This window comes from Ornithorhynchus anatinus, chromosome 4 (assembly GCF_004115215.2).
Source record: "Ornithorhynchus anatinus isolate Pmale09 chromosome 4, mOrnAna1.pri.v4, whole genome shotgun sequence".
Taxonomy (NCBI): Eukaryota; Metazoa; Chordata; class Mammalia; order Monotremata; family Ornithorhynchidae; genus Ornithorhynchus; species Ornithorhynchus anatinus.
In genome coordinates, this window is record NC_041731.1 from 98,162,851 (window position 1) to 98,234,939 (window position 72,089).

The 72,089-nt window shown below is 43.5% G+C and overlaps 1 protein-coding gene across 4 annotated transcripts; it reads right to left on the reverse strand.

The window, feature by feature from the left end:
- Positions 1-26,979: 26,979 nt before the first annotated feature.
- On the reverse strand, positions 26,980-51,911 carry ZNF326 (zinc finger protein 326). Of its 4 annotated transcripts, none has more exons than XM_029062429.1 (11): positions 51,771-51,911; positions 43,978-44,013; positions 43,761-43,872; positions 41,051-41,456; positions 38,495-38,690; positions 35,811-35,922; positions 32,532-32,679; positions 32,185-32,284; positions 31,301-31,431; positions 28,439-28,534; positions 26,980-27,703 (listed from the first exon to the last, which is right to left on the reverse strand). In XM_029062429.1, exons 1-11 carry the CDS (start codon positions 51,784-51,786, stop codon positions 27,485-27,487), a joined length of 1,572 nt encoding a protein of 523 aa, XP_028918262.1. In that variant the 5' UTR covers positions 51,787-51,911; the 3' UTR covers positions 26,980-27,484. The 4 variants fall into 4 exon arrangements, with proteins under 4 accessions (XP_028918262.1, XP_028918263.1, XP_039767809.1 ...); XM_029062430.2 differs by having other exon boundaries at positions 41,051-41,192; positions 51,771-51,908; XM_039911875.1 differs by lacking the exon at positions 41,051-41,456 and having other exon boundaries at positions 51,771-51,903.
- Between the last annotated feature and the right edge of the window lie 20,178 nt (positions 51,912-72,089).

Genomic DNA, 72,089 nt, shown 5'->3' on the forward strand with positions numbered 1-72,089 from the left:
TTTCTTCAACTCCCTTCTGCATCGCCTTGACTTGCTCTCTTGATTCATCCCCCTTCTTAGCCCCTCAGCACTTAACGTACGTATTTGTAATTCTTCTATTCATTTATATTAATGTCTGTCTCCCCCTCTAGACTGTAAGCTCACTTTGGGCAGGAAATGTGTCTGTTTATTGTTATGCCATACTCTCCCAGTGGTTAGTACAGTGCTTTGCACATGGTAAGTGTTCAATAAAAATGACTGAATGGATGAATGACTGACCCTTGACCCTGGCCTCCTGTGCTCCAAACCCATTGCATTCCCCTCCCAAGACCCTGTCCACAAATTGGCTGTTTCTAAAGGCAAAGCTCGGAGGCATGAGCAAGGCAGAGGGAGGTGGGTGTTTATAATAAAAATTGGGAACGCAAATTCTGGACAGGGTGCAGACGGGCTAGAAGAAGCAGTATGGCTTAGTGGAAAGAGCATGAATCTGAGACGGTGAGCAGGGAATATGTCTGTTTATTATTGTATTGTACTCTCTCAAGGGCTTAGTATGGGGCTGTGCACTCAGTAAGTGCTTAATACAATTGACTGACAGAGTCAAAAGATCTGGGTTCTAATCCAGGCTCTGTCACTTGCCTGTTGTGTAGATTTGGGCAAGTCATTTGACCTTGGTACAGCATGAAAGTCCAACTATTTGGCTGAAACTATGTATTCCCTTACAAACACCCACACTGAGATTATTCCCCTGTACCACAAGAACCAATAACCACGGTCTGGCTTGTTTACTTCCCTGGCCCAGATAGCCCAGCAATGTGTTTAAAAATCCACAAACCTCCATGAGAAGCAGCCTGGTGTAATGGATAGAGCCCAGGCCTGAAAATCAGAAGGTCATGGGTTCTAATCCCAGCTTCGCCACGTCTGCTGTATGACCCTGGGCAAGTCACATAGCTTCTCTGTGCTTCAGTTCCTTCATTTGTAAAATGGGAATTGAGACTGTGAGCCCCTCGCGGGACAGGGACTGTATCCAACCCGATTTGCTCGTATCCACCCCAGCGCTTAGTACAGTGCCTGGTACATAGTAAGTGCTTAACAAATACCATAATAATAACAGGCGCAGTACTTTTATGCCATTAAAACACAGGAGTTCCAAATTGTCTTAGTTGATTCCTGATTCCAATTGACAAAATTTAGAGTTTCACATATTTCTTTCACTCATCCTGAGCACACTTGTTAGTGCAGATTAGAACTTGTTAAAGATTAATTCTTAAAGCATCCTCAAGCTTTCTTTTCCAACAAAGGAAACATCAATTATAGGCTCACACATAAACTTTGCCCCTTTCTTGAATACTCACTGCCCTTTATAAATCTTAGATTTCTTCCCCTTGAGTGTTTGTTCAAAGGAGAGATTTTTTTGCCTCCAGGGGTTGTTAAACTGATTGCAATACCACGTATTTAGAGCAGTTCAGTGGGAATTAAGCTGGTTCAATGCTGTCAGACCTAGAATATAGCTGTCAAATAGCATTACAAGTAAAACACCCTTGATAAGAAATAATGACCAAATGTCAATCTGTTTTTCACTAGCAGTGTTGCAGGCTTAGCCTGCCATGAAAAACACAATATTGTGCGAATCAGCAGAGCCGTGCATTGATGATGTCACCATTCACTTCTACTAGCATTTCTGGATTAATTGGGTCTTTGTCATCTCAAAGAATAAAAATGGGGTCGAGCGCAAGAGGGACAAATGTGGTCAAACTGCACAGGTTTGCTCTTCTTCAAACAAAATTTTTTTTAACAGTCAACTACAATGACCACTAGCGTGGCCTAGTGGAAAGAGAATGGACCTCCGAGTCAGAGGGCTAAGATTCTAATTCCCGATCTGCCAGTTGCCTGCTGTGTGACCTTGGGTAAGTCACTTAACTTCTCTGTGCCTCTGTTTCCTCTCCTGTAAAATTAGGATTCGGTACCTCTATTTTGACCGTGAGCCCTATGTTGGATAGGAACTGTCTCTGACCTGATTAACTTTTATCCACCCCAGCCTTTAGAACTGCATTTGGCAGATAGTAAGTGCCTAACAAATAATAATAACAATAACAAATAATTTTATGTTATGTCATCACAGTCAAAGTAAAATTTAATGCAACAGTTCTAGACGTAGCTCATATTTCCTATGCCTTTTTTAGAGAAGCAGTGTGGCCTAGTGGACAGAACTTGGGTCTGGGAGTCAGAAGGACCTGGGTTCTAATGCTGGCTCCTCCACTTGTCTGTTATGTGACCTCAGGCAAGTCACTTGACTTCTCTGTACCTCAGTTACCTCCTCTGTAAAATGGAGATTACGACTGTGAGCCCCATGTGGAACAAGGACTGTGTCCAGACTGATTTGCTTATATAATGTTGGTATTTGTTAAGCGCTTACTATGTGCCGAGCACTGTTCTAAGCGCTGGGGTAGACACAGGGGAATCAGGTTGTCCCACGTGGGGCTCACAGTCTTAATCCCCATTTTACAGATGAGGGAACTGAGGCACCGAGAAGTTAAGTGACTTGCCCAAAGTCACACAGCTGACAAGTGGCCGATCTGGGATTCGAACCCATGACCTCTGACTCCAAAGCCCGTGCTCTTTCCACTGAGCCATGCTGCTTCTCTACCACCTCAGCGCTTAGAACAGAGTTTGACACATAATAAGCACTTAATAAATACCATTATTGTGATTATTATTATTATTTAAAATGTAATGAATCAGGTAGAGGAAGGACCATACTGCACCCAACAAATTGCCACAGTCTGAGCCTCCCCAGTGTGTGGAAGGGAAATGACTGTGACTACCAGCCCAAATCATTCTCCCCACTCTGGTCCTCTCCTGGGCTCGTTACCAAAGGTGGCCTAGTGGAAAGAGCGCACATGAGATTGAGGGTCAGGGGACCTGAGTTCTAATCCCAGCTTTTGCCACTTGCCTCAGACGTGACCTTTGGCATGTAGTAATAGTAAGCATAATAAATACCATAACTAACAAAGTGAAATTTCAAAAAAAATAAAATGTTCCTACATGACTTAATTTCTTGGAAAACTTGGGAAGGAAATTCCAACTGATACACAACATCCTGAAAGGTTATCTCTGTATTCTCCTAGGCCATCCTAATAAATTTCATTACATTTTCTAAAGGATGAACAGCAAGAAGTCCCCATAAATGGTGGCTTCGCACAAGAATTTCCATCAAGCATTATTTGTCCTAATCAATTCATTCAATAGTATTTATTGAGCACTTATTATGTGCAGAGCACTGTACTAAGCACTTGAATGTACAAATCGGCATCAGATAGAGACAGTCCCTGCCCTATGACGGGCTTACAGTCTAACTGGGGGAGACAGACAGACAAGAACAATAGCAATAAATATTAATAATGATAAATAATAAATAATAGCAATCAATCCATCAGTGGTATTTATTGCACACTGGGAGAGTACATGAGAGTTGGTAGACATGATCCCTCCCCTCAAGGAGTTTGCAATCTAGAGGAGGATCTTACAATTTAGCCTAAAAATTAAAACCGAAGAGCTAGCTTAGATTTGCCAACTTGACTTTTTAGTCAACTCTCAATTATCCATGACACAGGAGAAAGAATATCATTTGTAGGAATAGAATTCTCAACTAGTCCAGAAACCTGTAGTAGCATGGCTTTGTTTGTTTGCTTTTTCAGAGTTATTTATTAAACACTACCTATGACCCATAGATACTAAGTGGTGAAGAAGCTATTAACCTAATGGGATTCTAATCCCAGCTCCGCCACCTGTTTGCTGTGTGACCTTGGGCAAGGCACTTACCTTCTCTGTGCCTCAGTTACTTCATCTGTAAAATGGGGATTAAGACTGGGAGCCCCACATGGGACAACCTGATTACCGTATACCCAGCACTTAAAACAGTGTTTAGCACATAATAAACACTTTACAAATACCATAATTATTATCATACCAGATAATAAGGTTGGACACAGTCCCTGTCCCACATGGTCCTAGTCCCCATTTTCCAGATGAGGTAACTGAGGCCCAGAGAAGAGAAGTGACTTGCCTGAGGTCACAGAGCAGACAAGTAGCAGATCCAGGATTAGAACCCAGGTCCTTCTGACTCCCAGTTCTGCGGTCTGTCCATTAGACCATGCTGCTTCATTCTTTTTCCCTGTTCCAGCACCAACTCTGGTGGATGTCACCAAACAACGGCAGATAAAAGAAGGGCAAAAAGAACAAAGGTTCTGGATGATCCACCAATTGGATAATCATCCCTGAACAATCAAGAGCTGTCTAAACTGTATTTCGGTAACAGTGTTTTGACAGTCAGATCATTACTATCATAAAAAAGCAGTAGAGATGGGATTGAGACAGAAGTTTGACAGATTCGCAGCACCGAATTGTAACCGCTTCCCCATATAGGGGCTGGAGAGCAGAAAGCATGAATCCCAATTGTTCTCCTCTACTCCCTCTCCATTCATTCATTCAATAGTATTTATTAATAATGGTTGGTATTTGTTAAGTGCTTACTATGAGCCAAGCACTGTTCTAAGCGCTGGGTAGATACAGGGTAATCAGGTCGTCCCACGTGAGGCTCACAGTCTTAATCCCCATTTTACAGATGAGGTAACTGAGGCATAGAGAAGTTAAGTGACTTGCCCAAGGTCACACAGCTGACAAATGGTGGAGCCGTATTTATTGAGTGCTTATTGTGGCATTAAGTGTTTGGGAGAGTGCAGTACAATAATAAACAGGCACATTCCCAGCCCAAAGTGAGCTTACAGTCTAAATGGGAGACAGACATTAATATAAGTAAATAAATTACAAATACATACATAATGCTATGGGTTATTAAAGGAGAGAAGTGAAGTGAGGTAGGAAGGGGCAAGGGTGATGAACTGATTTAAACTCAATGGAGGATGAGTACATAAGTGCTTGGCGATACAGACTCAAGTGATAGGAGATGTAGAAGGGAAGGAATTAGGGTGGGAAAGAGCCAAACACCTATTTCCCAACTTGCAAACAAAACCCACCTCATTGCTGACCTCCCTGCCTCCTGTCTCTCCCCATTCCAGCCAATTTTTCATTTGGCTTCCCAGATCATTTTTTGGAAAAACCTTACAGTCCGTATCTCCCCACTCCTTAAAAACCTCCAAAGGTTGCTCATCCACCTCCACGTCAAACAGAAACTCCTCACTGCCGGTTTTAAGGTCCTCGATCAGCTGTCTCCCGCCTACCTACCTCTCTGATTTCCTACTATACAACACAACCTGCCCTCTCTGCTCCTCTAATGCTACCTACTCTCTGTATCTCAATCTCTTCGATCCGTACCCCTTGGCTACGTCCTCCTTCGAGTCCAAAACTCCCTCCCCCTTTACTATTAAGTCCATCTCCCGCTCAAGACTGTGAGCTCTTCTGTGGGCAGGAAACATGTCTACCAACTCTGCCGTATGGTTCTCTCCCAAGAATTCAGGGCAGGCTCTGCATGCTGTATGAGGTCAATAAAAAGTAGAAAAAAAGAACAAAAATACCTGATGGTCCACCACTCTCCTGACCTTCAAAACTCTCCTAAAATCACATCACCTCCAAGAGCCCTATCCTGTCTAAACCTTCACTTCCTCTATTCCCCCAGCCTTCTGCATCAACTAGGCTGTGTGACTCTTACGCACTTTGATACTCACTTTGATAGCACTTTATGTAAATATCTTTACACTCTACTATTTCCCCTATAATAATAATGATGGCATTTGTTAAGGGCTTGCTATGTACCAAGCACTGCTCTAAATGCTGAGGTAGATACAAGGTATTCAGATTGTCCAACGTGGGGCTCACATTCTTAATCCCCATTTTACAGATGAGATAGTTAAGGCACAGAAAAACTTGTCCAAGGTCACACAGCAGATAAGTGGCAGAACTGGAATTAGAATCCAGGCTTTTCTGACCCCCAGCCTGTGCTCTAAAGACAGGGCAGGGACAGCAGGAGGGCTTGAAGGCAGAGTGGCAGCAGTTTACACTTGCAATAGCTCCTAGTAACTCGGCACTTGTGCATAACCCACTGATTCTACTGCCTGTGTCCATCTCTGCCGGCTTTCCCATTGGATTATAAAATCCCTACTGGCAAGAGTCGATTCTTGTCCTGTTATACTTGACAAGCGCTTAGTACGGTGCCTTGCACTCAACAAGCCCTCAATAAATACCCTCCTACCTCACCTCACTATTCTCCTATAACAACCCAGCCCACACATTTCACTCCTCCGGTTCTAACCACCTCAGTGTACCACATCTCATCTATCTTGCCGCATACCTCCCGCCCACATAATAATAATAATAATGTTGGTATTTGTTAAGCGCTTACTATGTGCAGAGCACTGTTCTAAGCGCTGGGGTAGATACAGGGGAATCAGGTTGTCCCACATGAGGCTCACAGTCTTAATCCCCATTTTACAGATGTGTCAGAGTCACACAGCTGACAAGTGGCAGAGCCGGGATTCAAACCCATGACCTCTGAACATCCTGCCTCTGGCTTGGTATGCCTTCCCTCCTCATACCCTACAGACAATTACTCTTTCCTCTTCAAAGATTTATTGAAGGCACATCTCCTCCAAGAGGCCTTCCCAGATTAAGCTTTTCTTTCCAGTGGAAAGAGCCCGGGTTTGGGAGTCAGAGTTCATGGGTTCTAATCCCAGCTCCACCACTTATCAGCTGTGTGACTTTGGACAAGTCATTTAACTCCTCTGTGCCTCAGTTAACTCATCTGTAAAATAGGGATTAAGACTGTGGGACAACCTGATTACCTTGTATCTACCCTAGCACTTAGAACAGTGCTTGGCACATAGTAAATGCTTAACAAATACCCTCATTATTATTATTATTATTATTTCCTCTTCTCCCACTCCCTTCTGCATCAACCTGACTTGTTCCCTTCATTCATCCCTTGTATCTATCCCAGTGCTTAGAACAGTGCTTAACACATAGTAAGTGCTGCGTAGCTCAGTGGAAAGAGCCCGGGCTTGGGAGTCAGAGGTCATAGGTTCGAATCCCGGCTCTGCCACTTGGCAGCTGTGTGACTGTGGGCAAGTCACTTCACTTCTCTGTGCCTCAGTTCCCTCATCTGTAAAATGGGGATTAAGACTGTGAGCCTCACGTGGGACAATTTGATGACCCTGTATCTACCCCAGCGCTTAGAACAGTGCTCTCCACATAGTAAGCACTTAACAAATACCAACATTGTTATTATTATTATTATTAACAAATACCATAATAATTATTGTTATTATTATCCCCCTCCCTGCCCCATAGCACTTACGTACATAGCTGTAATTTATTTATTTATATTAATGTCTGTCTCCCCTTCTAGACTGAAAGGTCATTGGGGGCAAGGAATGTGTCCATTTATTGTTCTATTGTACTCTCCCACTTAGCACAGTGCTTTGCACACTGTAATGGCTCAATAAATACAAATGATTAACTGACTGACCATGACTAGTAGGAGTAGTAATGAATAATGAGTAGTAAGCAGCGTGGTTCAGTGGAAAGAGCCCGGACTTGGGAGTCAGAAGTCATGGGTTCTAATCCCAGTTCCGCTGCTTGTCAGCTCCGTGACCTTGGGCAAGTCACCTAACTTCTTTGTGCCTCAGTTACCTCATCTGTAAAATGGGGTTGAAGACCGTGAGCCGTACGTGGGACGACCTGATGATCTTGTATCTACCCCAGTGCTTAGAACAGTGCTTGGCACATAGTAAGTGCTTAACAAATACCAACATTATTATTATTAGTAAAAAGCAGCATGGCCTAGTGGGAAGAGCCCAGACCTGTGAGTCCGAGGACATGGATCCCAAACCCACCTCCCCTGGGAGAAGTCACTTAACTTTTCTGTGCTTCAGTTTCCTCATCTATGAAGGAAATGAGAATTAAATCCTTCTCCCTCCTGTGTAGACTGTGAGTCCCACACAGGATAGGGACTGCATCCAAACTGGTAACCCCAGTGCTTTGAACAGTGCTTGATGCATCATAAGCGCTTAGCAAATACCATTAGTAGTAGTAGAAGAGCCTTCTGAATGAAAAAAAAAACAACCAAGTGCTTGGAAAATACAATAGAAGCCAAAAACAAACTCCCAGCCACAAGGAGTTGACATTCTCACAATCTACTGAGCTCCTACCAGAGGCTGAGTCAGTCACAGATGTAATGAGCAATTCTGAGAGCGACAGCAGGAAAGGATCACTGTCCGGCCAGGATGGGTTTGGACTCAAGTGGAAGCCCCTGCACCTCCCTCAATACCCTTCATGGCCGCAATAATAATGTTGGTATTTGTTAAGCGCTTACTATGTGCAGAGCACTGTTCTAAGCGCTGGGGTAGACACAGGGGAATCAGGTTGTCCCACGTGGGGCTCACAGTCTTGATCCCCATTTTACAGATGAGGGAACTGAGGCACAGAGAAGTTAAGTGACTTGCCCACAGTCACACAGCTGACAAGTGGCAGAGCTGGGAATCCAACTCATGAGCCCTGACTCCAAAGCCCGTGCTCTTTCCACTGAGCCACGCTGCTTCCCGCAATCTGTCCCGTGATCCAGCTTAACCAGTTCCTTAGGTATCTCGAGGTTAGCACTCCTACCAAAGGTCTCCACGGCGTAGCAAAGGGGGGCACCAGCAGAATTGAACTTCCTGGGCTTAAGAAATGGATTCAGTTCCTGCTTAGACTGTAAGCCCCGATTCGACTGTAAACCCATCAATGGGCAGGGATTGTCTCTGTTGCCGAATTGTACATTCCAAGTGCTCAGTACTGTGCTCTGCACATAGTAAGCGCTCAATAAATACTATTGAATGAATCAAAGTTCCTCTAAAGCAGCTACAGAAAGTTGTCCTGCTCTCCCCTTTATTTCAAGGGGAGACTAGGATAACATGACTATAACCTAACTATGGAGTGTTATCTTCTCCCAGGAATATACACAGCTTGAATCTCACAGAGTTGATCGGTAAAAACAGAGAGGGAGAGAGAAAGAGAATGAGAGAGAAAGTGTGTGTGTGTGTGTGTGTGTGTGTGTGTGTGTGTGTGTGTGTGTGTGTGTGAGCGTGTACAGATGCATCTAGGCATGCCATTTCTCTCTTAACTTCTAAGGCCAAGGCCTGGAATGGACATTGTAAGCTAGACTGTAAGCTTGTCGTGGGCAGGGAATGTGTCTGTTTTATTGTTATATTGTACTCTCCCAAGCACTTAGTACAGTGCTCTGCACACAGTAAGTACCACTGACTGACTGATGGACATTGAAAAATCAACGAGGCCATTCCCCCCGACTCCAAGCACAACCACACCTAGAAACACCAGTCTATAAGCTTGTTGTAGACGGGGAACATGTCGACCAATCCCGTTACATTGTTCTCTCGCAAGCAGTTAGCACAGTGCTCTGCACACCGTAAGCACTCGATAAATACCACTGGTTGATAAAGGTTTCTACCACAGGTCATGGGTTCGAACCCCGGCTCGGCCGCTTGTCAGCTGTGTGAATTTGGGCAAGTCACTTAACTTCTCGGTGCCTCAGTTACCCCATCTGTCAAATGGGGATTAACTGTGAGCCCCTCGTGGGACAACCTGATTCCCCTGTGTCTACCCCAGCGCTTAGAACAGTGCTCGGCACATAGTAAGCGCTTAACAAATACCAACATTTATTTATTTATTCATTTTTAAACCTCGAGGGAGGGAGATCTGTAGCTTATAACCAATTCAAACCATGACAGTTGGAGTTTGCTCCACACTGACCAAAAAAAAAAAAAAAAGATCAATTTTTGACAAGAGCTGCTATTTTTTATTCCTATTTGAACAAAAGTTAGTCACTTGAAGAACCAGATATGTTTTCCTTAAGAAAAAGAAATCATTCTTCTCTGGTGAAAGTTTTCCTTTGTAAAGCATGGCTTTGCTGCCCTCTACCTATCAATGAGAAGGCTGCTTGGCCTCAGGATTGGCCCAACTAATTGAGATTGAAGCTTGTTCTGATCATCGTTCATCCAGTTGTCTTTATTAAGTGCTTATTGTGGGTAAGGCACTGTATTAAGCGCTTGGGAGAGTACGATATAACAACAGATACATTCCTGCCCACCAGTAGCTCACGGAAAAGGGTCGAGTTCACAGTCTAGAGACAAGCTCACATCGGCAGTTCCAGATAATAATAATAATAATGTTGGTATTTGTTAAGCGCTTCCTATGTGCCGAGCACTGTTCTAAGCGCAGGGGTAGACAGAGGGGAATCGGGTTGTCCCACGTGGGGCTCACAGTCTTAATCCCCATTTTACAGTTGAGGGAACTGAGGCACAGAGAAGTGAAGTGACTTGCTGGCTATCTTGAAGGCATTCACCCAATATTAGTTCCATTTTCCAATCTTCATTTTTCATTATCTGGACTTTAGTGTGTCTCATTGGGGGTAACTAACTGCTTGGATCCCTGAAGTTGGAATCACTGAAGGTATGCTGTACTCCAAAAAAACAACGTGAGGGGAGACTGTCAGACTTAAGCTTAATATGAGCAGGGAACGTATCTGCTAATTCTGCGTATTGTACTCTCTTAAGTGCTTAATACAGTGCTGTGCACATAATAAGCGCTCAATAAATACCACTGATTGATAGTTTCCTCATGTGGTGGCCCCAAAACACCCTGACAGTCATTCATATTTATTGAGCGCTTACTGTGCAAGAGTTCAGGAGAGTATGACACAACAATTTAACATACATATTCACTGCCCACAGTGAGCTTACAGTCTAGAGAGGAAGACAGATGTTAATATAAATATATAAGGTAGCCTAACTTGTAGAGTCAGAGCCCTAGTAAACACATTAAACAATCAGTGCTATTTATTGAGCCCTTATTGTGTGCAGATCACTGTACTCAGCACTTGGAGGAATATAATAATAATAATAATGATAATGTTGGTATTTGTTAAGCACTTACTATGTGCAGAGCACTGTTCTAAGTGCTGGGGGAGATACAGGGTCATCAGGTTGTCCCACGTGAGCCTCACAGTCTTAATCCTCATTTTCCAGATGAGGGAACTGAGGCACAGAGAAGTTAAGTGACTTGCCCACAGTCACACAACTGCCAAGTGGCAGAGCTGGGATTCGAACCCATGACCTCTGACTCCCAAGCCCAGGCTCTTTCCACTGAGCCCCACTGCTTCCTTATCATTAGTGTTAGTAGATTATCATTTGTGTTAGTAGATTACAATACCTACTAAAATGTGCACTGACCCTTTTCCTCAGACAAGGTCTCATCCTATAATAATAACCTTCCGTCAACATCAGAATCCTAAACTATCAGAGGCATCTACACAAGGAAATTTCCATCTTAACCAATCAGAACAGAGTTTTCCTAGGAACCAGTGGTTCAGTCTCTTTGAAATGAAATTTAGAAGAGAAATTTGGATTCTGAGGTCCAAAAAGGGGTTTGATTCTGCTTTAGATGGGAGGATATCTTGTAAGGTAGGTATGTGCGTAGATGGGGTAAAGCTGGAAAGTACAGTTCGGTAACAAATAGAGACAATCCCTACCCAACAGGCTCACAATCTAGAACTGGGAAGACAGACCACAAAACAAAACAAAGCAAGTGGACAGGCATCAATAGCATGGACAGGCACCAATAGTGTTTATTGATATAGGATTTAGTAATAGATTGCTTCTTCACCAGAAAGAAGGAAAAAATGTATATTTTCTTCTCACCTGGGTTTGACTGAGTACAAATTTAAAGTGCAAATCTTCATGAATACTTAAAAGATGAGATCAAATACGAAAATGGACCCTGCTCCATCCTAATTCCCCTTGATCTCTCAGCAGCTTTTGACACTGCGGACTCTCTACCCCAACTCTACAAACTCAACATGGCCAAAACTGAAGTCCTCTTTCCACCCAAACCCTCCCCTCCCCACAACTTTCTCTTCACTGTTGCCCCTGTACCATATTCCCTGTCCCACAAGTCTACAATGTTGGCATTATCCTGGACTCATCTGTCCCTCCCTCAACCCTCACATTTAGTCTGTCGCCAAATCCTATCAGTCCTTCCCTCACTACATCTCTGGAATCTGCCCCTTGCTCTCCTTCCAACCTACCACACTGGTCCCAGTCCTTGTCATATCTCATCTCGATTTCTTCATCAGCCTCCTCCGGTGATCTCCATGCCTCCAGCCTCTCTTTTCGCCAGTGCATTTTTCACTCCATTGCCCAAATCATTTTTCCAGAAAAAAAATGTTCTATGCACATCCCCTCACATCTCATAAAGCTCCAATGGTTGCCCATCTATCTCCGCACCTAAGAGAATCTCCTAACCATAGGCTTTAAGAAACGCAAACAGCTCTCTCCCTCCTACCTAACTTCGCTCCTCTCCTACTACAACTCAGTCCACATACCTCATTCCTTTAACACCAAATTATTTATTGTACCTGGTTCTCGTCTCTCTCGCTAATCCCTTGATCACCCCCTCCTTCTTGCCTGAAATTCTCTCTCTCTTCATAACAAACCACCACTATCTCTATTTTTAAAGCCTTACTAAAATCATATCTCCTCCTGAGAGCCTTCCCTGACTAACCTGTCATCTCCCCATCCTATTTTCTTTCCCTCCTGGGTCATCTGCACAATTTAGTCCATTCCCCCTAAGCACTTAGGTACCCACCATACACCACAGAGCATTTTTTGTACATTGCTATATAGGTGATTGCTTTCCCTTCCTATAATTTGTAAGCTCTTTGAGGGCAGGGATGATGTCTATTGTACTCTCCCAGATGCTTAGCATATTGCTCTGGACTCAGTAAATGCTCGATAAATATCTTTGTTTGGGTGAAAAAAATAGAATCTGTACCTCTGGTAGCAAGAACCAATCAAAATAAGCAGTCGGGCCAATGAAGGATGCGATCTCCCAGGAAAAAAAAAAAATTGCATCATCAAATTGTCAGTTAGCATTCTGTGTGATTTATGGCAAAGATACTGCTTGAAATTCCCCCTTTTATTGAATTGAAGAAGAAGACACAAAGGTTAGGGCTGTGTTTGGGTTTTTTTTCCCTCTAAGTACGTGGGTTTTGCTTCAGGACGAGATAGGCTCTGAGTTGGTGGAGCTAACTGGGATTTTATTTAGCAATCCCATGATCTTTAATATCTGAATAAAACACCATGATTACTTGCCAGTTAATCTTTGGATAGGCCAGATGAAAGTTTCTGACCCCAAGATTGAAGGACCAAACTAAGTGACTTGTAAGGATCCAAGTAGCCAAGTATTAGAAACAAGCAAATCTACATCTGTTAAATGCTCAATATATACACAACAAGTGTTCAGTGAATATCATTAATTGATTGATCTCAGACTTCCCAGCTTAGGTTGTAAACATGCTAGCCTGATTCCTCTCGTCAGTGTAAAGGACAGAGACACAGAGCACCTGTTAAAAAGTCATTAAACACATGATTAAATGCAGGGACTAGACTGTGTATTCTGACCCCAACATCCTCCCTCAGCCACCATTTTTTTACATACTTGTTAAACACTTACTATGTGTGAAGCACTGTACTAAGTGTTGGGGCAGATACAAGATAACCCAGGTGGATACAGTCCCTGTCCCACATGGGGCTCACAGCCTAAGTAGGCAGGAGTATGATTTAATTCTCACAGATGAGGTATAACTGAAGCACAGAGAAATGAAGCGACTTGCCCAAGGTCACACAGCAGTCAAGTGGCAGAGCTGGGATTAGAATCCAAGTATTTGGACTCCTAGGCATGAGCTCTTTCCCCCAGGCCATGTTGCTTCTCAGTTAGGTTAACAATATCAGATCTTGAAGCCTCTTAATAAGCCAGTCCCTGGTCTTAAAAATGGAAGATCTGGGCCCACTTCAAGCCTTGAGCATCACATCTTAAAGACAATTGGGTTACCTCCGAGCAATCTAGATGATAGCAAGATATCCCTGTTTCCTCCGGGAAATGAAAATGGGGCAATGTACACAAAAGATCTATCAGAGATCTGACAGTTAGGTAAGTGCCCAGAAAAAAATGTCTTCTCTCTCTTTTTTTCCAGAATCTTGCTAGTTTTTATGCCTACCCAGAGACCTTAAAGAATGTCCTATGATGAGCTAGAGCTCAGAGAGATAAAATTTTGAAATTTGAAGCCCAACTCTCCCAGCAGGTTAGAGTTCTTATCAAACCTAGGAATCAATTTTCCCACCCCCTGGGGAGATACTTCAATGCACTGCTGCTCAGGAGTGTCTGTCTGCCACCTGCTAACTGCCTGGGAGCCGTGATTAGGCTCGTGGGAACTTCCAACTGCCTCCCCTTGATCCATGGGGTGATTTTAGGGGGCCCCCAAATCACCCCTAGGTTGGGCTAAGTATTGCTCCAATCCATGGGCACATTAGGGTTTGGTCCACCCTTTTTTATTCTTTTTCAATGGTATTTGTTAAATGCTTACTATGTGCCAGGCACTCTACTAAGCGCTGGGGTAGATACAAACTAATCAGGTTAGACACAGTACCTGTCCCACATGGGGCTCACCATCTCAATCTCCATTTCACCCATAAGGGAACTGAAGCACAGAGAAGTCACTTGCCCCAGGTCACACAGCAGACAAGTGGCAGAGCCGGAATTAGAACCCAGGTCCTTCTGACTCCCAGGTCCGTATTCTATCCACTAGGCCACGCTGCTTCTTGTGCTGGTCTGAAGAGGGACCACGCTTGTGGGAAGGGACCCTAGAACCTACTTCAGGGTGCTCCCTGAGATCCAGACCTAAGCAGGGTCCCTCCAGTACAGAGCCACCCTCCCTCCTTCCAGAGTACGGAGCCACCCCAAACCCCATTTCAGCTGCAAAATGGGGATTCAATACCTGCTCTCCCTCCTACTTACACTCTGAGCCTCGTATGGGACCATCTCCATATTAAAATCGCCTCATTGTGGGCAGGGAACGTGTCTACCAACTCTGTTATACTGTACTCTCTCCCAAGAGCTTAGGACCCAGTGCACCGCACAGAGGAGGTGCCCAATAAATACCACTGATTGATTGATTGCTGGCTTTAAGCAATTTCACTGTTACTGTAGTCTCGACACTTGGTCATAAATAGTTTTGATGTACGTCTTCTCTCCTCTCAGAAAAGTAACCCATGTCCATAGGGACCTGGAGGAGAACTCAAAGACCCTGAAGCCTTGAGACGTTATGAGGGGAAAAGCTTCCTGCCCTCAGTTGAGAAATGCTTCCACAAAATATTGTTTGATATTGGTGCTTTACATTCGTGCCTGGAGGAATGTACTTTTCATCTTATATTCAAATTTTAGGGACGGGCCAGCCGTTTTTTTTCCCTTCCTCAATAGTGCTGGTAGCAACAATAATAGCATTTACTAAAGCACTCACTGGATGCAATGCTCTGTAATAATAATGATGATGATGGTATTTGTTAAGCACTTACTATATACCAAACACTGTTCTAATCGCTGGGGTAGATACATGGTAATCAGGTTGTCCCAAGTGGGGCTCACAGTCGCAATCCCCATTTCACAGATGAGGTAACTGAGGGCCCGGAGAGGTTAAGTGACTGGCCCAAAGTCACACAGCTGACAAGTGGCAGAGCGGAATTAGAACCCAAGACCTCTGACTCCCAAGCCCGGGCTCCTTCCACCGAACCACACTGCTTCTCTGTACTAAACCCTTAGAAAAAGCAAGTGACATACCCCTGCTCACAAGCTTTTCTCGATTAATTCCCCAGCACCCTAAGCCATATAAACTCAATAGCCAATTCCAGCATTTATCAATCAATTGTATTTATTGAGTCCTCACTGTGTGGAGAGCACTGTACTGAGTACTTGGGAGAGTAGAGTATAACAGAGTTGGTAGACATGTTCTCTGGCCACAGTGAGGGAAGCAGCATGGCAGAGAAGCAGCGTGGCTCAGTGGAAAGAGCACGGGCTTGGGAGTCAGAGGTCATGGGTTCGAATCCAGACTCTGCCACTTGTCAGCTGTGTGACTGTGGGCAAGTCACTTCACTTCTCTGTGCCTCAGTTACCTCATCTGTAAAATGGGGATTAAGACTGTGAGCCTCATGCATCTACCCCAGCGCTTAGAACAGTGCTCTGCCCATAGTAAGCGCTTAACAAATACCAACATTATTATTATTATTATTAAAGTACATGCCTGGGAGCCAGAAGATCTGGGTTCTAGTGCTGCCTCCTCCATGTGTCAGCTATATGACCTTGGACAAGTCACTTAACTTCTCTGTGCCTCCATTTCAACTGCAAAATGGGGATTCGATACCTTCTTCCCCTCCTACTTACACTCTGAGCCTCATGTGGGACAGGGATTGTATCTGGGATAATTAACTTGTATCTACTCTAGCGCTTAGAGCAGTGCTTGACATATAGTTAGCACTTAACAAATAGCATTAAAAAAAGAAAAGAAAACAAACACAGTCTAGAGGGATGAACTTACTGATATCATTCCTCAGTTCTCATACATGTGTTCAATTATTTATTTTGACCATTTCAGTTATGAATCTTTTTATCTTTTCTGTGAGCTCACTGTGGGCAGGAATGTGTCTGTTTGTTGTTGTATTGTACCCTCCCAAGTGCTTAGTACAGTGCTTTGCACTCAGTAAGCGCCTCAATAAATACGATTAAATAAATGAATTTTAGAGTGCAAGCTCCTTGTGGGCTGGGAACAGGTCCCATCTTTGTTCTGTACTTCCCAAGTTTCTAATATTGGGAAGGTCATGGGTTCTAATCCCAGCTCCACCACTTGTCTGCTGAGTGGCCTCGGGCAAGTCATTTCGCTTCTCTGGGCCCCAGTTACCCCATCTGTAAAATGGGGATTAAGACTGTGAGCCTCAAAGAGAGACAGGGACTCTGTCCAACCCGACTTGCTTGTATCCACCGCAGGGCTTAGTGCAATGCTTGGAACACAGTAAGTGCTTAACAAATACCACAATTATTATTATTATTACTACTACAAGGAGCTTAAACCCTAAGGGGTGAAAAGACATAAAAGTATTTACAAGTTGAGTAAATAATAGAAATTGTTGAACGTACAATTGAAAAGTGCATCTACATAAGCGCTGAGGATGAGTATAAATAGGTACACAAGGGTTAGAGTTGGATGTTGGGTTTCTGTGACTTGAGATGCTGGGAATTCATCAGAGAAGGCAAGGTGGAGGAAGTGGGCTTTGAAATAGGGAGGGCTGTGACCGGTCTCGTTTGGAGGGGAAGACCTTGGCAGGGTGGGAGGGTGTGACTTTGGGCAAGTCACTTAACTTCTCGGGGCCTCAGTTACCTCATCTGTAAAATGGGGATGAAGACTGTGAGCCCCACGTGGGACAACCTGATTCCCCCTGTGTCTACCCCAGCGCTTAGAACAGTGCTCGGCACATAGTAAGCACTTAACAAATACCAACATTATTATTATTATTAAGACAGGGGTTTCAAAACTGGCAGCCATATGTCCGAAGGCAGCCCTTGACGGTGGTAGGCGCTGCCCAGGTTGTCGTCTATTACAGTCCTCCTCCTCGCTCTCCTTAGACCTCTGATTAAACGCTGCAGGACTACTTTCTGCAGAGACTGTCAAATTAGGGCAATTTTGAGGAAACCTAACTCAATTCCTGCACTGAAGGATTCAGTCACTCAGACCAGTTCAGGAACCTCCCAAAACACTTTTCACAACATTCCTGGAAAGGAGCCAGAGCAAATGAAAGGGGAAGGTTTGGGGGTGAGGAATAAAAATTCAAGGCTTTCCACACATTCTCAAAGAGTGTAATAGTCAAACTGTGGTTATAATGTGTGAATTAAAACTATTTCTCTGAGCAAACGATCAGCCCGGGTGACCATTTGCTCTGTTGATTGAATTAGTGCTATGAAAGTTAAATTCACGATCGAACATATTTTTGAATCTAACTCTGGTGGAAGGCTCATTTACCTAACGACAGGAGATTTACAATCTGGGATAGTTCTCCTAACTTTGCAATAATCTTCTTTATAAAACAGTGTGGCCTGGGAGTCAGGAGACTTGGGTTCTAATCCCGACTCTGACTCTAGCATGCTGCGAGACCTTGGACAAGTCACTGAGCTTTCTCTCAGTTTCCTCGTCTGCACTATGGGGATTAAATACCTGTCCGCTCTCCCCGTTAGACTGGGCATATAGTCTTGGTACAAGTGCTTGGCACGTAGTAAGCACTTAACAAACACCCTTAAAAATACCAACATTATTATTATTACCATTTTTGTCACTACACTGAATTCTGGAATGCATTCTTTGATTTAGTGCAGTGTACATCACCTCTACCAGAAAAAAAGTTTCCTAAGCTCTTCACAGTGGAAACTAATGTTTACCTTCCTCTTAAATTTAGGACATGTTGTATTTTTTCCTGAATAGAAGGAGACAGCAAGGTACATGGATTCTCCTTCTAAGTTCTACATGTGATTTTTGCTCTTCATCCTTCCCTTTGTAGAAAGAGCACACACTGGAGGCTACGAATATAAGTTATCTTTAACATAAGAGACTGAAAAACAGGGCAAAAATGTCTGTTTGAATTTCCTTTTGTTTGTTCTTTTGAGTCTGCATTATATTGTGCCTGAGTGAACAAAATGAGAAAACGCAGAACTAATCAAAAAAATATGTAGCAAAGAAATGACATCGGTTCTTAAACAAGCCTAAGGAAGTAATGTCAACACCTCACTGCTACATAAAGAGTAGAGGCTAGGGTTTTTATTAAATTATACTGAATTACTCAATTATGAGAATTCTTTGTTGCCTGTCAGCAACAGAATACAAGACTGGAGGAATCGTTATTGCGACCAGGAGTTGACATTTTTCTTGTTGTAATGTTGTGTTTTTTTCCACTTAAAAACAAGACATTTAGCTCAGAATGGAGAATTGTTTGGAAAAATAACCTTTAAAATTATAAATCAATCTCACGTAGACGCCAGGAAATTATTTCAAGCATTTGAACATTGGCTCATGGAGTTAAACCAAGAGGCATGCTCGGAATGAGAACGTTCACTGAGGCTGTGAGGAAGGGGGTCAGGAGAGTCTTTCTATTCCTTGGTCTCTCAGGCAGGCAGAGTGACATGAACTAGTTGGCCTCTCCTCAGCAGAGTTTCTCATCCATTAAAATGGCGTCAAATTATTCATCATTCTCACCTCTCTAGTCAGTTCTCTATCAGCAGTGCAAAATAAGAAAATTCTAGTGAGAAGGGGGTTTTTTGGCTACATCTCTGGATGATCTCCTCAATTTTCCCTTTGCCTTTTGTTGTGGGAATCATCCTTCTAAGTATTACACTGATTACAATCAGTACTTTCTTCCTAGAGCTGGTAAAACGCAAATATGTATTACACAGGCAAATTGCTGATATCTCATCTTCAGTATTTTACAACGCTAAGCAACTTTATAAGACAGGCAAGAGGAGGAAACAGTTCTTCCAAAAGGAACAATCACCAAAATACTGAGGTTTATCTAAAATACAGCCCAAAAGTCAACTTCAATGAAGTTTTCTAATAAAAGGATGGGATTATGAACAAAGGATTACCTTTCTCAGTTATATTTTTCTTAATTCAATCTCCTATGCCTACCTTTAAAAAGTTGGAATGGAGCCCCATGATTAAACGAAAACACTGAACTTAGAAGTTTCAAACGAGTTCCCACTTAACATCAGGGTTTGATGAACTCTGTGACATTATTGCCTGCACCGTCCGTGCTGTCTGGCCTTTTTGGCTCAAGTTAGAGAGACACACGCTGAGCCTTCCTTCTGCAGTTGGACATGTCCATTCCCTCCTGGAAGTTTGTAACCTCTACATCAAACGGCAGAACAGCGAAAGAAAGGGTTTCCGGCAGAATACAAATAGGAAAGCATTACGTGACTACCTCATGAGGACGCCAACTTCTGCAGGCTTCATCACTTCACCTGACGTAGGGCCTCGGGATTGGCCCATGTGCTTACCCTCAGGGGCTGTCTGGAATTGTAGATCTGGGACCTCATTGTCAGACCCCAGCTGCTGCACAAAGCCACTAGAAGAAAGGAGATTTACGAGTATTTCGGCTGTACTGAAACAGAGATACAGAAGCTGTCCAACTGGGAGTACAGTGACTCTAAATCTGTAGGCATTATGCAAAAAGAAAATGCAGCGTTTGGTGTCAGGAGACCCCTTCGGGAGCAATAGGACATCTTTGTCAATTCTCCAAAGAATAAATTTAACAGTTATTAAAGAACAACACCCTGTTATTGCAGTCACTGAACTCCACGTCGCAAGAAGAGATGCGAGGGATTTTCGCGAAGACATCTGTCATTTAGCAGTGACGGTGACCTCAGCACCGACAAGCAATTCAAATCCCAAATGAGGGAAGTGATTTAACCCTTGGGCGCGGGACAAATTGGAAACTCTGACGTTCATACTGTAGAATTTGCTACTCCTTATCGTTCAAGGAAATCTTTGGGGCTCAGCGGCAGAGTCGCAGGGAATACTTGTGACTAGTCAATCTGCAGGTGACATAACTCCTGCCCTATCTATTAAATGGACAAAGTAGGCTTCAAAATAATAATAAGGTAAAATGCCTCAGTCTGTTAACGAAACTAGGCCCCGGCCCCCGCAGTGGTAGCCTTGCTGTTAAAGGGGAGACCTACCAGTCTGCCTAGATAGCCCTGTTAAAGCTCTTTAAGCACATTAACATTTGAAGCTAATGCAAGATTACTAGGCATCAATATCCCCATTCATTCATTCATTCAATAGTATTTATTGAGCGCTTACTATGTGCAGAGCACTGTACTAAGCCCTTGGATTGTACAAATCGGTAACAGATAGAGACAGTCCCTGCCCTTTGATGGGCCTACAGTCTAATCGGGGGAGATGGACAGACAAGAACAATGGCAATAAACAGAATCAAGGGGAAGAACATCTCATCAAAACGAGAGCAAATAAATAGAATCAAGGTGATGTACATCTCATTAACAAAATTAATAGGGTGATGAAGATATATACAGTTGAGCAGACGAGTACAGTGCTGAGGGGATGGGAAGGGAGAGGGCGAGGAGCAGAGGGAAAGGGGGGGAAAAGAGGGTTTAGCTGTGGAGAGGTGAAGGGAGGGGTAGAGGGAGCAGAGGGAAAAGGGGAGCTCAGTCTGAGAAGGCCTCTCAGAGGAGGTGAGCTTTAAGTAGGGTTTTGAAGAGGGGAAGGGAATGAGTTTGGCGGAGGTGAGGAAGGAGGGCGTTCCAGGACCGCGGGAGGACGTGGGCCAGGGGTCGATGGTGGGATGGGTGCTAACGGGGGACGGTGAGGAGGTGGGCGGCAGAGGAGCGGAGCGTGCGGGGTGGCCAGTGGAAAGAGAGAAGGGAGGAGAGGTAGGAGGGAGCAAGGTGATGGACAGCCTTGAAACCTAGACTTCCCCACGTCCTTGACTGTAAATCCCTCTAAACAGTAAGCTCGTTAAGGGCAGGGAACACGTCAGCTGATTCTCTTGTACCGTACTCTCCCGAGTGCTTAGTACGAAGCTCTGCACATAGATGCTCAATAAATATCAGTGGTTGGCAAGAGAAGCCCTTCTCCAGTCCTTTCCCACCATCTTTACAGCAGTAGTAACAGCCACATTTATTGAATATCCACTTCTACCCCCCCCAGACTGCAAGCTCCTTGTGGGCTTTTTGTCTTTTTATGGAATTTGTTGCACTTACTATGTACCAGGCAGTGGGGTAGATAATAATAATAATAATGATGGTGGTATTTGTTAAACGCTTACTATGTGCCAAGCACTGTTCTAAGCGCTGGAAGGATACAAGCTGATCAGGATCTCACGTGGGGCTCACTGTTTTAATCCCCATTTTAATAATAGTAATAATAATGTTCGTATTTGTTAAGCACTTACTATGTGCAGAGCACTGGTCTAAGCGCTGGGGTAGATACAGAGTAATCAGGTTGTCCCACGTGAGGCTCACAGTTAATCCCCATTTTACAGATGAGGTGACTGAGGCACAGAGAAATGAAGTGACTTGCTCACAGTCACAAAACTGACAAGTGGCAGAGCCGGGATTTGAACCTATGACCTCTGACTCCCACTGAGCCACGCTGCTTCTGCTTCTTTTACAGATGAGGTAACTGAGGCACAGAGAAGTTAAGTGACTTGCCCGAAGTCACACAGCTGGCAAGCGGCAGAACTGGAATTAGAACCCATGACCTCTGACTCCCAAGCCCGGGCTCTTTCCACTGAGCCACGCTGCTTCTCTATAAGCTAATCAGGTTGGACCCAGTCCCCGTCCCACAGAGGGCTCACAGTCTTAATCCCCATTACACAGATGAGCTAACTGAGGCCCAGTGAAGTAATAATAATAATAATGTTGGTATTTGTTAAGCGCTTACCACATGCAGAGCACTGTTCTAAGCGTTGGGGTAGACACAGGGGAATCAGGTTGTCCCATGTGAGGCTCACAGTCTTCATCCCCGTTTTACAGATGAGGTAACTGAGGCACAGAGAAGTTAAGTGACTTGCCCACAGTCACCCAGCTGACAAGTGGCAAAGCTGGGATTCGAACCCATGAGCTCTGACTCCCAAGCCCGGGTTTTTTCCACTGAGCCACGCCGCTTCTCCAACTGCTTAGGGTACCCGTGCATCCGTTCTGGCTTTGGTGTTCACTATGGGGACCGTGGCTGTTGCTAACCTTTCACCAAGATCTGGGTGCGAGTCTCTACCAAAGGGTCCCAGGTGGTGAAGTACAGCTAGTACCTGATTTTTAATGCAAGATTAATCACAGTGGGGACAGTGCTAAATGAGGCAGGCAGGCATTACCTCACCCTCCTTTGAGACATGAATCCCGCAATCTTCCTTCCATCCCTCAGAGGTGGTTGGTGCTTCGAAAGGTGAATGTCTCACCACCTCCCTCAACTTTCTGATGAACTCCAGACCACTTTTCAGTCTGCTCTGCCCGTCTCACCAAGGAGTTCCTTTTCTAATGATAATCATCACAGTACTCGTTAATACTTTACTGCATCCTTACCCTCTCCGGAGAAGCAGCGTGGCTCGGGGGCAAGAGCCCGGGTTTAGGAATCAGAGGTCATGGGTTCTAATCCCGGTTCCGCCACCTGTCGGCTGTGGGACTTTGGGAAAGTCACTTCACTCCTCGGTGCCTCCGTTACCTCATCTGTAAAATGGGGATTAAGACGGTGAGCCTCACGTGGGACAACCTCATTACCCTATATCTACCCCGGTGCTTAGAACGGTGCTCGGCACATAGTAAGCGCTTAAATACCAACAGTATTATTAAGCACCTACTACGTGTTAAGCACTAAGTGCTGGGGTAGATACAAGTTAATCCAGTTGGTCAGAGTTCATGTCCCACATGGGGCCCACATTCTTAATTCCTAATTTTACAGATAACTGAGGGCTAGAGAAGTGCAGAAGTGCAGGGACTTGCCTAAGGTCACAAAGCAGACAAGTGGAGGAGCTGGGATTAGAACTCGGGTCCTTCTGACTCCCAGGCCCGTGCTCTAGCTGGCAGGCCACACTGCTTCTCCTGCCTCAGACTTGGCCCACTTGTGAGAAATTGGGAGATGGCAGGGCACTTGGTTGAATGATCCTGTACCTTTACCCTCCATGGGCTTTGGCAGAGTGGTGGGTGTTATCCTAGTCTTTAACCTTTCAACCAACCAACTACGTTCACTCTGTCTGAATCCAATATGCCACCACGTTGTGATACGTGGCTCAGTGGGAAGAACCCGGGCTTGGGAGTTCATGGGCTTGAATCCTGACTCTGCCACCTGTCAGCTGTGTGACTGTGGGCAAGTCACTTCACTTCTCTGGGCCTCAGTTCCCTCACCTGTAAAATGGGAATTAACTGTGAGCCTCACGTGGGACAACCTGATTCCCCTGTATCTACCCCAGCCCTTAGAACAGTGCTCTGCACATAGTAAGCACTTAACAGATACCAACATTATTATAGGGTTACCAGGAGTGTTTTTGGCCTTGATCCCTGTCCCCGAGTTTTAACGCTGGGTTGGGAGGGGGCACCCACAATCGTTGCACTTTTTTAGAGAAATTATCCAGCTTGCCTAGTGGAGGCCAAAATAAATCAGACCAAAGAGAAAGGATACAAGGGGATCCTTAAATATTACTCTCATCTCCTTGTCCAATGACCATGCTTCCCTCGTCCCACCTAGGAGATGTAAAAAAGAGACATATGGCATCCAGCGTGGCTCAGTGGAAAGAGCCCGGGCTTGGGAGTCAGAGGTCGTGGGTTTGAATCCCAGCTCTGCCACTTGGCAGCTGTGTGACTGTGGGCAAGTCACTTCACTTCTCTGTGCCTCAGTTACCTCATCTGTAAAATGGGGATGAAGACTGTGAGCCTCAGGTGGGACAACCTGACCATCCTGTATCTACCCCAGCGGTTAGAGCAGTGCTCTGGACATAGTAAGTGCTTAACAAATACCAACACTATTATCTCCAAGATTTTAAATCCACCTGGAGGAACTCTCTCTGAGGGATCAGCTCAAGTCTTTTAACAAGCAAGCCTCCCACAGGGAGGGCAAAGGTGGCGAGGGGAATTCATATGATCGCCATGAACACCTCCTCTAGCCTTAATGCTGAGTGAAGGGTTCCGGTGTCCAGTAAACAACAAAGACAGGGAGGGCTAACAATATCACCAGTGAGAGTACCGGGGGAAGAGGGTAGTCGTTCATTCAAAGGCATTAATTGAGCACTGGGTGCAGAGCCCTGTCCAAAGCACTTGGGAAGTACAATATAACAATAAAGAGACACGTCCCCTGCCCACAATGAGCCTGCAGTAACTTTCAATGTACTAAGCACCTGGCAGAGTACAATATGGCAATAAACAGACTCCTCCTTCCCTGCCCATAATGAGCCTGCAGTAACTCCCTTAGGTCTCTGCAGAAAGGTAACAACCCTGTCCGCCTCTACCTGTGGCAACTGGGAAAAGAGGAAATCAGACAACAGGCCACTTAGAGGGTTCTTTTGAGGCTGAAAAGTGACAGTCCCTGTGGCATGGAGAAAAGGGGAGTGACCTCAAATTTCTTACCTGAGGGACTTGAAGAAAGTTCTTGCCTGTCAGGAGCACTGCCCAAGGATTCCCAGCCACCAATCAGGGCCAGGATGGGAGGGGCTGGTGTAGAATGACGGTCTCCTTTCCGGGAGTGACCATGATAACCATGGATCTCTTACCTGAATATTCATTCGATCGCATTTATTGAGCACTTACTGTGTGCAGAGCCCTGTACTAAGCCCTCGGAATGTACAATTCGGCAACAGAGACAATCCCTGCCCGACGACGGTCTCAGAGTCTAAACATATAATGATGATAGCATTTGTTAAGCGCTTACTAGGTGCCAAGCACTGTTCTAAGCACTGGGGTACATACAGGGTAATCAGGTTGTCCCATGTCGGGCTCTCAGTCTTAATCCCCATTTTACGGATGAGGGAACTGAGGCAAAGAGAAGTGACTTGCCCAAGGCCACACAGCAGAGAAGTGGCAGAGCCGGGATCAGGACCCACGTCCTCTGACTCCCAAGCCAGGGCTCTTTCCCCTAAGCCATGCTGCTTCTTACCAGCCAAAAGGCCACGGTCTGGACAAGTCCTGATACTTTTCTGATGAAAACTAGAATGGAGCTGGCTAGGCATAGGGATAGAATCTCAAGAGAGGGATACCTCCTGGATTTCACACCAGTCTGCTTCTTGGCACTAGCCACCCCCACGGTTAGACGCATCACCCCAAGACCAGTCCGTACGTGGGACCTTGACAGATCTTCCTTTAGAAAAGGGAGAATCCACAGCTTCACCCTGCCCCCAGTGCCAGGCATCTAATATTTGTAAAGAAATGCAGTTCAGGATTTCTTATGCTGAACCTTATCACTTCAGTAACTGTTGGAGTAGAGAAGCAGTGTGGCTCAGTGGAAAGAGCACGGGCTTTGGAGTCTGAGGTCATGGGTTCGAATCCCGGCTCCACCACTTGTCAGCTGTGTGACTGTGGGCAAGTCACTTCTCTGTGCCTCAGTTACCTCATCTGTAAAATGGGGATTAAGACTGTGAGCCCCACGTGGGACAACCTGATTCCCTTGTGTCTACCCCAGCGCTTAGAACAGTGCTCTGCACGTAGTAAGCGCTTAACAAATACCAACATTATTATTATGAGCACTTTAAGAAAAAGTATTTTGTGAATGCACCTCCACATTGGAATGGCAGTGTCGTCTGTCTCCTCGAAAGAGTGACACATATGCATATATATAAAATGCCTACACTTGTGAATTTTCACATAACCTTTGCAAAGTAGATGTAGACGGTATCTTCATTTTAAAGGTGGAAACTGGAAGCAGAAAGAAGTTCAACTATTTGCTCCGATTTACTGAACAGGGCTAACTAGAGCTGGGACTTCCGATTCCCAATCCAGTACCTCCCATTAAACACACTGGGCTACCGATGGACACAGTCTGAGGGCTAAATGTAGCTGTACTGCAAACTTGCTAGGTGATAGCAACAGCTTATTTTGTAGACCAGTGCACACGTGAGAAACCTCAGCCAAAGTGACCATACCGAGTTTGGGAGAAGCATATACGAAAAATGAGTCAAACATCATAGATCATCCTTTTTCCCTTCTCCCAGGTACAGAAATGTCTGTGAAAGGAAGAACTCTAAGGACATCATCTACCACTGCCATCTTGAAAGTGATGACAAGAATTTTAAAATAAAAAGATTCATTACAATGGGTCAAATGTCTGGCTTCTACCAGGAAGAGACAGGACCGGGAACATTAACTTGGAATTTAGCTAAAGGGAATTCAGCATCATTAAAATCAGTTCCCAGTTGAGAGTCACCTTAAGTCTTTTTTGATTTGCATTGCAGTTTAGCTGCTTTCAATTTTTTCTAATCAAGAGCATGGCTTTTTGATAATCCATCTAAAACTATTAAACGTATTTCTTAATTTCTTCAAGTAAGAATGAAAGCCACATATTAAGGTGAAATGTTATTTTAAATATGAACTACTAAAATAGTTGAATTTAAAATTGGTGCTTCACGGAAAAGCTGCTTACTAAAAAAAAGTTTTATTGGCATATAGTCACGATAAGCTATGAGCAGGTCATAACACAAACTATACAGTGTGCGATGCAGTCAAAAAAGCCAGACTTACAGCACAAAGTTCTTCGTCATTCTAATATTCAGAACTATTATTCAAAAAGCTCACACACTCGGAATATTTACCCCCATGAGCTATGTTTTAATTCAAATGATTAGAGTTGACACACTAATTCTACACATCCGTTATTCTCAACACCAAGTAAAAAGTAAGCTTAAAAATTTTACAATTTCTAATCAAATCTAAGTTTGGTTGCTATAAAAGCTCAACTAAAATAGAATTACCTTCATCTCCTTTTAAACGAAAGCAAAACATTTAGAAATTATAAACAAATTTTTAACATAATGGAATGCATGCACAGGGGTGTTAAACACTCGTGATTCAAGCTCTTAAGGAGTCTTACACTTGAAGATAGAAATTAAAGGCTGTTACAATTCATTAATTGACTAACTCTTCAGTTTTCATCAGTCTGATCTACAGTGAAGTCAGTTTGCTCTTCCACCCCTTCTTCCACTCCCTCTACCCCCTCTACCCCTTCTTCTTCTTCCTCCTCCTCTTCCTCTTCCTCCTCCTCCTCCTCCTCTTCAACTGGTTCTTCAGCCTTTTCCTCTTCTTCATCTCCCTCCGTTTGCTGCTCCTGAGATTGATCTGGAGCTTCAAAAGGATTTTCACCCTGCCACCACAAAAGCTGGTTTAATTCACAGTACATGATATTTTAATTGTATGTAACTGAAATTTGACTTTCAAAGCTGCGTAACAAAGAACCTTATATGACTTTGAAGTCACTTATTCCAACGTCATAAAGAGACCTTTCAAATGGCTCATTTATAGTCCTCCTCCTCTTCCTAACTGGTCCTGTGAAGCCATCATAGATTAGGGTCACAAAGCAGATATGAGCTTATCACAAAGCTATGGGGCAGTCCTGGAAAAGGCAAGGGTCATAAATATGACCCCAAATTTTTTTTGAGTAGTGGTAATTTTCATCCTTAAATTTATATGAACAGTTTAATAATGTACTATGAATAAAAATTTACACAAAGATCAGGATCTCAATTTAGTTCTCAAGAGAGAAGCACTGGCAGGCGCATAAACTGACGAACTGTCGAAATCATAGGGTAGCTAGGCGTATTAAGATCCTTTACTACTTCACTGCTTCAATACTTAATTGCTCAGAATTAGTAGTCAAAGCTGACGAGTTCTACCTACATCTAATGCGATATGGATTGCCCTAACTCTAATCTTATTCTATGGTCTGAGCAAACAACGAGCAAACTCATTTAAGGATTCCATCGACATTAGGCGTATCTCAGTCTGATGCCTTTATTATAACTTTAAAAATCAGTCCCAGACCGCTGTATTATTATGCATGACATATACAATCCCCTACCCTTAGACTGTGACGTCTTACCTTAACATAAAGTTCATATCGTGCCTTCACAATTGGATTATTCAAGATGCTAGTAGCGGTCAGTACGCTCTCCCTTTTTATTTGCTCCCTATAGGCCTATGAGGAAAACCAAATGGTGAGTTCTTGAAATCCGTTCCCCAAAGCCACATAATTGAACACATTCAGGATGTTCCTTTTTACCATCACTGAACTCGTGCTTTGGTGTCTCTCTCAAAATCAGCCACCGGAACAACTGTACCTGTTGGCAGGAAACACATCTACCGACTCTGTTATACTGTACTCCCCTAAGTGCTTAGTACAGTGTTCTGCACCCAGTAAGCTTTCAATTAATACGACTGCTTGACTGATCCCTCAGCCCTCATAAGAAAAGCACGATGGCCCAGTGGAAAGAGCACGGGCCTGGGAGTCAGGGGATCTGAGTCCGAATTCTAGCTCCGTCACTTGTCTGTGTGACCTCGGGCAAGTCACCTCATTTTTCAATGCTCCAGTTTCTTCATCTGTACAAAAGGAATACCTGTTCTCTTTCCCTTAGACTTTGAGCCCCATTATCATTATTTATTAATAATAATAATATTTGAGCACTTACTATGTGCAAAGCACTGTACTAGGCGCTTGGGGCAGTACAATATAACATCACACATATTCCCTGTCCACAATGAGCTCACAGAATAAAGAGCCCTATGTGGGTCAGGGACTGTGATTTAATTGTAATGTAACTACCCCAAAAACCTAGTTCAGTGCTTGGCATAGAGGAAGCACTTAATACCCCAATTATTATCATAGTTGTTATTATTATAAGCACCTGCTGCCTCTTGTAACTTTGATCGGAAAGCCAAATCTGTTTTCTGATCAATGACTGGGGTCAGTCAGAAGGCAAAGCAGTCGTGTCTTACAATAGTGACTTCAGCAACTTTAGATTTGAGGTGAAAGAACAGAGCAAAAAGTGAAGCATGAGAGAAATCTGCTCACATACCAGAGGCCCACGAAGGAAACTAGAAGGGACTAGATGGCCAGGCAATGAAAAAGTCGCAATCCAGATAAAGGGGATTCAAGAGATGGGCGGGGGAAGTGATTTTCCAAGGTACGATACGATGCTTTAGTGACTGCAAAATCTGGCCCCAGCACCCTGGCTGAAATAGGGGATCCGTCAATGGTCTTCTGCATCATCCTTGCACTTGAGGCTGTAGGTACCCTCTAATCACTGGATATTCACCCCAACCTCAGCCCCAATGCCTCTATTTCCATAATTCATTTTTACGTCCGTCTTCCCATCTAGACTGCAAGCTCCTGGTGGACCAGGAATGTGTCTACCAATATTGCCATTCTGTACTCTCCCAAGTGATTAGCAGAGTACTCTGCACACACTATGAGTTCAATAAATACCAATAACTGATTGATAGGCTGGCATTCATTCCCTCACTCATTTAAACGTATTTTTTGAGCACACTTATTGTGTGCAAAGCACTACACTAAGGGCTTGGGAGAATACAATATAACAAGAGCGCTCAGGAGTGGGACCATTGCATCTGATCACTTTACCTGTACAGCTATCAGGCCCATTTCCCCAACGTATAAATGGTCTTTTAAGAGATAAAGCGTTTTTCCTAAGGAAATCGTGAGCTGTTAAAAGGACCTTAAGCAGGAAGTGACACTCTGATGCTTGGTTATGAGTTGAACGTGATTCTTCCAGTCTTCTTACCTTAGTAAGATAAAACCACTTAGATTGAACACAAAGATTTTGTCCTGTGAGAATTTGATAAAACAGCAATTGGCAAACTGCATTAGGCAAATAAGGAGAATCAGATTAAATTTTAAAACATGATGAAATGCAATTTTTTCCATTTCTGGACCTTGTGATTCTTCAAATCAGGTTATTTTCAAGGACAAAATTTTATATACTTTGTTGCTGGCACTTTCAGCCTCCCATTTAATTAAGGAAAAAAAGAAACCAAAAACCCAGGGTGGGTGGGTTTCCTATCAGGATTCTGAAAATTCATATCAACCAAATTACAAAGACACGAAATCCTAGACTGGTATCCCAAAGTCGAAATGTGAGATTCAATGAAGTCTCGAAACACACAAATGAATTCAGAGGACTAGTGGGGCCTTGGATATATCCTTTAGGAAGGTTTCAAGCATTATACTGTGCCTTTACAAATTAGTCTAATGAATGACGTGGTATTCTACAATTTATTCTAATGATTTATCAATGAACATACGTACATTACAACCCCAACTACTCTAGTCACCCCACCTTTCCACAACTTCCTAGTTTGGGCACTCTATATTCCTTATATTAAAAGTGGAGAGTTGATTTTCTTCTCTGTCTAAAATAAGTCACCAGGGTATTAAACAAAATAGCTTCAAGCCAGGAAAAAATCCAATGAACACAAAAAGGAGCACCTGCTTCGGAAGGTCAGTGTTTGTTGTAACCCATGCTCATCTCTCAAAGTTAAGTTTGGAAAGGGTTATTAAGTTTATAAACCTGAACTTTCTTTCACTTTTTCCCCTACCTATTGGCAAAAGAACAAACAAAAAAACCTTGCCTGTCTCAAAATCAGAACATTTAAAATAATCCTTTTATTTACAGATGCACGGAGTGTGAGATTACAGGTTATGCTTTCTACTAACTTTACAACTCACAGCAGTAATACTAACGGTCTCCCCTTTAAAAAAACAAAACACAAAACTGACATAGTGTATACATTACAGTATTTACAGTCCTTAGCATCCTTTTTGGATATACCAATGGGAATTAATTTGGAAAAAAATGTGATGCCTAATTTTGTAACATACGTTTTCACTAATCAGCAATGTGGATACTAATTTACCAGTTCCATATCTTAGTTATTGAAGACTTACTTGCTTTCCCTTGGCATGATCAGGAGATTTTAAGTGCTGTTGAACAGAACTGTGTAAGGCAGGAACGTAAACACTGCAAGCACTGCAATGTACAGTCTCTACTTTCATCATGTGGTCATCTGCTGTGACACCTGAAAAAGAAATCAAGCCACTGAAAGCAGCAGCAGTGTGGCCTACAAGACAGAGCAGAGGCCTGGGAGTCAGAAGACCTGGGTTCTAATCCCGGCTCTGCCATTTGCTGCTCCGTGACCTCGGCCCTTCTCTGTACCTGTTTCCTCACCAGTAAACAGGGGTTAAATTCACTCATACAATCATATTGAGCGCTTACTGTGTGCAGAATACTGTACTAAGCGCTTGGAAAGTACAATTCAGCAACAGAGAGAGACAATCCCTGCCCACGACAGGCTCACAGTCTAAAAGGGGGGAGATAGACACCAAAACAAGTAAACGGGCACACATACCTGTTCTCCCTCCCATATATGACTCTGAGCTCCATGAAGGATAGGGACCGTGACTGAGTGTTTTATACTGCATCTAAGCCAGCACTTAGTACATGCAGTGCTTGGCACTGTACGTAACACTTAAATAAAACTATTATTACGAAATCTCAAATTCATCCAATCCCAAAATTACCCAGGGAAATTTCAAGGGTATGAAGATTTGACAGTGAAAGACAATCAGTTAAGGAGGTTAAGATTACTTGTCTAAGATTATTTCAGGCTAAAAATTATAGTAAGTCAAAAGATCCTGAATCTTCCCTAGAAGTGGTAAAAGCTTGCTCTAATTCATAAATACTGTACTTAAAATATTACCTAAACAGAACCAACCCTAAACATTAGTGACTAAAACTTGCTCAGTGCCCTATGTTGAGAATTGATACTTGCCTTCCATTACATCTTTTTCAACAACTTTAACCGCTTCGGCTTGATTATTTGTTTGCTGCTTGCGCATTGATGTTTTCTTGAATTTATTCACCATACATTCCTAGAGAATGGTATACGATTATTTCTATTTCCCCTCAACACAAATCTCACTGAGCGTATGCTGCCCTATATAAAAATCTGCGCAGTTATCAAAGAATATTTTTCCCAAATTTCATTCAACTAAATAAAGCTTTTTTAAAAGGGAAACAATGCAATAATGGTTTTAGAGCTTAGAATTTCAAGTAATTATAATTAATTCCATTGAGGCCATGTGGCCCCACTATAAAGCATAGCTTCACTGTACTCACATGCAAGAATTCCATGACTACTTTATCAAATTTTGTTTGTTTCTGAATATGATCTAGTGTTTCCTGGTGTGATGGACTTTCAAGATGAACTTCAATGTCTTTTTCCTCAAATGTCCGAAATTTACAAAACGAGCATGTGAATGCCATTCTAAAAAGATATGCAAAATTACAAATTTAACCCAATATTAAAAAAAACCAAAACACTGGTGCATTTGATATTTCAAAAATGGACCGCCAAAACCAAACTGAGGCAAGCACAATGAGTGTTCCAATCTTGACTGTAAAAATATTTTCCTAAGATGGACCTGTGACCCTAGGAGCTAATGAACCCTCAGGGCAGAACACTGAATTTATTCATTCAATGGTATTTATTGAGCGCTTACTATGTGCAGATCACTGTACTAAGCGCTTGGAATTTACTTAACATAGTTAGCGCCTCCTCAAGGAGAGCAGGTTGCCAGTCCAACCACAAACAAGGTCTGATCGTTGTCCTAAAAACTCTTCAGGAAGCTGGCAAACTGGGACACGTTCCGGTACGTGGGCTTACTGAAGTGTTTGTCTCTGTTGAGTTTTTCCCAGAAATGCAAATTGCTCGAGGAGGAGGACGTGCTTTCAGCTTTCAATATGTACCAGTGTTTTTGAGAGCATCATTATACAAATGTATTCTTGGAATGACCTAATCAGAGTGTTTTAGGCAATGTCTAAGAACAACTGAGCATGCAGCATTTAAATATACCTCAAGGGAAACAAACCAAGGGCAAGAAGGTTTGAAAAAAGCAAGTGTAACAGTTGAGGTTGAGGAACCAAAGGCAAGACACTTACAATTGAAACTAAGCACGATTTGGATGAGGAGAGGGCAGCAGCAAAATTTAGCAAATGACTGCGTACGAACAATGAGGATGTGGTACGTATGGACCAGTATATGTCACAGGGATGCACTAACAACTTCTTATGCTCAATATGTTTAAAGCAATTCATCTCGTCTCTCTCCCCACCGAGTCAACATTCCCACATGTCCACGTCCTTGGTAACATCTTTGACTCCTTGTTCTCTTTTAGGTCTTACACTCAGTCTATCAATTAAATCTTGCCAGTTTTCCCTCCATGAAGATTTCCTAGATCTGCCCCTTCCTCATCAAACCATAATGGATACCACCTTGGTAGAGGTGCTCATATATCCCCAAATGCACCATTTCATCACTCTTCTCACCCGTTTCCCCACCCCAGACTCTCCCCTCTCCTTCCCATACTATGTCCTGTGGCCCAGCTTATCCTTCTAAAACCCTACTCAGCTCACATTTCTCCACTTTAATTCTTCCCTTCATTTCTCTGATACGAAGCAGAAATTTGACTACTAGCTTCAAGGCACTCCCTTTCCTCTAAACAGTTTTCTTCACCAGCTATGCAACAGGCCAGATGCTCCACTCCTCCCAAATTATCCATCTCAGCGTCTCATGCTTCACTTCCGTCTCCACTAGCTCACCCTCTCCTCCTCTTCAAATCTGGCTAGTCCGCATTTTTCCCCATCTTCAAAGCTTGCCTGAAAATGCACCTTCTCCGAAAGCCATTTTATCTTGCCCTTCCCGGATTGGATCAATTCAACCTTAAATTTCAATTCAATCTTTTTCCTCAAATGTCCAAAATCTACAAAATGAGGATGTGAATGCCATTCTAAAAAGATATGCAAAGTTATATATTTAACCCGATATTTAAAAAAAAAACCCCACCACTGGTGCATTTTTGATTTTACAAAAATGGACCATAAAAAACACACTGAGGTAAGCACGATTAGCATTTAGGCTTATATGCCTATCACATTTAGGTACATCTGAATGTTTTAACTTCTATTTTAAAAATAATTCAAGCTTTCAGATTCCTGTAACTGCAATGTTCTTCTTTCTGTTCTCACTGCCTAATTTGTCTGATTCCCCAGAATCCTCTTCCTTAGAGAAACAACGTGGCCTAGTGGATAGAGCACAGGCCTGAGCGTCAGAAGGCTCCATCGCTAGTCTGCTGTGAGAACATGGGCATGTCACTTCACTTCTTTGTGTCTCAGTTACCGTTATCTGTAAAATGAGGACTAAGACTGTGAGCCCCATGTAGGACAGGGGCTGTGTCCAACCTGACTGGCTTGTATCCACCCCAGCACTTAGTGCAGAGCTGGGCATTTAGTAAGCGCTTATCCAATACCAGCTTCATTATTATCAAATTCTTCTAAAGCATAAAGCAATGCTCTGCACAAAGGAGATTCTAAAAAAATATCGCTGATTTGATTGCCGCCTGCCCTGCTGGGAAGCTGGGCAGTTGGTAGAAAGGCCTGACCCATATCTAACTATCAGTCAACAGCGGGCTGTTCATACTGCGCTGTACAGAAAAAAGAGATACCTCTCAAAGCGAGTTGTCTATCGATTTTTTTCTGAGAGTGTTTACACATTTAGGCAAAACATGACTACTCCACGTTTCAATTTGCATTCATGCTGAGGTACACATTACGTGTACGGTATTCTCCGGAATACGTTGGCCATTATTTTAATTCTCGTACTAACTATAACGCACAAAGTTGCTTGGATTCTCTCAAATTTTCTCCCTTCTTCACGCCAATGGCCATCCAGATTTGTGAAAGCACTCTTCCAGTTGGTTCAAGACATTCATTTTAGGAAGCCAGAAAGTTTTCCAAGATCTAGTCTTTGAAAATTCCTTCACGCTTCCCTTCAAGTCACAAAATAGTTCTTATAAAATAGGACATATCCAAGTCAAATGACTGACAATCATTACCAAAGTCTCTTAAGTGCATTTAAAATGAACCACTCTTCAGAGTACAGTAATATAAAATGAGCTATCCATTTTTACCGTAACATGGACTTGAAGTCAATTAAAAAAAATCAGGACTCTATTCCAAATAACCTATTTTTCCTTGGCCATGGGGAGAAAACAATGATAAATTCTTGTTAAGCTGAAAACAGCATTCTGTCTGAAGCAGAGTAGCTTACTGGAAGGAGCAAGGGCCTAATCCCAGCTCTGCCACTTATTTGCTGTGACCTCGGATAGGGTACTTAATTACTCCGTGCCTCGGTGACCTCGTATAAAATGGGGATTAAAATTGTGAGCCCCATTTGGGACAGAGACTGTGTAAAGCCCAATTACCTTGAATCTACTTAGTACAATGCCTGGTACAAAGTAAGCACCTAAATACCACAATTATTATTATTATTATTTAGTATTCTGCACCCAGTAAGCACTTAAACAGCATTGACTGACTGATTCCATTACCAGTACAAACCTGTATCCATCCCCATACTTCTCACTGTTTTTCTCTCTTCTACGTCGTTGTTTCTCTCTTCTTGCCTCAATACGCCGTTTCTCTTCCTCTTCGCTTTTGGCATCTGTTTTGGCTAATGCATTACATAAGGTTACCAGACAGTACACGCTTTGCAACCATGATTTATAGATTCTAAAAGGGACGGTAGTAGCTCCTTCTGCCCCTTTAGCAGATGAGATCTGAACATTAAAAGGAGAATATTTGGTGTCAGACTTAACCAATCCCATCCTGCCTAGATATGATAGGCATTCCCAAATACAAGTCCTCCCCCGACCCAATGGGGAAACTAAGGAGATCAATCATTTTGAAAATGTATCTCCCAATTTCCAAAAATGCATTACTGCATTACTAAGGAAGGGTGGGCAGAACTTTTGACTTTTCCTGAGAACCTGGCTCTAATGCACTCGCCTCAGCAGCAGAGAGGACTATCCTACAGTAGTTTCAGAAACCCAAGGCACTGCCGTCAACCAAATGGGTACCTGCCAGTTGGATGGCATAGCTAGAAGAGTTCAGAAGAGAAAAGCCAAAAGGGGGGAAAGTGAGGGGAGTACTCCTCGTTCCAAACATTAGCCTGCTGTGTGACTTTAGGTAAGGCACGTACCTACTTCATACTCACTTCTATGTCCTGTACACAGAAAGTGCTCAATAAATACCATTAATTGATTGATTTCCTCATCGGTAAAATGGAAAATACCTGTTCTCCCTCCCTTAGACTGCAAATCCTGTACAGTAAGCTCATTGTGGGCAGGGAAAGAGTCTGTTATACTGCTCTATTTTACTCTCCCAAGCGCTTAGTATGGAGCTCTGCATACAGAAAGTGCTCAGTAAATACCACTGATAGTGATTGTGTCCTATCTGATTATAATTAACTTACACCCACTTAACAGTGCTTGCCACGCAGTACCTTTAACATGCCATCATTAATATTAACTTTTAAAATACTATTTTATTTGATGTGCTTGCTAGATTAGAAGTCACCAAGAAAAACACCCTACCATATTAAAATGCTGTATTTTTTTATACAGTAGCTCTTAATTTGACATGTAGGCTTTACCTTTTAGTTACACCTCCCGCTTTTCTCTCCCAGATGGACTCTCCACAGCCAAACCTTTAACTTGCTACAGAAGAACATGTCAATCAATCGATTGTACTGAACCCTTACTCAATACAAGTGCAAAGCACCGTATTAAGCTCTTGGGAGAGAATATAAGAGTTGGTAAACATATTCCCAACTAGCTAAAATAGTAAAAGAAAGTTCCATTTAAACGTTCCCCACCCCCCCAACGGTAACCTGCAAAGCAACACCTCACCTAAAACCCAAGGGGCAAACTTGGTTCCTCTTTCTTCTGCAAAAAGCATATTATGAAGCTCTGTGATGTGCAATAGCCTTGATCTCGTCCTTTTAAAATTGCCCAGATAACTTTAAATCTACTCACTTCAATCTAGACTGGGAGAGCAAAATTCTGAGCCCATACACGCACCGTCATCTCTCACTCCGTACATGATGGCATCTTATTATTGTAGTGAAATATACTTTCACGTATATTTCTTAACTTGACATTTCTGATGAATGTGAAGTCATGCAACATTCCAAACAGAATCTCACTGTCCAAACCTATAAAAGCAAGCTCAGCCGTCCGCTCTTTGGCTTAACTGAAGGAGAGTAATATTCCTCTGAACAGAGAGCAACGTTCCTCAAATTATTCCTTACTGCCAAAAGTTAGAAATTCTGAGCTGTTTTCCTAAAAACTATAGCAGAATTTACTTTTCAGCTTCTGCTCTACCCCACACCTAATCTTCCTTCTGTGATCGCTCTTCTTCCTTCACTTAAATCCATTTTTCCCCAGGTCTCTTTTCTTCAATTGGTAGCGTTCAATGCTGCTGCCTATCTCCAACCATTCAATTCCAACCTTCTATCCTCTTGGGCACCGATATAACTGGGAAACGGGAACCACACGGAAAGGCTGTGGAGATATAGTTTGCTGTGCTTGCTGAATGAGCTCTCCCCACAACTGCAATTCATTTAATTTTCTCTCCTGATAAGAAATATGAGTGGTGGCGATAAAAACTGACAAAGCATACAGCAGCAAGTTTGCTACACTATGTAAAGCTCATATTTGACTTTAGATTTAGATATGTTTAAGAATCAATCATTTATTGAGCACTTACTGTGTGCAGAGCACTACACAAAACACTTGGGAGAGTACAATATAATATGGGTAGTTCTGCAATTAGAACCCAGGTCCTCTGGCTCCCAGGCATGTGCTTGATTCACTACGCCATGCTGCTTCCCACTGTTCTACTCGAAAGTGTTAAACTTGTTCCTCCAAATCTCTCTCTCTCTGTGATTATGCAACAGCGAGTTGAGGGAACAATTACTACATCCTGGGGCTGGCGGAAAAACCACCCCAGAAATATTAATAAGAGCAGACAAAGAATTTGCTTCACCAAACATCAGTAGCCAAAAAAGTCATACTTCCATTTCAATTTAATCAGTATAATTCTTTAGAAAGCAATATAGGATAGTAGGTGCATCTTTTGGTAAAATGCGATTATAATTTTTGTGCACAACTGAAATTTTTTTTTCAATTTTCAGGTGCCAAAATAAAATGCAAAGTAAGCAATTACTTCATTCCAATACTTACTAGGTGATTTTTTCTGGTTTATCTTCTCAATAGGTTTCGTCAGCTTGGGTTTCTTGATAAATGTTCCTCCGGGCTTATTAAACGGTTGCATCATTTTTCTTTTTATTCCTCTTGCAGCAACTGCTGCATTACTGGGTTTGTTATGATAGTCTACAACAATTCCGGGTCTATGCATGCCACCAAAATCTCCCATATGCTGTAAATTTATGAGATCAGAAGTATTATGCTACTATGAACCAGTCACAAAGATAAGAATTCATGCAAAAATTACACATGTTACCTATACATTAATTTACACTTGAACGTCCCCAGAATGTAATTTAAAGTGACATATGCACTCTGGAAAAAAACACTGAATTTTACAAGAATCTATGTAAAATGAAAACTCAGAGTATCAGTATATATTTTCACTACCAGTAGAATATGGATATTTCCTACCTACCCATCGAATTTCTGCAATTAAAAATAATCAATCCAAACAAAGAACATGTCTGTCAATATGTTAACACTTGTTCAACTCTCTCTGACAACTTCTCTTCAGATTTCCCTATCAATATAAATCCTCAAATAAAAGTCCTGGAAGACGCTACAGAGTGTTTCAAAAATTGGCCAACAGGACAAAAATCTACAATTTTGTTGCTAGAGAAAATCCAAGTCATTCAAAACTTTCCCCTTAGAAAGAAGGGAGGTCAGAAGTTGAGCTGTTGCACTGACATACAAGGTGGAAACGAAGAGTTGATTATCTGATTCAGTATTAACTAAAACAGCACCTGACATTCTATTACATCTGCGTTTTTACTGGCCAAAAATTGTAAAAAAAAGAATTTGCAGGTAGCTTTCCGCATGTAACCAACTGATCATGTGAAATCTTTCTAACAAAAATTTGTAAGGCACTTAGCTGAAGTCAATTTAGGTAACTAACCTCTTAAAGAATAAGATAATGGAGGATCTGAAGTGAAGGAAGCAATGGGAATTGTACAAGTGCAGAAAAAAAAATCAAAGTCCTACTGGCTTATCTACATTAACAGGAGGGAAAGGGAAAAAAACAATTAAAAAAAAAAGAAGAGTCTTTCACACTGGACTGGTGAATCCAAAGAGTAAAAATATCTGTTTTACTGCCATGAAAACAAAACTGTTTCAAAACCCACTAACATAATCCTAACCATGTGAAAAGTGCTTTCACATTTTAAGAATTTTTGAAGTCAAAACTGGAGCAGGGTTACTGATTTACGGTCTTTAAAGCCTATTGTTGGCAATGCCCAAGTACTTTCCATTACACCTCAATGAGTATTAGTATAACACATCTTACTTTGGCTATTTGTCTGACTAGATCTTTGTACACTTGAACAATCAGTGTTTCCAGGTGACTTAAGTCCACAAGTAAAAACTCTTTTCAATAAATATACATTAAAGGTGCAATGCATTTTATGTACGGTCAAAGTTAACGGTAAGAATGAGCAATTTCTACCAACTAGCAAACTAGTGTGCCATACGCCATTTATTACTTAACAGTTCAAAGTGTGCTCAATAATATTTTCTTTTGAAAACAGAACTGAGACTTTCAACCTTTCCTTAAGTAACAGTATGACAGATAGTAAGCAGTTAGAAAAGGGATGCTTTACATGATCCAACTGTTAACCGCTAAAATCTGCAAATTTATTAGATCAGATTCATGCACAGATGAACCTATTTTGTGTCATTCGAGTTACTTAAGAACACAGGGCATAAATAATTATTTCATCTGAAACTTTCTGAAACTAAGTGCTTGAGGAAAACCCCATAAAAAATATTCTCCTTTCAACATTAGTTTCTAAACAAGGCATTATACAATATGAGAGAAAGAAACAGGGCAGGTTTAAGCATAAGTGCATACTACCTACTGGAAGAAAATTATTCCTCTATAAAACTGGCTATAGAAGAAAAACCAATAGGACATACGATAAGTTGGGTTAATGAAAATAAACTGACCACAAAACAACACCCTATGACCTACCTTGTGTCTTTTCCACACTCCCCCACACCCCCCACCACATGTACACAAGGCTGCAACTGAAAACCTTTACTTTTTCCCTTTATTTCTCAATGATAAGTCTGCAGATTTTTATTGTACTTGCCAGAGTGCAGCAGCAAGGCGAAAGCTTTATGTCATACATTGCACCTTTAACCTACTAAGACGACCCCCAAAAGGTTTCATAACAACCTTTTACAATAATCCCAGAATTGTGCCACTAGCAAAAATGCTAGTGTTGACAAGGAAAAACGCAACTCCGTTTAACCCCTTTTAGACCAAACCTGCATTTTCCTCACCTTTACAATAAAAGGAGAGAGTTGATTAAAAAAAACGCTTTATCTCGTAAAAACGTCTTACGTTGCCACTTATTTTCCAAAGAGGTACTAGAAACTACCACCAATCAGCTTCCATTATATTCACAACTCAGTTGTTTGCTTAGTCAAAGGTACCCGGTGATACCCAGTGAGGTCCATTTTAAAGCTGTGGTCTTGAAAGGGTTTAAAAGAGTGACTAGCGAAAAGAATCTGAAAAGATTCTGTACTTACTCCTCGGCCTCGGCCTCTGCCTGTTGATGGTCCTCCAAAAGCATCATAGTTTCTGCTTCCAAACGTATTTTCGGGATAAGCAGGCGTTCCTCTCCCCCGAGAGCCTACAGGTGCAGGCTTCATATGGGGTGAAGAAAAACTGCTGTAGGAAGAGTAACTCTCTCTTCCTCTGTCCTCCATAAACCCAGGCCTCAATTTTGAACGGGAGTAAGGTGCATCCCAGCTAGACCCGCCCTGGTTTCTACCTCCGAAAGAGTCAAGGCTATTCCGGTAGGAGCTCTCAAATCGACCACCATAACTACCTCCGAAGCGGCTTTGTTCGGGTTCATTAAAACCATAGCCAGATCTGTACAGATCTCGCCCACCCAGAGAAGACCCGGAGTCGTAAGACTCATAAGGTCCAAACCTGGAAAAATTGCACAGTGAGGGAAAAAAAAAAAGTAAGCTTACTAATGTTAGACATTTCAAAGACAAATTATCAGTTGACATTTATCAACTAAAATTCATTTACACTAATCTGGTTTGCACAGTTCTAGTTTTTGTTGTAGTTTGATTAGGGCTGGGCAACACGACTTGGGATCAGATAGAAAGCTATCTGAGCCAATTTCTAAACGAGGAAAAGCCAAGTTTAGTGAGCCTTAGCTTTTGTAAATTCAGTTTCTCAGAAGCTCTTCGGTTGTTTAAAAGAAAAGATTTTCTTCCATCATTTAAGCCCAGCCCTAGTCTACGAAAGTCACCTTCCACAGCTCATGGACTAGTCAAGTAATTGCTTCTTCTTTCAAATTATCCTGGCATTGAAATTACACACAGCATTTGTAATGGCTTAATTTCCAATTGGGAAAATATCCCAAAACATCTGGATATGGGTATTTCTGACCCAGAGGTGATTCTTATACACCCCCATAAGTCTATACAACCAAACTACTCAACTGCAACTCTCGCATCCCTGCTTATAAAATTTAAGTATCTGCCATTCTTCAAAGTCAACGTTAGTTACAAATTCTCGGGAATTTTTCACTTGCAGACCATAAAGTCTAGCAAAGGATAGACACAAAGAGGACTGCAGAGTATATCGCTCAACAGCACATGAACTCTGTGTGTGGAATTTCAGGGCAGATGACAAGGCTTTGCCGTATAACTGACAAATCGTACATGCCTTTAGATACTCGAAAAATATTTTCTTAAAAAAAGTCTTTGTTCCCTGAAACTGCCTTAGGAGAAGGAGCACTTTTGTCTCCTCTGAGTTTTAATACAGGGAGAATCAACAGATATTGAGAGAAACAGAACTATCTTCAAACTACCTTTCTTCATACAAATCCAAACGTACAAATTAGACATTTTTATACAGTAAAACTGATTTGCCAAGATGCTGTTTTAGAGACATGAGCTACAATTACTGACTCCTATTCCTTCAGTAGTTAGCTTCATAAAAGGCCCACCATGTTACACAGTAAAAGGTTAAGTCTACAGAAACAATCCATGCATAAATACAATTTAAAATACAGTAACAGTCATTTCAATACAAAGATGTTACATTTGAGTCAATCATTTACAGATTACTAAATGGAAGGTACTATTTACTTTTGCTTTCCACTAACCATATAATAAATGATTTCTCCCCATGAGATTGTAGGATCCTTGAGAGCGGGAATCAAGTGCTTAGAACAGCACTCTCCCCAGAGTAAGCCCTCAATATATACTGATTGACTGTACTATCCCAAACACTTAGTACAGTGCTCTGCACACAGTAAGCATTTAATAAATATTATTAAGAGTCACATTTTACTCAAGGTTTCACAGTGATTTGTAACCTCTTGGCTTTAGCTTCCCCATCAATTTTTTTTTTTTTTTTACAAAAAGAACACCTGGAGCAGCAGGAGGGTGTTAAGTAGAAGCCACCGAGCAGGGTTCATTCCGACACTGAGAAACCCACAACCTTCTATTTGTGCATGAGGACTGTTTCAAATTTAGCCTATAATTGAAATTTCGTTCAGTGGGACTTATTGCCTTGAGGGGTGCATACGCTGTACTTGAAGGAGATCAACCTAGTCTGCATCGCCTCTACTGTAAGCCCAACACCATGACTATTCAAATGAAATTCTAGAGATCGCTGGCAGCAAAACAAACAATGCCAGCTATTCATGTATTAGCTAGAATTTGTGTGGGTTTGATGTAAGCAGTACCTGCCAGTAAAATAACCTGGACATGATTTAAAGAAAACAAGTGTGCTTCATAAAACATCACAGAATTCTATTACAGTTTACATGAAAACTAAAAGAGTATTAAATACCTATCTTAAATGTTCCTTGGAATTGGAATGCTGTTCGACTGGTTGTTAAAGCCACCCCAATTACAAACTGCTTTGCTGCCACTCACACTGGAGTAGATGAGAAATTTTAAAGCACAATATAGCTGACAAATTACAGATGAGCAAAAAGTTTCGCTGATGGTCTAAAATGCAGAAAACAGTAAAATTACTAAGGTACAAAGTGTCACTGTACTGTTTGGCTACCAACATCGGTCATCTCATCTTCTCCAGAAACAAAAATGAGCAGCATAACATTTGCCGGTGACTTTATAACCTATTCAACCCAAAATTGCAGGTTTCCTCTATCACACAACAGGCCCAAGGAACACTTAAGTTAAAAGATGCTTTCTGAATCTCAAAAATAGCTGGTGAACTCTTAGGACAAGTGTCTGAATGATTTACCTGCTACCTCCACCACCTCCACTGTGACTATCCATTCCATAGGACTGGTTCATGTAGGAGTCCATGGATCTTGGACCCCCATAGGATCCATGGCCATAGTCACGATCCATTCCTATAAAAAGAAGGAAAAAAAAAATGAAGAAAAAATTAAATGGAGTTCACCTTTACGACTACTCAAAAAGTGTTTTTTCAAGTTGTGTATCTATGAGTGTCAGACCTCCATAGGATCCATGGCCATAGTCACGATCCATTCCTAGAAGGGAAAGAAAAAAGAAAAAAAAAGTCAGGAAGGGCCACATTCACAAGTTTTCAGGTGATAAGTTAATGAGCAGAGATATTGACCCTCATTCCAGGTCACCCATCTATTCAGGGTAACGCTCAATGTCAGGTAGGCAGAAAATGAGGATTTCATTGTATTTAATAGAGAAGTGTTCAAGACTTTTAATATTCACTTACAAGGCCACCTTACCTAACAGATATTAGAAACGTAACAAAATTTTGAAGGCAAAGCACTACATTATAAATACTGTCTTCCAGGCACCAATTTCAATGAGACAATCCAATTTTAACTTGGAAATCATTACTCTGCAGATTTTACGGGTAGAACTAAAATGACATGATGGGTCCTGGTTTACCTCCCTAAAAATAATTTTCCTTCCAGTCCACTGAACCTTTCCCAAGAAACGATCAAAAAGTTAAATCAGTCATCCAAGGTTATAATTGTTAACCACTCATGCCAAAATGTCATTGCAATCAAAAATGACCCAGTGGAAAAAACTGTACTAGCCCACTGAAGAAGGCCATTAAAATTTATCTGCCAGTTGTTTATTAAAGAACAGAAAGCATTTAACTATTCATTTCAATGGGATATTTAAACTATACTCTCACAGCCCACTATTTCTTCAAAGGAACACTCAGACTATCATAACTGAGTACTCCTGCCTAAAATTTTCTTTTAATTTCAGCAGGATTTTGCAGTCTACAGCAAGTGGATTATTTATTTAAAATTTCTCCCATTTTCCACAAAGACTACCCTACACCAACTACAACCACATTGCCATTTATAGCCCTCCTTCACTTCTCTCAGCAAAATCTCTTAAATACACCTCATTGTATCTTATTTAATGCTTGCATTTCTCAGAATCTGTCTCAACAGGGTCCATACCCCAACACCATCTTGAAGTTGGAGCTTCTGCTCCTTAAATTCTCTGCTACGGCAACTGCTGTACAGGGCTTATCTAGACCAAAAGTTAGCCACCATTGCTTGCTCTTTTGGAGACCCTACTCATTTCCTGGGCATTCCATCTAACCCTCCATTGATTATTACAATAATTCTCCAATATGTGTTTTCTCATACAATGGAAATATTAGCCCAATATGCTCTCCCAACTCTGGGCCTCGAACTGATTCCTTTTTGGTAGTGTTCTCCAAGCTAAAGCCCAACAGTCCTCTGAAAATTCTCACCATGATTTTCTCCCTTCACCTTGAACTCTATCATACATTTTTGGTACCAGAAATTTGGATCGGTAAGAATGGGTGAACGAGGAAAAGAAGAAGTGGCGGGAGGGTGGGGGGAATCTGTTTAAATATTACCAGTAATAAAACTTTAACTTTAAAATTCCTCTAATTAATTATACCTGTTAAGCACTTACTATGTGTGAAACACTGTTCTAAACGTCAGAGGAGATACAAGGTAATCAGGTTGGACACAGTCTCTCTCCCATACGGGGCTCACAGTCTCCATCCCCATTTCACAGATGAGGTAACAGGCAGAGACAAAGAGAAATGACTTGCCCAAGGTCACGCAGCAGACAAGTGGAAGAACCAAGATTAGAACCCACGACCTTTTCACAGCATTCACGTAAAAGCAACTAACTGTTGGCTGTGGCCCTGAGGAGAATCCTCCTGGAAACCACTCTTGGAACCTAAATACATCTTCAACTCTTATCATTCCATTCTGATTCCAGGATATACCAAATCAAGAAAGGTCTCCTGCTATACCAGATTTCCCTTAACAACAATCCTCTGCAACTGTCAAAGTACCCTACAAAGTTGAGTACAGTGGATACCAATAAGCCTCAGCCATTTTACTATTTGAAAAATAACAAACATTTCTAAAATGCAACTGCCAAACACATTACATAGTTATGCTTGCCACACCCCGCCTTGCAGAGTAAACAGGGCTGATTTTTTTGGATTAGCTGATCTTGGATTTGGCACTAAATCCTAAAATAAGATGGAAGGGTTCAGTGAGGTTTCAAGAGCTCCGCTTAAACGGTACAGGACAGGACGGGACAGATCTATAACAGTGTCATTTTCAGTGTCTGTAAAGAAGATGGGCTGGAAAAGATTTCTTCTACACACCCGGCTGGAAGGGAAGAGAGAAGGCAATTAGTATTATAGTTCTAATCCTACTTATTCCTGCAGAAACCCCATAAAAAAGTATGTCTCTTCACATTCTTACATGTAATGTTGATATGTGCAGTCTGCACTTAGAAAAGTCTGAATATTTAGTTTCTTAAAAGATCATGAAGCTGCAGGGAGCCTGTCTACCAACTCTGTTACATTATACTCTCCCAAGCAATTAGTACAATGCTCTGCACAGTCAGTACTCAATAAATACGACGGACTGATTGATTCTGACATTACATGCATTATGCACATGTTCGTACTTAGAAGCAAACAATGTGTGGATTGTGGATTATGAGTTCCAGATTGTAGTCTGAATATGCCATAACCTTAACAGACACCTTGCATAGCTAATCCATATTCTAATGCCATGTTATATAAAACTGCATAGTTTATAAATCAAAGTTAGCATGCCATCTGGTTGCTGAAATTTGCTCCAGTTACAAATATACCTTTTCTTTCCCCACTGTTTGCATCATCTTTTATTTTGAAGGGCAACTATCCTACAGGGGTCCTATATATAGGCAACAGAAGCAAATTTCAACAACTAGATGCGCTGCTGGCTTTGCAAAAATACATTCTAAAGTCAGAATTCTGTGAAAGGTATATTAAATCATTAGCTGTTGCTTCCTGTATGTACTGCTGAGTAAGATTTTATAAACCAGCCCACACACTTCGCTACTCCAATGCTAACCTTCTCACCGTGCCTCAGTCTCCTCTATCTCACCACCGGCCCATAGCCGGTGCCTCCGGCCTGGACTGCCTGCCCTCCTTCCCATGGACAATTACTCTCCCCCATTTCAAACTTTATTGAAGGCACAGCTCCTCCAAGAGGCCTTCCCAGATTAAGCCCCCATTTCCTCTTCTCCTAGTCCCTTCTGCAACACCTTGACTTGCTCCCTTTATTCTTCCCCCTTCCCAGCCCCACAGCACTTATGTACATATTTGTAATTTATTTGTATTGATGTCTGCCTCCCCACCCCCCAAACTGTAAACTCCTGGTAGGCATGGAATTTCTCTGTTTATTGTTGTATTGTGCTCTCCTCAGCACTTAGTACAGTGCTCTGCACACAATAAAAGCTCAACACAATTGAATGATTGCGTATCTCTACCCACCTCCTTCATGATTTATCAAGACAGGTCTTAATACAGAAATCCAATCATGAACTGTGCCACTAACAAACATGAGAATATCCTACATCTTAAAGAGGAACATGGAATCAACTAAAAAAAACTAGCCCTCAAAATTGGTTTGAGTAATATGCTGCATTGCTATCAAATCCATATCCCTTAAGACTCCGATTTATACCATTTTAAGCATTTTTTTCTCTTCTAAGAAAAAAAGGTTGACTGATGATCACTGACGGCTAAGAACACACCACGCTCCTCTTTGGTGAAATAGCACAGCCTAATAGATAAGGCACTGGACTGAACTTTGAGAAGCCTGGGTTCTACTCCCAGCTCTGCCAGTTACCTATGTTCCTTGGGGTAAGTGTCCAAATTTCTGGCTTCCCCATCCATAGAATGGGCATTAAATATCTATTCTCCCTCCCAACTTAAACTATGAGCTCCGGGTGAGATAGGGACTGTGTCTGAGCTGACTATCCCAGGGCTTAGCACCTAAGCATTTAAATAATAATAATGATAAATGCGGTTCTGTGGCATCATCAGGTGGTAAATTCAGAAAATGAAGTTGCCTATCTTAAGAGATCCAACTAGCAACTCCATAAATCTTATTTCTAAAAAAAGGGCAGCTTGGGAACATACCAGTAAACAATAGGATCTGTCCCCTTAGGGTTTACAGACTAACGAGGGAGACAGAAAAGAAATAACCAGCTATACACATCATCTAGGAGTCGGGACATGAGGCCTTTCATTATTTATAATGGTGGCATTTTTTAATCACTTACTATATGCCAACCATTGTGCCAAACCCCAGGGCTGATGCAATACATGACGATCAGAGAGTTTCTGCCCCACATGGGCACACTCGAATGTACCCTTCTCTGCCCCTCCAACTGAGCTGAAGAGAGTAAAACTCAAGCCTACCAATGCTGCTAGTCTTTCAGCTATTCTTGTAGGACACCTGGAGGGAAAAGTGGGGCTAAAAATGAGATTTGGGGATTTGGGGGAAGATCCATGTCCTCCACTGGCTGGTTACATCCGATTTGGTTGTATCACGCTCCACCTATCCAGGCTGTAGAGGCACATCTGTGGGCAAATCTAGGTTTGAAGGACATTTCGCCCTTCCTGGAAAACATTTCGACTGGAGATCGGGCTGAGATAAGCAACCGGGACCAGTGAAGGTCCCCCTGAAGTATGGAAATGATTCTTCATTAGTGCCAGACTTATAACCACCTCTGACTATTCTTTTTCTTGCTACAGGGGATTCTGTTCTAATAATAATAATAATAATAATAATGTTGGTATTTGTTAAGCGCTTACTATGTGCCGAGCACTGTTCTAAGCGCTGGGGTAGACATAGGGGAATCAGGTTGTCCCACGTGGGGCTCACAGTCCTAATCCCCATTTTACAGATGAGGGAACTGAGGCACGGAGAAGTTAAGTGACTTGCCCGCTTCTAAACCTGGGGCTCCCAGAACTGTCCGTTTAGAAAAGCTTCTGGAAAGCTGGACACCAAAGGGCTGATAATCACCTGCAGGGACTGATCAACACGTTGTGCTTGTCCCCTGCAGAGAAAGAGCTGGGAAGAGGGGGGAATCCAACCCAGAGCTGGGGCCAAATTAGGGGAAAGGGCTCAGGGACTGGGAGGGGGGGCATCTTGAGAGTTTACTGTGTGTTGAGCAAGTGCTTGGGAGACTATTTGTTTTGTCGTCTTCCCCGTGAGCCCGTCGTTGGGCAGGGATTGTCTCTGTTGCCGAATTGTACATTCCAAGTGCTTAGTACAGTGCTCTGCACGCAGTAAGCGCTCAATAAATACGACTGAATTAATTTGTATTGTGTTGGTAGACAGGTTCTCTGACCACAACGTGTTTACAGTCTAGAAGGGGAGACAGACATTAATATAAATAAATTATGGGTACATGCATAAGTGTGGTGGAGATAAGGGAGAGGCTCATGGTCCTCTAGACTGTAAGCTCGTTGTGGGCAGGGCAACTGACTACCAACTCTGTCACACTGGACTTCCCCTAGCAGTTGTCTGCACTTAGTAAGTGCTCAATAAATATGATTGATGGGTGAATAAAGGGTGCAAAACCAGGAGCTGATTGTGGGCAGGGAATGTCACTGTTTATGGTTGCAGTGTATTTTTCCAAGCACATAGTACAGTGCTCTGCACCCAATAAGCAATCAATAAATATGATTAATGGGTGAATAAATGCTGCAAATCGTGTGCTCCTTGTGAGCAGGGAATGGCACTGTTTATAGCTGCATTATACTTTCCCAAGAGTTTAGTACCGTGCTCTGCCCACAATAAGCGCTCAATAAATGGGACTGATGTGTGAATAACAGCTGCAAATCCATGAGCTCGTTGTGGGTGAAGAATGTCACTGTTTAATGGCTGTACTTTAGGCAAGCAAGAGAAGCAGCGGGAAAAGCCTGGGCTTGGGAGTCAGAGGTCATGGGTTCTAATTCCAGCTCCGCCACTTGTCAGCTGTGTGGCTCTGGGCAAGTCCCTTGACTTCTCAAAAATCTGTAAAATGGGGATTAAGACTATGAGCCTCACATGGGACAAACCGATTACCCTGTATCTACCCCAGCGCTTACAACAGTGCTCAGCACCTAGTAAGCGCTTAACAAATACTAACATTATTATTCTCTGTGCCTCGGTTACCCCATCTGTCAAATGGGGATGAAGACTGTGAGCCCCATGTGGGACCATCTGGTTGCCGTGTATCCTGCCCAGTGCTGGGAACACTGCTTTGCACGTAGTAAGTGCTTAACAAATGCCATCATCATTATTATTACAGTGCTCCGCACCCAATAAGCACCTAATAAATATGACTAAATGAATGACACAGAAGGGAGTGGGAGAAGGGAAAATGGGGGCTTCAAGGGGGAAATCCTCTCGGAGGAGAGGGGCTTTTAATCGGCTTCAAAGCTCTCCATCCCCTTGCCCCCTCCTACCTCTCCTCCCTTCTCTTTCTACCGCCCACCCCGCACGCTCCGCTCCTCCGCCACCCACCTCCTCACCCTCCCTCGGTCTCGCCTATCCCGCCGTCGACCCTTGGGTCACGTCCTCCCGCGGTCCTGGAACGCCCTCCCTCCTCACCTCCGCCAAACTCATTCTCTTCCCCTCTTCAAAGCCGTTCTGAGAGCTCACCTCCTCCAGGAGGCCTTCCCAGACTGAGCCCTCCCTTTCCCTCTGCTCCTCCTCCCCTCTCCCCCTTCTCCCTCTCTCTGCTCTTCCCCCTTCCCCTCCCCACAGCACTGTGCACATTTTTATTTATTACACTATTTATTTTGTTAACGATGTGTATATATCTATGATTCTATTTATCTTGATATCTACGCCAGACTGTTTTGTTTTGTTCTGTTTTGCTCTGCCTTCTGTCTCCCCCGTTTAGACTGTGAGCCTGTTATTGGGCAGGGATTGTCCCTATCTCTTGCCCAACTGCCCATTCCAAGCGCTTAGTACAGTGCTCTGCACATAGTAAGCGCTCAATAAATACAACTGAATGAATGAATCGGCTCGGTGGAAAGACCCCAGGCTTGGGAGTCAGATGTTGTGGGTTCTAATCCCAGCTCCGCCGCTTGTGAGCTGTGTGGCTTTGGGCAAGTCACTTCGCTTCTCTGGGCCTCAGTTCCCTCATCTGTAAAATGGAGGTGAAGACTGTGAGCCCCACGTGGGACAACCTGATCACCTTGTCTCCCCCCCAGCGCTTAGAACACTGCTTGGCACATAGTAGGTGCTTAACAAATACCCTTATTATAATTATTCTCAGAGCCTCAGTTCCCTCATCTGTAAAATGGGGATGAAGGCTGTGAGCCCCACGTGGGACAACCTCATCACCTTGTATCCCCCCCCCCCGCGCTTAGTACAGTGCTGGGGACATAGTAGGCGCTTAACAAACACCAGCACTATTATTCTTCTCTGTGCCTCAGTGACCTCATCTGTAAAATGGGGATGAAGCCTGTGAGCCTCACAGGGGACAACCTGATCACCTTGTATGCCCCCCCAGCGCTTAGCACAGTGCTGGGGACATAGTAGGCGCTTAACACCCTTATTATTATTCTTCTCTGTGCCTCAGTGACCTCATCTGTAAAATGGGGATGAAGCCTGTGAGCCCCACAGGGGACAACCTGATCAGCTTGTATCCCCCCCCCAGCGCTTAGGACAGTGCTGGGGACATAGTAGGCGCTTAACAAACACCCTTATTATTATTCTTCTCTGTGCCTCAGTGACCTCATCTGTAAAATGGGGATGAAGCCTGTGAGCCCCACGTGGGGCAACCTGATGACCTCGCATCCCCCCCCGCCCCCGGCGCTTAGGGCAGTGCCGGGCCCATCGCAGGCGCTTCCCCAAGAGCCCCCATCACGAGGAAGGGACGAACAAAGCGGGCTCGGCCATTTTGGGAGGGGAGCGCGGGGCCCCGGGGAGGCGAGGCCGGGGCGGCGCGGGGCCAGGCCGGCCCCTCTCACCTTCCTCGTAGTCCATGGGGGAGCGCCGGTCCCTCCGGGGTCCGGGGGGCGGGTCCTGGAGGTGACGGGCGCGGTGTGCGGGCGATGGCGGCGGCGCCGGGCCTTTCTCCCCTCCGCGGCCGCCTCAGGCCGGGCGGCGGGCACTGCGCATGCGCCGGGGGGGCGGCGCCGGCCCGGCGAGCCCGCTGATTGGCCCAAAGGGCCGTCACGTGACCCCCCCCTCCCCCGCGCGCGCGCGGGCGGGCTCCACCCCGACGAAGAAGAGACGAGACGGAGGGAGGGGGGAGGGGTCGGCCCGGAGCCGCCATGTTGAGGCTGGGCGCGCAGCCAATCAGGAGGCGGCTTCCCGCCCCGCCCCCCCTTCATTCATTCATTCACTCACTCATTCATTCACTCACTCATTCATTCAATAGTATTTATTGAGCGCTTACTAGGTGCGGAGCACTGGACTAAGCGCATGGAATGGCCAGTGCAGCAACAGATAGAGACAATCCCTGCCCATTGACCGGCTCACAGTAGCAATAAATAGAGTCAAGGGGATGAACAGCTCATTAAAACAATAGCAATAAGTTCTTTCAGTGGTATTTATTGAGCGCTTACTAGGTGCAGAGCACCGTACTAAGCGCTTGGAATGGACAATGCAGCTACAGATAAAGACAATCCCTGCCCATTGACAGGCTCACAGTACCAATAAATAGAATCAAGGGGATGAACATCTCATTAAAACATTAACAATCAATTTATTCAATAGTATTTACTGAGCACTTACTATGTGCAGAACACTAGACTAAGCGCTTGGAATGGACAATGCAGCAACAGATAGAGACAGTCCCTGCCCATTGACGGGCTCACAGTAGCAATAAATAGAATCGAGGGGATGAACATCTCATTAAAACAATAGCAATAAGTTCATTCAATAGTATTTATTGAGCCCTTACTATGCGCAGAGCACTGTACTAAGCGCTTGGAATTTACAAATCGGTAACAGATAGAGACAGTCCCTGCCCACTGATGGGCTTACAGTCTAATCGGGGGAGACAGACAAACAATAGCAATAAATAGAATCAAGAGGATGAACATCTCATTAAAACAATAACAATAAATTTATTCAATAGTATTTACTGAGCACTTACTATGTGCAGAACACTATACTAAGCACTTGGAATGGACAATGCAGCAACAGATAGAGACAATCCCTGCCCATTGACGGGCTTACTAGGGGGAGACAGACAGACAAAAACAATAGCAATAAATAGAATCAAGAGAATGAACATCTCATTAAAACAATAGCAATAAATTCATACAATAGCATTTATTGAGCACTTACTAGGTGCAGAGCACTGTACTAAGCGCTCAGTATGTACAATTCAGCAACAGATAGAGTCCCTGCCCATTGATGGGCTCACAGTCTAATCGGGGGAGACAGACAGACAAAAACAATAGCAATAAATAGAATCAAGGGGATGGACATCTCATTAAAACAATAGCAATAAATAGAATCAAGGAGATGGACATCTCATTAACAAAATAAATATAGTAATAAAAATATAGACAATTGAGCGGACCAGCACAGTGCTGAGGGGAGGGGAAGGAAGAGGGGGAGGAGCAGAGGGAAAGGGGGGGAAAAGGGGGCTTAGTTGAGGGTAGGTGATTCAGGCCTATTCATTCCATCCTATTAATAATAATAATAATGTTGGTATTTGTTAAGCGCTTACTCTGTTCAGAGCACTGTTCTAAGCGCTGGGGGGGAGATACAAGGTCATCAGGTTGTCCCACGTGGGGCTCACAGTGTTAATCCCCATTTTACAGATGAGGGAACTGAGGCACAGAGAAGTGAAGTGACTGGCCCAAAGTCACACAGCTATTACTATGTGCAGGGCACTGGACTAAGGGCTGGGAGTGTGAAATTGGGCAACAGAGAGAGAGCATCATTCATTCATTCAATAGTATTTATTGAACGCTTACTATGTGCAGAGCACTGGACTAAGCGCTTGGAATGTACAATTTGGCAACAGATAGAGACAATCCCTGCCTCTCGACGGGCTCACGGTCTAATCGGAGGAGACAGATGGCAGAGCCAAACAGAGTAAAACAAGCAGTCTTGAGCGCTTCCTTTATGCAGAGCAAAGCAGCGTGGCCTAGTGCAAATAATAATACTAATAATGGTGGTGTTTGTGAAGCGCTTACTATGTGCGAAGCACTGTTCTAAGCACTTGGGAGGATTCATTCCATTGTATTACAATGTGCAGAACACTGGACTAAGCGCTTGGAGTGTCCAATTGGGCAACAGAGAGAGACCATCATTCACTCATTCATTCAATAGTATTTATTGAGCGCTTACTATGTGCAGAGCACTGGACTAAGCACTTAGAATGTACAATTGGGCAACAGATAGAGACAATCCCTGACCAACAACAGGCTCACAGACTAATCGGGTGAGACAGACGGACAAAAACAAGAGACCATCCCTGCCCCATGACGGGCTCACAGTCTCAACAGGGGAGACAGACGGCAGAGCAAAACAGAGCAAAACAAGCAGTCCTGAGCACTTCCTGCATGCAGAGCAAAGCAGCATGGCCTAGTAGATATAATAATACTAATAATGGTGGTGTTTGTTAAGCTCTTACTATGTGCAAAGCACTGTTCTAAGCGCTGGGGGCAATACAAGGTGATCAGGTTGCCCCACGTGGTGTTCCCAGTTTTAATCCCCATTTTACAGGTGAGGTAACTGAGGCACAGAGAAGTGAAGTGACTTGCCCAAAGTCACACAACTGGCAAGCAGTGGAGCCGGGATTAGAACCCATGACCGCTGACTCCCAAGCCCCGGCTCTTTCCACTGAGCCATGCTGCTTCTCCAGCCACACTGTACTAAGTGCTTGGAGTGGCCAATTGGGCAACAGAGAGAGACCATCCCTGCTCCATGACGGGCTCCCCGTCTCAACGGGGGAGACAGACAGCAAAGACAAACAGAGCAAAACAAGCAGTCTTGAGCGCTTCCTGGGTACAGAGCAAAGCAGCGTGGCCTAGTGCAAATAATAATAGTAATAATGGTGGTATTTCTTAATCGGTTACTATGTGCGAAGCACTGTTCTAAGCGCTGGGAGGTTTCATTCATTCAATCGTATTTATTGAGAGCTTACCGTGTGCAGGGTGTTGTACTAAGAGCTTGGGAGTGTCCAATTGGGCAACAGAGAGAGACCATCCCTGCCCGATAACGGGCTCAAGTCTAAACGGGGGAGACAGACAGCAAAGCAAAACAGAGGAAAACAAAAACAAGACAACATCATCAAGATAACTTTAAACAAGGAGATATAATAATAATAATGTTGGTATTTGTTAAGCGCTTACTATGTGCCGAGCACTGTTCTAAGCGCTGGGGTAGACATAGGGGAATCAGGTTGTCCCACGTGGGGCTCACAGTCTTAATCCCCATTTTACAGATGAGGGAACTGAGGCACAGAGAAGTTAAGTGACTTGCCCACAGTCACACAGCCGACAAGTGGCAGAGCTGGGATTCGAACTCATGAGTCCTGACTCCAAAGCCCATGCTCTTTCCACTGAGCCACGCTGCTTCTCTATAGGTGTATAGATATACACCTATAAGGTGTATAAGATATACACCTTATTAACAAAATAAATAGGGTAATAATAATATATACAAATGAGCACAGTGCTGAGGGGAAGGGGGAAGAGCAGAGGATGGGGGAGAGGAAAGAGGGAGCAGAGGGAAAGGGGGGGCTCAGTCAGGGAAGGCCTCCTAGAGGAAGTGAGCTCTCAGTAGGACTTTGAAGAGGGGAAGAGAGTTAGTTTGGCGGAGGTGAGGAGGGAGGGCGTTCTAGGACAGCGGGAGGACGTGGGCCGGGGTCGACGGCGGGCTAGGCGAGAACGGGGGACGGTGAGGAGGTGGACCGCAGAGGAGCGGAGCGTGCGGGGTGGGCAGTAGAAAGAGAGAAGGGAGGAGAGGTAGGAGGGGTCAAGGGGATGGAGAGCTTTGAAGCCTAGAGTGAGGAGTTTTTGTTTTGGGTGAAGGTTGATAGGCAACCACTGGAGGTTTTTGAGGAGGGGAGTGTACTAAGTGTACTAAGAGGAGAGTATAATATAGCAATAATGATAAAGATAGCTGTGCTATCCTTGTCCTCTAATGGAACAGCAAATTTTATGGACTGGAAAACTTTATCTTGTGCAAACTTTGATCCTCAAGGCGAACTAGTCATTTCTAGTCAGTGTCTCGATCGTATTTATTGAGCGGCTACCGTGTGCAGAGCACTGTACTCATTGCTTGGGAGAATACAATATAACAATAAACACACATTCACTGCCCATAACAAGCAGTCTAGGGTGGAGACAGACATTAATATAAGTAAATGAAATTACAGATATGTACTTAAATCTGGTGGGCCTGGGACGGGGGGATGAATAAAGAGAGCTAGTCAGGGCGAGGCAGAAGGGAATGGGAGAAGGGACAGGAGGGAGTAGTCAGGGAAGGCCTCTTGGAGGAGATGTGCCTTCAATAAGGCTTTGAAAGAGGGAGAGTTGTTGCCTGTTGGATATGAGGAGGAAGAGTGTTATCCATTCATTCATTGTCAGTCGTATTTATTGAGCGCTTACTGTGTGCAGAGCATTGTACTAAGCGCTTAGTCACTTCCACATCTTCTTTCACTGGCTTCAGCCAAGCAGAATCATCTATTATCTGTGTACATAGATTATAAAGAATCTTACATTTAGAGTGTTGGGTGATTGGATTTAATATTTACTAAGCGATGTACATAATTAAGAAAAAAGCTCCATTCCCTTTGTTCAATAAACTCCTTTTTTTCTTAAGGTGGATAATCAAATTGGTCAATCAATCAGTGGAATTTATTGAGCGCTTTCTGTATGCAGAGCACTGTACTAAGCGCTTGTAAATGTATAATACAATAGAGTGGGTAGACACGATCCCTGCCCACAGGAACTGACAGCCTAGAGGTCACATCCAGCGTTATATCTAAACAAGATGCACCCCAGTTTACTATAATAATAATAATAATAATAATGGTATTTGTTAAGCACTTACTTTGTGCCGGGCACTGTACTAAGTGCTGGGGTGGATATAAGCCAATCGGGTTGGACACAGTTTCTGTTCCGCATGGGACTCACAGTCTTAATTCCTATTTTACAGATGAGGTAACTGAGACACAGAGAGGTGAAGTGACTTGGCCAGGGTCACAAAGCAGACAAGTGGCGAAGCCAGGATTAGAAACCACGACCGTCAGACTCCCAGGACCGACCTCTATCCACCGTGTCATGCAATGGGGTACAGAGGTCCCCACTTCTTCTACTTGTCAGATGGGCGACTTTGGGCAAGTCACTTAACTTCTCTGTGCTTCAGTTCCCTCATCTGTAAAAGGGGATTAAGACTGTGAGCCCCACGTGGGACAACCTGATGACCTTGTATCCCCCCCAGCGCTTACAACAGTGCTTGGCAGAAAGTAAGCGCTTAACAAATGTCGTTGTTATTATTATAATTATTATTATTATTATACTTCTTCCGCTTAAGTTAATTAGGGTGAAGACACTTCTGAGAAAACTTTCCTTACTCAATTATGTCTGCGACACCCATGAAAACACACAAAGATTAGAGAGCATTGAAAATCCCAGTAGAGGGCACCATTTGCCCATTGGAGTCCAGAACAGAGCACCAGTCTGGGCTTCCTTTCTTTTTCTTAATTCCTTTTTGCCAGGAAACCCACCACTGTGGAATTACTTAAGGGAAAGTTAGGGACGAGAAGGGGAAAAAGTAGAGATACTTCATCCAAAACATTAGAGAAGCAGCGTGGCTCGGTGGAAAGAGCACGGGCTGGGGAGTCAGAGGTCATGGGTTCAAATCCTCGCTCCGCCGCTTGTCAGCTGTGTGACTTGGGGCAAGTCACTTAACTTCTCTGGGCCTCAGTTTCCTCAACGGCAAAATGGGATTAAGAATGTGAGCCCCATGTCGGACAACCTGATCAACTTGTATCCTCCCCAGTGCTTAGAACAGTGCTTTGCACGTAGTAAGAGCTTAACAAATGCCATCCTCATTATTATTATTATTATCAGGGCAGATGTCATGACAACTAGTACACATTCCCTCCAAGAAACCCTTCTAGACAGTAAGCTCTTTTTGGTTTTGTTTTCTTTTTCTGGGGTATCCATTAAGCGCTTACTTCCAAGCCAGGCACTTTTCTAAGCACTGAGTTAGATGCAAGGAGATCAGGTTGGACCCAGTCCATGTCCCACATGGGGCTCACACTCTTAATCCTCATTTTGCAGATGAGGAAACTGAGGCACAGATAAATTCAGTGACTTGCCTCAGCTCACATAGCAGGCAATTGGCAAAGCTGGGATTAGAACCCAGGTCCTTCTAATGTATTTGGCAGGGAACTTGTCTACCAACTCTCTTGTATTGTGCACTCCCAAGCACTTAATACAGTGCTCTGCACATAGTAAGTGCTCAATAAATACAATCGATTGATTGATCCTATTGCCGCTGTCAAAGATTGAATACTGAGTTGGTCGAATTGGACCTGATCCAAGACTGAAAAAAAAAAGTATTTGTTAAGTGTTAACTTCTCTGGGCCTCAGTTCCCTCATCTGTAAAATGGGGATTAAGACCGTGAGCCCCACGTGGGACAACCTGATTACCTTGTATTTACCCCAGCACTTACAACAGTGCTTGGCACATGGCAAGCACTTAACAAATAAATTTATTTGTTAACAATAACAAATAATTATTATTATTATGTGCCAAGCACTGCGGTAGATACAGTCAGATCAGGTGCAGTCGTTTAGACTGTGAGTCCATTGTTGGGCAGGGATTGTTTCTGTTGCCGAATTTTATATTTGAAGTGCTTAGTACAGTGCTCTGCACATTAAGGGAAAGTTAGGGAGGAGGAGGGGAAATGTTATTTATTTCATACTGTGCTCTGCACCTTAAGGGAAAGCTGGGGATGAGGAGGGAAAATGTTATTTATTTCAATACATGTATTGAGCATACAGTGTTCAATAAATATGATTGAATGAATGAATGCAGTCCCTATCTTACAAAGAACTCAAGGCCTCATTTACTCTGATTTTACTGTAAATTGAATCCCCATTTTACAGAGGCATCAAGCAGTTTAGTGGCTTGCCAAGGTCACACAGCAAGCAAGTGCAGAGATGAGAGAACCTACATCTTCTGATTTCCAGTCCCGAGCTTCTTTCCCCTAGGCCATACTACTGACGATGGTCTTGGGTTTTTAAGAGTTAGGAATAGAAGAGAGGCTACTTCCTTAGCATTCTCAGACCCGTCTGCTGCTATGGCCTAGAATTTGGTCCAATTCAAAGTGTGCATTTTCTTAAGGTATCTCTTTCTATATAATGTATCCATTAGGCATTTCCTTTTTAAATGCTACCTTGAAAAAATAGTTATGTAATAAATATCACCTTGGAAAAATGTTAGTTTGTGCAAAACTACCTCCTGGGTGAAACCCCTTCATTTCCTATTTTTCTGAGTTGTAGGTATTGATGCAAACAGGAGTTCTTGACACCTCCTTTCTTACTTCACTCAAACAAAACTGTTATTTGGAGTCTGGCAATATTTGGATATTGGAAAGCAACCCTGTACTGTTTCTTCAATCTATATTCCCTGAAGAGAGCATCCAGGTTAACCGATCACCAGGAAGGGGTGTGTGCTGAAATTGCCAGTATGCCTTTGGAAAGACGTCTAAGAACTAAATAATCCAAACAGCCCTAGTCTGTTTGCAAGCCCTGATAAATAAGCTCCTTACATCTAAGAGTGATGAAACTAGCCTAGCTTCAAATTTCTCTCTTGGGTCAGGCAACCCAAGGGAGCTAATTAGCTAATAACTGTAAAAGTGCTTTGAACATGAAACGCCTTATATAAATGCTAAGTATAATAAATGAGTACTCACGGCAGCTCAAAGACTGATTTGTCCTAGGGGCATATGTCTCCTTTACATCCTCCTCGGAGTGTTTCCATTATGATACAAAAATCTTTAATCCAACAGCGATAAAATCATTCCTTTTCTTTTATCTCTTTGCTTCCCGTCAAAGATTTAGCAGGGTAGGAAGTATTTGGCCCCCAGTCTCAGGGCATAGTCAGCGTTTGATGGGGGAATTCCCAAAATGGGGTCAGTCTGGGTCTTGAATGTGAAAGTGCTTTGGAAAAAATAAGAGTGATACTCAAATTTATGGTATTATTGTTGTGACACCAGGATCGGGATGACATGCAAAACTAAATGAGTCTCAGAAAAGAGAAGCGGTGGGGACTAGGGGATAGAGCACGGGTCCGGAAGTCAGGGGACCTCGATCCTAATCCTGGCTCTGCCACATAATTATAATTGTGGTATTTATGAAGTGCTATGTGCCAGGCACTGTACTAAGCACTGGGGTGGTTACAAGCAAATTGGGTTGAACACAGCCCCTGTCCCACACAGGGCTCACTTGGGCAGTCACTTCACTTTTTCGCACCTCAGGTACCTCATCTGGAAAATGGGGGTTCAGATTGTGTGCCCCATGTAGGACTCTATCCGACCTGACCAGCTTGTATCTACCCCAGCGGTTAGTACAGTGCCTGGCACTTAATAAGCATGTAACAAATATCACGAAAAACAATGACAACATCAAAAAAAACAAAGTCTTCTGATACTTCAGTCCTAAAGATGTGTGAGGACACTAGATCCTTTCATGCGAGGAGCTTTGAGATTCAATTTTAGTGACAGCAGCTCCCTAAACACGTGTCTCTGTGAAAGAGGAAGAAGCCGTTCTCATGACAACACCCTCGGTACCTAACCAATCTGAAAGAGAAGTATCCTCTTACCCTTAGTGAACTTCTGTGTTTCTCGGCGGGCTCATAGGAGTCGACAGGAGCAAAGCTGTGTTTTCAGAAAGACATTTATTCCCGGCCTTTCTAGCAGGAAACTTATAGGTTTCCGTGAACACAGGACTTTCTGATTTAGAAATACATGTTTGGAAAATATCGATATTCTCCCAGAAGTGGGTTAGTTTCACTGTTAGATGAGAGTCAGGGGACCTGGGCTCTAAATCCCGCTCTACCCCTGTCTGCTGTGTGACTTTGGAAAAGTCATTTAACTTCTCAGTGCCTTATAGTTAACCTCACCTATAAAATGGGGTTTAAGTTTGTGATTGTGAGCCCCATGTGGGACATGGACTGAGTCCAAACTGATTAGCTTGTATTTATCCTGGTGCTTAGTACAGTACTTGGCACTTAGTAAGCGCTTAACAAGTACCATTTTTTTTAAAAAAAGATCAGGCCCAGGTATGTTTGAGTACTTCGGGACTGTTCTTAAGCCAGTCTGTAGAGTTCTGTAGAAGAAGGGTATTTATATTTTATCCTAAGTGCTCTGAAACTGTAATTGCTCATTAAATACCCTTTACTGATTGATTATCCTAAATATTTGTGGTGATTTCAATCACCGAGATATGAGAAAGCCTTACACTTTTTAAAGGATATTTGGTAGTGGGTTTGGGAAAAGAATGAATTACAATAGGTGTTTAGGTACCCTTATTTTTTTTCACCTTTCTAAAATTAAAGGACTTTTTAAAAGCATATTTTATGGTTCACTTGGTTTCTGAATCTTCAAATCTCAAAGTGATAGAGAAGTGACAGCGAGAAGCAGTGTGGCCCAGTGGAAAGAGCATAGGCCTGGGAGTCAGAGGACCTGGGTTCTAATCTTGGGTCAGCTAGTTCGTTGTTGTATGATCTTGGGCAAGTCACTTACAATCTCATTTGTAAAATGGGGATTAAGACTGTGAGTCCTATGTGGGACAGGGACTATGTCCAACCTGATTATCTTATATCTACTACTATGTGCTTATACAGTGCCTGGCACATAGTAAGCACTTAACAAATACTATAAAAAAAGAGAACATTTTTCTTGAGCCCTACAGTTGCCTTCTGTAGCTATATTCAGATCTTCCTCTCCAGGTGAAAGTGAAGACTAGAACCGAGGAGCCTACTTTCAAAGCTGGGTCAAACCAATATATAAGATACTATATTAATATGCATAAGCCACCAGCTGAGTCCTTTTGCCATTAATGACCTCCTTCCTCACTATCTCTCAGATTGAGAGGTAAGCTTGGGAAGCAGCTTGGCCTAGTGGAAAAACCAAAGGCACGGCCTGGGAGTCAGAGGATCTGGGTTCTAATCCTTCATTTATATTAATGCCTATCTCCCCCTCTAGACTGTAAACTTGTTGTGGGCAGGGAATGCTTCTACTAATTCTGTTCTATTGTACTCTCCCAAGTGCTTAGTTCAGTGCTCTGTACTCAGTAAGTGCTCAATAAATATGATTGATAACAGAATTAAACAGAGTTAATGATGATGGCCTTTAATTGCTTACTATGTGTCAAGCACTATTCTAAGCTCTGGGGTAGTCACAAGCTTATCAGATTGGACACAGTCCCTGTCCCACATGGGGCTCAGCCTTAATCCCTATTTTACAGATGAGGTGACTGAGGCACAGAGAAGTGCCTTGCCCAAGGGCACTGAGCAGACAAGTAGTGAAGTCAGGATTAGAACCCATGACCTTCTGACTCCCAGCCCCATGCTCTATCCACTAGGCCATGCTGAAGTTATAGCCAGGCAGGTGGGCACTAAGTCCATGGTGGTGGGCTTCAGGCAATCTGGTGGAAGTGGGGGTCTGGGATGGCGGAGGGAGAGGAGGAGATGGGGAGGAAAGGGTTCTGGTGCTGAAGAGAGGGCATCCTTGGACCAATGCTCAGTTGGTTTAATAGATAAGACGACTCTGAATTAATATAGTAGTGAGGGAAAGGAGCCATTTGCCTCTGAGCTCTATATTGACAAGCATTAGACTTAGAATGTGAGATGGAGTAACAAAAAAACGCATCTGCTGGCTGGCATCTGAAGAAGTAACAACAACTAAATATAAATTTGCAATTCCTCCTAGCAGAGACCCATTGAAGAATGGCCAACTTGGGCCCAATGGATGAATGTTGGTTTTGTTTTCTTCCCTGAAAAACAAAGCCTCCTTCTTTAGATGCTGTAGGACTCCAGAAAGCAAACATCAAAGTAAAATCATAAAAACAAAAGGGAGTCCAAGAAAGGGGTGGGAGAGCTCAACCTATTTTAGCTGCTCTTGTTAATCAAAAACATAAATGCTACATTTCAGGAGGGACTCTGCCATAGATTTCTCCTCCTCCTTTTGCCCTGGCACCCTGCAGCCTTAATTCCTTTTTAAAAATTATTTTAAGCCCCAGAGGAACAAAAGGATAGTCAGTTGTTAATAAAGAAGAATAGGGAGTTCTATACAACCACAACTGCTGTTTGTGTTCCTTCCTTCAGCTCGTCTCACTTGTTCCAGCAGGGGTGTTTTAGACTTACTCACTGTGGAAAAAGTCTCTATTTCTTTGTTTTGTGAACTGTTTTCTTAAATTCCTATTAACCATATAGGCTTAAGTGCTATGGAAATGGGTTAAATTCTCTTTAAACCTCCAAAATATTGCAATCAGAAGCTTCGTTATTTGAAAGAAGAAATATCCTCCTTTTAGATCGACAGAGTAACTATCAAGAGTAATCAAAGGGATCGATCAAATACTTATTTTGTGCACAGCCCTCTCCTAAGTGCTTGAGAGAGTACGAGACAGTTGATAGACATGATCCCTGCCCTGGAGGAGCTCACAGTGTAATGGAACAGTACTGGAGCATGTCAGCTCTACCTTATTTTTCATGAGTTTGTTAAATGATCAAATAAAAGCACCCCTTACATAACTCTTGATTTAGGAAAGAGCTGGAAGTTTATCGAGTTTATGCTGGGGCTCCCCACTGATATTTTGGTGGGGAGAGGCAGTACTTTTCCCCCAGTTTGGTCCAGTTTGCACCAGAGTACTTTGAGAGAAGAAGAAATGCCCTCTGGCTGTGAGTTCCTCCCATTTAGAGGTGGCCTAGACCAGGGCATAGGCATTTCTGAATCCACTGGATAACCCACTGTGATAAGCCAATGTGTGCCCTGCCCCCTTCTCCTATGCTCCACCCATTTCATGCCTACATTAAATCCAGCACAGTGGCCACTACTCACCTATTCCCCATTTCTCAAGTCTTTCCCAGCACTGGAACATCCAACTTTGCCAAACCACATTCCTCCCTTCCTTCAAGGCCCCTCCAAAATAATGACCTCATGCTCTCGTAATATCCTGGCTAGACTACTGTGTCAGCCTTCTCTCTGATCTCCCTTCCTCCCCTCTCTCTCCCCGCTCCAGTCTATTCTTCACTCCGCTGCCCGGCTCATCTTCCTGCAGAAATGCTCTGGGCATGTCACTCCCCTTCTTAAAAACCTCCACTGGTTGCCTATCAACCTCCGCACAAAACAAAAACTTCTCACTCTAGGCTTCGAGGCTCTCCATCACCTTGCCCCTTCCTACCTCTCCTCCCTTCTCTCTTTCTACTGCCCACCCCACATGCTCCGCTCCTCCGCCGCCCACCTCCTCACCGTCCCTCGGTCTCGCCCATCCCGCCGTCGACTCCTGGGCCACGTCCTCCCGCGGTCCTGGAATGCCCTCCCTCCTCACCTCCGCCGAACTAATTCTCTTCCTCTCTTCAAAACCCTACTTAAGGCTCACCTCTTCCAAGAGGCCTTCCCAGACCGAGCTCCCTTTTACCCTCTACCCCCCGTTCACCTCTCCTCAGCTAAACCCTCTTCTGCCCCCTTTCCCTCTGCTCCTCCCCCTCTCCCGTCCCATCCCCTCAGCACTGTACTCGTCCGCTCAACTGTATATATCTTCATCACCATATTTATTTTGTTTAATGAGATGTACATCACCCTGATTCTATTTATTTGCTATTGTTTTAATGAGATGTTCTTCCCCTGACTCTATTTATTGCCATTGTTCTTGTCTGTCTGTCTCCCCCGATTAGACTGTGAGCCCGTCAAAGGGCAGGGATTGTCTCTATCTGTTGCCAATTTGTACATTCCAAGCTCTTGGTACAGTGCTCTGCACATAATAAGTGCTCAATAAATACTATTGAATGAATGAATGAATGAATAAGCATTTTTTTACATATTTATTAAGTGGTTATTATGTGCCAGGTACGTTTTAAGTGCTGGAGTAGATACAAGGTAATCAGGTTGGACACAGTCCATATCCTACATGGAACTCACAGTCTTAATCTCTATTTTATAGATGAGATAACTGAGGCATGGAGAAGTTAAGCGACTTGCCCAAGGTCATTCAGCAGACAAGGGGAGGAGAAGGGATCAGAACCTGGGTTTTTCTGACTCCCAGGTTCATGCTCTATCAACTAGGCCTCACTGCATTTCCAATGAATGCTACATTTTTCCACCAAGGCCACCCTCTTGGTCATGTCAACCCTCTTCTGTACTTATCTGTCTTTTATTTGTTGACTTTCATCCATTTGTATTTTTTACTCTACTCTCAAAGTCTTTAATTATTGTTTTAATAATAGTATAGTGGTAATGTAGTAGGGCATAGACCTCACTGTCTAAATAGGAGGAAGAACAGGTAGTGATTCCCCATTTTACAGATGCGGAAACTGTGGTACAGAGAAGTTAAGTGACGCACCCACAGGTACACAGCAAGCAATTGGCAGAGCTAATATTAGAACCCAGGTCCTCGACTCCCAAGCTCATCCTCTGGAAAGTAGAGTACAATAGAGCCGGTAGATGTGATCCCTGCCCGCAAGAAAGTTGCAGTTTACATAAGGAGACAACAAAAAGAATCTACAAACCTGCCATTAGAAGACCAGCCTCTCTCTCCACCTCATGTCCTCATGTCACTAGCTCTAACTACCCCCTTTGAGGGTAGGAAGCCTTGCTATCTGTAAAACTAGGTAGGTTCTTTCACTCTAAACTTTAGTAGCTACTCCACTTGTGCAAAGAGCCTGTTTGTATATATAATTTATTTATTTGCATATATTATTTATTAACCTATTTATTTTGTTAATGAGGTGTATAGCTTCATGATTCTATTTATCTTGATGATGTTTTGTTTTATTCTGTTTTGCTTTGCTGTCTCCCCTGTTTAGACTGTGAGCCCATTATTGGGCAGGGATTGTCTCGATCTGTTGCCGAATTATACATTCCAAGCGCTTAGTACAGTGCTCTGCACATAGTAAGTGCTCAATAAATACTATTGAATGAATGAATGAATGAATGAAGAGCCTGAGCCTGGGAGTCAGAGGACCTGGGTCCTAATCCCAGCTCCACCATTTGCCTGCTGTGATGTGTGGTAAGTCACTTCACTTTCCTGTGGTTCATTTTCATCAGCTGTCAAATTCATTCATTCAATAGTATTTATTGAGCGCTTACCATGTGCAGAGCACTGTACTAAGCGATTGGAATGTACAAATCGGTAACAGATAGAGACAGTCCCTGCCCTTTGACGGGCTTACAGTTTAATCGGGGGAGACGGACAGATGAAAACAATAGTAATAAATAGAATCAAGGGGATGAACATCTCATTAAAACAATAGCAAATAAATAGAATCAAGGTGATATACATCTCATTAACAAAATTAATAGGGTGATGAAGGTATATACAGTTGAGTGGACGAGTACAGTGCTACAGAGGAATTCAAAACCTGTTCTCCCCCCCATGTGGAACAGGGACTCTGTCTGACCTGGTTATTTTGTATCTATCCCAGTGTTTAATACACCGTTTAGCACATAATAAGCCCTTAACAAATATCAAGATTATTATTAGTAGTATCACTGTTAGTGTATTATCCAGTCACCTCTACACAAAGCCCAGTTAAGTTAGAACAGTTCTAAAGGACACTAAGGTCCAGTGGTCTTGTGGGAGCTTCATGATCACCCATCTGTCTTCTCTCTTGGAGAAGCAGGCACCTTCTCTTTTCGGTCCAGGCAGCCTACCATCCATGTACTGCACACTGTCCCCAGTAATAATAATAATAATGTTGGTATTTGTTAAGTGCTTACTATGTGCAGAGCACTGTTCTAAGCGCTGGGTAGCTACAGGGTAATCAGGTTGTCCCACGTGAGGCTCACGGTTAAGCCCCATTTTACAGATGAGGTAACTAAGGCACAGAGAAGACAAGTGACTTGCCGACAGTCACAGCTGCCAAGTGGCAGACCAGTAGGACATGTTATCCTACTGTAGAAGCAGAGAACACAGGTCTGGGAGTCCAAGGACCTGGGTTCTAATCGTGGCTCTGCCCCTCGCCTGTTTTGTGACCGTGGGCAAATTAGTTAACTTCTCTCTACCTTAGTTCCCTCATCTGCAAAATGAGAATTCAATCCTGTTCCCCTTCCTACTTAGACTGTGAGCCCCGAATGGGACCTGATTATCTTCTATCTACCCCAGTTCTTGGTACAGTGCGTCACACTTAACGAAACCCGGCCGGTCATTCTCGGTCTCCTTCGCTGGCGCTTCCTCCCCCTCCCATCCTTTAACTGTTGGAGTTCCTCAAGGGTCAGCTCTTGGCCCTCTTCTGTTCTCCATTTACACTCACTCCCTCGGTGAACTCATCCGCTCTCACGGCTTTGACTACCATCTCTACGCAGATGACACGCAGATCTACATCTCCACCCCTGTCCTCTCCCCCTCCCTTCAGGCTCGCATCTCCTCCTGCCTCCGGGACGTCTCCACCTGGATGTCGGCCCGCCACCTAAAACTCAACATGAGCGAGACTGAGCTCCTCATCTTCCCTCCCAAACCCGGTCCGCTCCCAGACTTCTCTATCACCGTGGATGGCGCGACCATCCTGCCCGTCTCTCGGGCCCACGATCTCGGTGTCATCCTTGACTCGTCTCTCTCGTTCACCCCACACATCCTGTCCGTTACCAAGACCTGCCGGTTTCACCTTTACAATATCACCAAGATCCGCCCTTTCCTCTCCACCCAAACGGCTACCTTACTATTACGGGCTCTCGTTATATCCCGGCTAGACTACCGTGTCAGCCTTCTCTCTGACCTCCCTTCCTCCTCTCTTGCCCCGCTCCGGTCTATTCTTCACTCCGCTGCCCGGCTCATCTTCCCGCAGAAACGATCTGGACCTGTCACTCCCCTCCTTAAACAACTCCAGTGGTTGCCTATCGACCTCCGCTCCAAACAAAAACTCCTCACTCTAGGCTTCAAGGCTCTCCATCACCTTGCCCCTTCCTACCTCTCCTCCCTTCTCTCTTTCCACCGCCCACCCCGCACGCTCCGCTCCTCCGCCGCCCACCTCCTCACCGTCCCTCGGTCTCGCCCATCCCGCCGTCGACCCCTGGGCCACGTCCTCCCGCGGTCTTGGAACGCCCTCCCTCCTCACCTCCGCCAAACTGATTCTCTTCCCCTCTTCAAAACCCTACTTAAAACTCACCTCCTCCAAGAGGCCTTCCCAGACTGAGCTCCTCTTCTCCCTCTACTCCCTCTACCACCCCCCCTTCACCTCTCCGCAGCTAAACCCTCTTTTCCCCCTTTCCCTCTGCTCCTCCCCCTCTCCCTTCCCCTCCCCTCGGCACTGTACTCGTCTGCTCAACTGTATATATTTTCATTACCCTATTTATTTTGTTAACGAAATGTACATCGCCTCGATTCTATTTAGTTGCCATTGTTTTTACGAGATGTTCTTCCCCTCGACTCTATTTATCACCATTGTTCTCGTCTGTCCGTCTCCCCCGATTAGACCGTGAGCCCGTCAAACGGCAGGGACTGTCTCATCTGTTGCCGACTTGTTCATCCCAAGCGCTTAGTACAGTGCTCTGCACATAGTAAGCGCTCAATAAATACTATTGAATGAATGAATGAATAAAATGGGGATTAACTGTGAGCCTCATGTGGGACAACCTAAATACCCTGTATCTACCCCAGCACTTAGAACGGTGCTCTGCACATAGTAAGCGCTTAACAAATACCAACATTATTATTATAATACATCTCTCCCAGAATGTCCGACCTCCACCTGCAATCGTCTGGTAGCGTATCCATAGTTTTCTTGGTAAAAATACCAAAGTTGTTTACCATTGTCTCCTTCAGCATGGTAAACTTGAGTCAACTGCCCTTGACTCTCTCCCATGACTCTGCTGTCCAGCACAGGTGAGTTTTGACTTGTAGCAGATGGTCTGCCACTTGACAGCCACTGGCCAAGCTAGGAAAGGAATGGCTATTCATTCAATAGTATTTATTGAGCGCTTACTCTATGCAGAGCACGGTACTAAGCGATTGGAAGGTACAAGTCGGTAACAGATACAGTCCCTGCCCTTTGACGGGCTTACAGTCTAATCATGCCTCTGGTTGAATCTCTCTCCGGTAGCCGAGAACGGTAGAGTCCTGGAAACTCCCCAGATGCATTCCTGAGACAGGGTGCTTACAAATACTTATTATAATAACAATGATAATAAGTATTTGTTAAGCATTTGTTATTATAATAAGTATTTGTTAAACACTTACTATGTGCTATGCACTATACTAAGCTCTGGGGCAGAGTCAAGATAATCAAGCCAAGGACAGTCCCTGTCCCACGTTGGGCTAACAATCTAAGAGGAGAGAAAAGAGGTCTTGAACCCCCATTTTACAGATGAGGAGGCAGAGGCACATGAAAGTTAAGTGACTTGGCCAAGGTCACACAACAGGCAAATAGCAGAGCTGGGATTAAAATTGGGGTCCCCTGTCTCCCAGCCCCATTCCCTTTATAATAGGCCTCACTGCTTTTCTATGGTACTTAATAATAATAATAATTTTGGTGTTTGTTAAGCACTTACTATGTGCCAAGCACTGTTCTAAGTTCTGGGGTAGATACAAGTTAATCAGGTTGGACACAGTCCATGCCTCATGTAGGGCTCACAGTCTTGATCCCCATTTTTCAGATGAGGTAACTGAGGCCCAGAGAAGAGACTTGCCCCAGGTCACACGAGAGATAAGTGGCTGCGATTAGAACCCAGGTCCTTCTGACTTCCAGGCCCATGCTCTGTCCACTAGACCACACTGCTTCCAGCTCAAGAAGGAGAAGTTTAATGGGACATTGTAAAGAGATCCCCTTTAGCCCCGTTCCAGTCACTCCTTCGCCATTGGACCAGAGGCCGGCAGCCTAGGGAAGAAACTGCCCATCCCCACTCACCGAGACTTCTCGATAGTTCCCGCTCCACTCCAGAAGGGTAACGAAAGTCTGGCAGGAGGGGGAGACACTCTCAACATTTGAGAAGTAGCTGTGGCTACAGCTGTGATTTTTGATCTCTTTCCCTCTCTGCCATCTTACATTTCCTCTTGGCTCAGTGGAAAGAGCCCAGGCTTGGGAGTCAGAGTCATGGATTCGAATCTCGGCTTTCACTTGTCACTGTGTGACTGTGGGCAAGTCACTCCGCTTCTCTGTGCCTCAGTCACCTCATCTGTAAAATGGGGATTAAGACTGTGAGCCTCATGTGGGACAAACTGATTACCCTGTATCTACCTCAGCGCTCAGAACAGTGCTCTGCACATAGTAAGCACTTAACAAATGCCAACATTATTATTATCATTATTATTATTATCTTCAAGACAGCTGTACTTGAATGTCCCACCAACATCTCAAACTTAACATGTCCAAAACAGAACTCCTCATCTTCCCACCCAAACCCCATCCTCTCCCTGCCTTTTCCAACACTGTAATAATAATAATAATAATGTTGGCATTTGTTAAGCACTTACTATGTGCAAAGCACTGTTCTAAGCGCTGGGGTAGATACAGGGTCATCAGGTTGTCCCACGTGAGCTAAGCTGCTTCTCTAGACCACAAGACTCTCTTCTCTGTCTCACCTAGCCGGTAGCTTCGGCACAGCCCTCACCTCAAGTCTCTCATTCAACCCGTATTTCACATCACCAAATCCAGTTACTTCCACTTTCACAACATCTCTAAAATCTATCCTTTCCTCTGCATCCATACTGCTACCAGGTTGATCCAAGCATTTATCCTATCCCGCCTTGACTACTGCATCGGCTTCCTTGCTGACTTTCCTGCCCCCTGCCTCTCCCTATTCCTGTCCATACTTTGCTCTGCTGCCTGGATCCTTTTTCTAAAAAAAAATCAGTACACTTTCCACCACGCCTCAAGAACTTCCAGTGGTTTACCATCCACCTCCATCTCAAACAGAAAGAAACCAGTGGCTTCAAAGCAGTCAATCTCCTTGCCCCCTCCTCTCCGGTTTCCTACTACAACCCAGCCAACTCACTTCATTCCTCTACCACCAACCTACTCCCTTTACTTCTATCTCGTCACCGACCCCTTACCCTCAACCTCCCTTGGGCCTGGAACTCCATCCCCCTTCATATCCTACAGCCTACCACTTTCCCTACCTTCAAAGCCTTACAAAAATCACATTTCCTCCAAGAGGCCTTCCTCAATTAAGCCCTACTCTCTACTACTAGTTTATTTCCCCTACTCTCCCTGTGTCGCCTAAACACTCAGATCTGAACCCTTAATGCTCTTGACATTCATCCCTCCCTCAGCCCCACGGCACTTAAGTATATATCCATAATTTATTTTAATGTCTGTCTCCTCCTCTAGGCTGTAAACTCACTGGGGCCACAAATGTGTCCACCAACTCTGTTGCCTTGTACTCGTCCCAGTGCTTAATACAGTGCTCTATGCACAGTAAGTACTCAGTCCCTATTACTGATATTGTGACCGTTGAACTCTGTGCTACAAAGAGTCTGACACTCTGCTCCTCTAACCTCAGCCTCCTAGTACTCTTATACTATTTATAATGGCCCTTGCCTCCTATAGAATTGTGTTTTTATTGTTTCATCTTCCCTTATGTGTCCATTGTCATCCTCCTCTCCATTTTTTATTCTTAGATTGTGAGCTCTTAGCGGCCAGGAGAATGTGCCGAATTCTCACCCGTGTATTTTTCCCCAGATCTTAGTAATAATGATAATAATAATGTTGGTATATGTTAAGCGCTTACTATGTGCAGACCACTGTTCTAAGTGCTGGGGGAGATACAAGGTAAGCAGGTTGTCCCACGTGAGGCTCAGAGTCTTAATGCCCATTTTACAGATGAGGGAACCGAAGCACAGAGAAGTGAAGTGACTTGCCCACAGTCACAGAGCTGACAAGTGGCAGAGCTGGGATTCAAACTCATGATCTCTGACTCCCAAGCCCGGGATCTTTCCACTGAGCCGCGCTGCTTCCCAGTGCTTTACACACAGCACTTCATAAATATTCTTATGACTACTTCTACATTCAAAATCATCATTATCATCAGTGGTGTTTATTGAGCACTTACTGTAATAAGAGCTTGCAGGGCTCTGTAATATGCAGAGTTCTAAACTAAACACTTGAGAGAATACAACAGTTGCTAGACACATCCCTCTCATTTTCTTGGACTG

What these genes read in the sequence shown, in the direction of transcription:
- ZNF326 (XM_029062429.1), bottom strand. An exon ending in AAACCAGAAAAAATCACCTA is followed by an intron (nt 35,923 to 38,494) that starts GTAAGTATTGGA and finishes GTAATGCATTAG; the next exon opens with CCAAAACAGATGCCAAAAGC. An exon ending in ATCATGCCAAGGGAAAGCAA is followed by an intron (nt 28,535 to 31,300) that starts GTAAGTCTTCAA and finishes TTTTCCTCATAG; the next exon opens with GCCTATAGGGAGCAAATAAA.